This window comes from Spinacia oleracea, chromosome 3, assembly GCF_020520425.1.
Source record: "Spinacia oleracea cultivar Varoflay chromosome 3, BTI_SOV_V1, whole genome shotgun sequence".
In the NCBI taxonomy this organism is placed as follows: domain Eukaryota; kingdom Viridiplantae; phylum Streptophyta; class Magnoliopsida; order Caryophyllales; family Amaranthaceae; genus Spinacia; species Spinacia oleracea.
In genome coordinates, this window is record NC_079489.1 from 108,478,329 (window position 1) to 108,550,417 (window position 72,089).

The following is a 72,089-nucleotide window of genomic DNA, read 5'->3' on the forward strand; positions in this document are numbered from 1 at the left end:
GCTTGATTCCCATAGCTGCAGTGTGCGAGTTGTGATTCGCCTGCGGCAGAGGTTTAGTTAATGGATCTGATATGTTGTCATCAGTTCCAATTTTGCTTATCTCGACTTCTTTTCTTTCAACGAACTCTCGTAGAAGGTGAAATCTACGAAGTACATGCTTGACTCTCTGGTGGTGTCTAGGCTCTTTTGCCTGTGCAATAGCTCCGTTATTATCACAATACAGGGCTATTGGTCCTTTAATGGAGGGGACTACACCAAGTTCTCCTATGAACTTCCTTAGCCATATAGCTTCCTTTGCTGCTTCATGTGCAGCAATGTACTCCGCTTCAGTTGTAGAATCCGCAATGGTGCTTTGCTTAGCACTTTTCCAGCTTACTGCTCCTCCGTTGAGGCAGAAGACAAACCCAGACTGTGATCTGAAATCATCTTTGTCGGTTTGGAAACTTGCGTCCGTATAGCCTTTAACAATTAATTCATCATCTCCACCATAGACCAGGAAGTCATCTTTGTGCCTTTTCAGGTACTTCAGAATGTTCTTGGCAGCAGTCCAATGCGCCTCTCCTGGGTCTGACTGGTATCTGCTCGTAGCACTGAGTGCGTACGCAACATCCGGGCGTGTACATATCATAGCATACATTATTGAACCAATCAATGATGCATATGGAATCCCATTCATTCGTCTATGCTCATCAAGTGTTTTTTTTTGGGCACTGAGTCTTGCTTAGAGTCATTCCATGAGACATGGGTAGGTAGCCTCGCTTGGAGTCCGCCATCTTGAACCTATCAAGCACCTTATTGATATAAGTGCTTTGACTAAGTCCAATCATCTTTTTAGATCTATCTCTGTAAATCTTGATGCCCAATATGTACTGTGCTTCTCCTAGATCCTTCATCGAAAAACATTTCCCGAGCCAAATCTTGACAGAGTTCAACATAGGAATGTCATTTCCGACAAGCAATATGTCGTCGACATATAATACTAGGAAAGCAATTTTGCTCCCACTGACCTTCTTGTATACACAAGATTCGTCCGCGTTCTTGATGAAACCAAAGTCACTGACTGCTTCATCAAAACGTATATTCCAGCTCCTGGATGCCTGCTTCAATCCGTAGATTGACTTCTTTAGCTTGCATACCTTTTTAGCATTCTTTGGATCCTCAAAACCTTCAGGCTGTGTCATAAACACAGTTTCTGTTAAAACGCCGTTTAAGAAAGCAGTTTTGACATCCATCTGCCATATTTCGTAATCGTAATATGCAGCGATTGCTAACATTATTCGAATAGACTTTAGCATTGCAACTGGTGAAAAGGTTTCATCGTAATCCACACCGTGGACTTGCCTGTAACCTTTTGCAACCAATCTAGCTTTGAAAACTTCAAGTTTCCCATCCTTGTCCTTTTTCAGTTTGAAAACCCATTTGCTTCCAATGGCTTGGTAGCCATCTGGCAAATCGACCAAATCCCATACTTGGTTTTCAGACATGGAGTCTAATTCAGATTGCATGGCTTCTTGCCATTGCTTGGAGCTAGGGCTCGTCATAGCTTGCTTGTAAGTCGCAGGTTCATCACTTTCAAGTAATAGAACGTCATAGCTCTCGTTCGTCAAAATACCTAAGTACCTTTCCGGTTGAGATCTATATCTTTGCGATCTACGCGGGGTAACATTTCTAGATTGACCATGATTCTCACCAGATTCTTCTAAAGATCTCTGAGTTTCATCCTGAATGTCATCTTGAGCATTCTCTAGAGTTTGTTGTTCGACTCGAATTTCTTCGAGGTCTACTTTTCTCCCACTTGTCATTTTGGAAATGTGATCCTTCTCCAAAAAGACACCATCTCGAGCAACAAACACTTTGTTCTCAGATGTATTGTAGAAGTAATACCCCTTTGTTTCCTTTGGATAGCCCACAAGGATACATTTGTCAGATTTTGGATGAAGTTTGTCTGAAATTAATCGTTTGACGTATACTTCACATCCCCAAATCTTAAGAAAAGACACATTTGGAGGCTTTCCAAACCATAATTCGTATGGAGTCTTTTCGACAGCTTTAGACGGAGCTCTATTTATAGTGAGTGCAGCTGTATTTAGTGCATGTCCCCAAAATTCTAATGGAAGTTCGGCCTGACCCATCATTGACCTGACCATGTCTAGCAAGGTTCTGTTCCTCCGTTCTGACACACCGTTCCATTGTGGTGTTCCAGGAGGAGTCAATTCTGATAGAATTCCACATTCTTTCAGATGGTCATCAAATTCATAGCTCAGATATTCACCGCCTCTATCAGACCGCAGTGCCTTAATCTTCTTGCCTAATTGATTCTCTACTTCACTCTGAAATTCCTTGAATTTGTCAAAGGATTCAGACTTATGCTTCATTAGGTAGACATAACCATACCTTCTGAAGTCATCAGTGAAAGTGATAAAGTAGCTGAAACCACCTCTAGCATTTGTACTCATTGGTCCACATACATCTGTATGGATTAAACCCAATAGTTCATTTGCTCTTTCTCCAACTTTAGAGAAAGGTTGCTTCGTCATTTTGCCAAGTAAACATGATTCGCATTTACCATAATCCTCTAAGTCAAATGGTTCTAGAATTCCTTCTCTTTGAAGTCTTTCTAAGCGTTTCAAGTTTATATGGCCTAATCGACAATGCCACAGATAGGTGAGATCTGAATCATCCTTTTTGGCCTTTTTGGTATTTATGTTATATACTTGTTTGTCGTGATCTAATAAATAAAGTCCATTGACTAATCTAGCAGATCCATAAAACATCTCTTTAAAATAAAACGAACAACTATTGTCTTTTATTATAAAGGAAAATCCCTTAGCATCTAAGCAAGAAACTGAAATGATGTTTTTAGTAAGACTTGGAACATGGAAACATTCTTCCAGTTCCAAAACTAGCCCGGAGGGCAACGACAAATAGTAAGTTCCTACAGCTAATGCAGCAATCCGTGCTCCATTTCCCACTCGTAGGTCGACTTCACCCTTGCTTAACTTTCTACTTCTTCTTAGTCCCTGTGGATTGGAACATAAGTGTGAGCCACAACCTGTATCTAATACCCAAGAAGTTGAATTAGCAAGTATACAGTCTATAACGAAAATACCTGAAGATGGAACGACTGTTCCGTTCTTCTGATCTTCCTTTAGCTTCAAGCAATCTCTCTTCCAATGCCCCTTCTTCTTGCAGTAGAAGCATTCGGATTCAGAAGTGGGTTGACTGACCTTTCTCTTTGCAGATTTGGCGCCAGTTTGCTTAGTTGGGCTGGCTTTGTGGCCACCTTTCTTAGCATTCCTCTTCTTTCCAGATTTCTTGAACTTGCCCCCACGCACCATAAGCACATCCTGCTTATCACTTTTGAGCGTCTTTTCAGCGGTCTTCAGCATACCGTGAAGCTCAGTGAGCGTTTTGTCCAGACTATTCATACTGTAGTTCAGTTTGAACTGATCATACCCGCTATGAAGAGAATGGAGGATGGTGTCTATAGCCATTTCCTGAGAAAATTGCTGATCCAGCCGACTCATATTCTCAATGAGTCCAATCATTTTGAGAACATGTGGACTTACGGGCTCGCCTTTCTTAAGCTTGGTCTCAAGAATTTGCCTATGAGTCTCGAATCTTTCGACTCGAGCCAGATCTTGGAACATGTTCTTCAACTCACTGATGATTGTGAAAGCATCTGAGTTGATGAACGTTTTCTGCAGATCCGCACTCATGGTGGCAAGCATTAGACATTTCACATCCTTGTTGGCATCAATCCAACGATTGAGGGCTGCCTGAGTGACCCCGTCGCCTGCAGCTTCGGGCATCGCCTCATCTAGGACATACTCCTTTTCTTCCTGCATAAGAACTATTTGCAAGTTCCTTTGCCAGTCAAGGAAGTTTTTCCCGTTCAACTTCTCCTTTTCGAGAATTGATCGAATGTTGAATGAATTGTTGTTTGCCATATTAAAAACTACAATTGAAAAGAATAAACAAATAAATAACCATTCACAGTTTCTCTTAATAAACTTAAATTCTAGCATACATGCATAATTCAATGTTTATTAAGCATTTTATTCAAATTATGTGTTCCGGCAGGTGTGAATAAAATGATTCCAAGATCCTAAAATCATTGAAGAACTAAGCACAGTTTGTCGACTTAATCCTAGAACATCTTAGGTAAGCAAACGCCTTTTGCTAATAGTCTAGAAACTATTCTTGGTTGATAGGTACGTCTAAGAACTTATTAGGTAAACCTATCGAATTTGCCACGACATAAAAGGACTCCTTACTTATATCGTTGAGTTTCACCAAAACTAACATGTACTCACAATTATTTGTGTACCTTGCCCCTTTAGGACCAATAAGTAACACCTCGCTGAGCGAAAACTATTACTAGATTGATGTAAAGGATATCCAAGCAAGTGTATATTTTGGCATGGCACCTTTTAACTCAATTTTTAAGTTTGGAACTTAAGGCTCTTACTATGTTGGTTAGATTTTAAGTGAACTAAAATCCTTAATCATGCAACATAATCAAGCTTTTGATCTCATGCATTTTAAGACATATTTAAAACAATAAATAACTTAAAACATGCATAAGATATTTGTGATCTAGTATGGCCCGACTTCATCTTGAAGCTTTGACTTCAAAGTCCGTCTTGAAAATCTCCGTGGGAGGCACCATTTTCTTCAAATAGGATAAGCTATAACTAATTACAACTATTTGATGGTTCGCAGACCATATTTGAATTGAAAAATAACTTTTGTACTTTAGACCAATTACATTCAAATTAATGGTACGCAGACCATATTTTCTATCCTATTTGGGCCATACTAGTCACTTCATAACCTGCAAAACAGTACATATACAATATATACCATTCACCCATTCATTATCATGAATGGCCCACATAGCTGGTTAGTAAAACACATTATGCATCACGTAAACATTTGCAGCAATTAATCAAGGGCACCAATAATCTACCAATTATTCAGTCCTTATTAATTCTAATCAAGTTGTTTTAACCTTAAGGATTTGTAGACCTAATCAAGAGTTTATGACTAAAAAGCGCTCCCACTTAAACCAATAAATTCATATGCTTTACCAATTTTAAACATAAAAATGTATTTCTAGTCTAACCGGAAACATACAAATTTAATTAAAATTTAAAGCTCATATAAATTTATAATTGAATCCAAAAAGTTTAATTTAATTTCAGTCGCATTTAAATTAATTCATGATTTTAATTTTAGTAAAATAATTAGAATAAATAACATTTATTATAATTATAATATTCAAAATTAAAATCCAAGAAAATAATTTAAATTATTAATTTTAAAATTAATTAAAATTACGTGAACTGAAATTTTCAAATTAAACATTCAAAACGATCTAATCGTAACGCAAACACCCTACGCGTAGCACGCCCATGGGCCGCACGCACACAGCCATTGCTGGCCATGTGCGCGCAGCCCATGCGCTCGTCGCATAGCTGCTGCATCCCTATCGCAAGCCTCCGCACGCATTGGTGCTCGCTGCGCGCGCCAGCGCTCATCGCACGCGGGCTATCGCTCGCAGTGCGCGCGCGACATCGCTCGCTGGGCGCGCGACATCGCTCGCTGGGCGCGCGAGCCATCGCTCGCTGGGCGCGCGAGCCATCGCTCGCTGGGCGCGCGACATCGCTCGCTGGGCGCGCGACATCGCTCGCTGGGCGGGCGACATCGCTCGCTGTGCGCGCGAGCAATGCTAGGCGCAGCGCTCGTGGCACGCGAGCTTGCGCTCGCTGCGCGCGAGGCTGCGCGCTCTTGTGCGAGGCAGCGCGCGTTGTGGCGCAGCTCGCTTGCTGCCCACACGCGACTGCCTTGGCTCGCCCTACGCCCATGCCCATTCGTCCATTGGTCGTGGCACACGACACAAGGCAGGGCTGCTGCCTTGTGCTCGTGCACTACGCCCTTGCTCATTGCATTCGTGCCGCACGGGCGACGAGCTCCCTTGCTCGTCGTCGCATGCCCGCATTATACAACACCCCTTAAGGGTAACACGAAGCGTCCATTGCTTCGTGCGTGCAAGTTATATGAACGAATCGCATAAAAATTTAAAATTTATATTTAAAATTAATGACAAATTAATAAATAATATTAATTTCATAATTTTAGGGCAAAAAATCGAAAATTTATTATCCAATTGATTTCCGATTGTTATGGATTCAAGTCTAGGTCATAAAAATTTAAAATTTATCGTAAATTTACAATTTTTATGGTGGTTTTTAATCATAGGTTTCTAATTAAATTACAATTAATTATGAAAATCAAATTAATTCTAAATTATTCTAATTTTCAACAAATTAATCATAATTACAAATTAGATTGCATAATTAACAAGACTAGGCATTCAAACTTGTTAAACATATGCAGTAGGTCAATCAAAAATTCAAGATTTATCAACAAGAATCGCAAATATTTAATTTAACATCTTAAATTTACGAAATTTTGCATTCGAAAAACTAAAACCTTCGAAAAGTCATAGTTAGGCACACAATTTGCAATTAATTAACAATTACGAAAATTAATCACCCCTTTTAATTCTTGCAAATTTGTAATATTTAACCATGTTCATGCAATTTAGATTATGAAAATAATAAGGGGCTCGTGATACCACTGTAAGGTTATGATACATATGACAATTCATAAATCATGCGGAAAAACCATAAACCCAGGAAAACATATTATTTACACATAATCATTTAGCATAGATTAGATGCATACTCTTTGTTGCGTGCCTTCCCTAGCTGCGCCCGAACCGAACAAGAACAAGTCTTTAGGACCCCAAGTGTCGTCCCTCCGTAGATAGTCCACAGCACGTCCGGATCCGCCTTAAGATTGACCAACTAGAATCGCCCTTAAGGTACTATTATTTTCGGCACTTTATAGGCAAATGTGTGACTGAATTTTTTTTTCTCAAAAACTTACTTTGAATACTTTTAAACTTGTGTTATAAATTGTGAGCCCTAGCCTCATATTTATAGCGGTATGGAAAGGGAATCGAAATCCTATTCAGATACAAATTAATTAAACCTAGAATCCTATAAGAACTCTAATTTAATTAATTTATCAAATAGAATTAGGAATTTAATCATTAACCGAACTCTGCATGTTTTAGGAAACGTGCACGAACACAAACACTTGCACACACACGCACGGCAGCCACGATGGGCCCCATGCGTGCGCGCGAGCAGCAGCCCACTCACGACGGTTGGTCAACGTCAAAGCAACCTGTTCTCAAACAAGTAATCTCAAATCACTCAGGTATTGAGGATTTAGTGTCTAATAATTTTAATGAAATTTACTTATGACAGATTTTCATCTCTTACAGTAAAGTTTCATAGGTCTGTCCGATACTAGTCTTCTCAAAGTAAGTATCTATGCAAATGATTATGACATTGCCATGTCCACATAGTTCAAGAAACAGAACTACTAGTCATCTTGCATTCTAGTCGTCTAACGTTTTCTATGCGTCCAATTTTATAGAAAACTCCGACCAGGGACCATTTTCAACTTTTGACATTCAAGTTCACTTGATAGACATTTCTTAGTCACAGGACTGGTCCTGACAGTTTATCTTGAATATTTCGTCAAATTGAAGGGACTCATCATTTAATACTAAACCAAGATTAAATGGAATATGAAAATACATTTCATATATGATAAATGTTCAACCCCAATGTTTTACAACCATGGGCCTCAAACCCATCTTCTAAAACAGTTCATGGAATTTCAAAGCTATGCTTGATTTCCAGTGCTACAATGTAAGTGTTGCTTCTCACTTGTTGCATAGGTTTAGTTATCATGCTTTGCCAATCTTAATATCGATCCTTTTCATCGAATGTTCTTCGAGATATGATGATAAGATCTTTTGAGTATGTTTATTTTGTGATCTAGTCTTTCTTGCTACATTAGTGGTACTACGCATTTTGCAATGAAGAACCATTAAGTCAACAGACATGTGATCTTCCCAAGTTCAATGAAGAACTCATTAATATAAACAACTCTGTTTTATTGCTTCTTAGGCAATAAGTACTTTTACTTCAACTGTTTAGGTTGCTAGTGATGCTTTGTTTGGATTTGCTTATCCAAGCAGTTCACAGATATGTGGAAGACTTTCCAGCTGTATCTTAGAACATAGAAATTAATATTTTAATTTCCCACGCAACAACTCATGGTCTCCATTCCATGTTGCCATTTCGAAACACGATGCTCTTTAGCTCGTCCTTGTCAATGGTTAACTCCAAAGGGTCTTTGCTTGATCATTTGCCAATGTTTATGCGTGTAGCATCAATATTTAGCATATCTTTATTTCCTTGAATCAAGAACTATTCCTATGTACCTTTTCAAGTACCATAAGTATTCTTGATCTCAATCTAGTTGATCTTTACTTAGATCAATAGAGATTGGTATATGTTCGTCATGCCTAAAGTCATACGATACGTTTTTGGCGATCCTCATATTATATCATACATGATCAATTCTTTTGCAGAATAATTCCAATTGAATTCTATTCATGTAACTTTAGCTCATCTAGTTTCAGTAGATACTAAATCCACCTAAATTCTTTGACATATAATATAGGTTAAGAATCTTACTTAGATCCTTTGATGTTTAACTTAGTAAATGCTTATACATAGTTCAAACATTCTTTACTTAGATTTGTTCACATGGGTCGAATATCTCCAATGGAGTATTTCGTGTTTGATTTAGTAAATGCCATTACTTAATCCAAAACAATAATATAAAATCTTTGTGAATAGATCTTAATACCCAGTATGTACTAAGTTCCGCCATGGTCCATCATTGATGAATAATCTCAAATCTAAGTCATTAGCATTTGAATGTTATTTCTCAATAGAGAGATATGTGTGTGATATACATAGGACCAAATAAGTTTTACGTACTCCCACTAAACTTCTTATAAATCTATAAGAATCATGTACATTTTATGAAACTAAAATACTTATTAGCTTCACTAAAATACAATTCCAATTCCCAATTGCTTGCTTAAATCTGTACTTAGATTTTATAAGCTAGCTTTCCTTTTCAAGCATTTATTTGGATCCACAAATCCTATGACATACCATGTACATAGTTTATTCCAACATTTGATTGAGGAATACGTTTTGTCATCCAATTGCTATATGTACCAATATGCAATCATTGCTTGAATTATAGACTTGAGCATTACGATTATGCATGAGGTTTCAACACAATCCACACCGTGAATTTTCTTGTAACCTTTTAGCAACTAATCTAGCTTTGTGTTGTGAACACAATTTCATGTTTGATGGTTTTTATCCTTAAAACAAACTTGCAACCAATAGGTGTGAAACTATTCTTGCAAATCAACAAAATTTCAATTTTGTCATCAAAACATTGAGTATGTTTTATGGCCTCTAACCATTTAAAACATTTGAGTCTATATATGGCCTCTAACCATTTTAGGGAATCTGGGTTTCGTCATAGCTTTCTTACAGGTCACAAACTCATTAATCTACATGATAATAGTTTGACTGCAAGTTGTAGGTTTCTTCACTATCTAATAGAATAATTGCATAGTTTTAGTGATTTGAACTCTATGCCTACTTGGGTATAGAGCATCAAACAATAGAATATCAATAGCCACTTGAAAGTCCTTTGAATATTCTGTTCTCCTTGAAGCACTTGTAAAGTCTTCTAAGAGATGTCTATTCTTTAAAGCCACTTCTAAAGTTTTTAAAGAATAAGTTCGGATTTTCTGAAGCACTTCGAAAAGCCTCCGGAATGTCCGTTTATGTTTGTTGTTCGCCTCAGAAACTTTCGAAGTCTATTTTCTCCCACTTTTCATTTTGGAAACGAATCTCCAAAAGGACATTATTTCGAGCAAACAAACATTATGTTCTCAAAAATTCGTGGTAGAAACAATACCCTTGTGTCTCATTTGAATAAATCACTATGAAACATATATCTATACTTGGACCTTAGTTTGTCAAATGACAAACATTAAGCTCCCACTGAGTTTTGTAACTCTCTAGATATATTTTATGAAAAGTTATCCTGAAATTACTTTTCAATAGCTTTGACGAATTTGGTTTAGTTTGGTGGTAGTTGAGCATTTTGTTTTAGAAATTATAGGAAAAGTCTTTATGATCCATCATTGATTGAATCAAGTACTAATTGACTTCAATCATTCCAACTTAGATATGTCATATCTTATGGAGCTAGATCGTGAAATTGCAACACACAATCATTGATGATCATTTTTGGTCTCAAGTAATCATCAACATGATCGAACCTAGATCTTTATGATTTCTTGCCAAGCGGATTTTATACTTATGAATCTTTGAACTAGCCAAACAGATTCAAACTTATATCACATTGAGTAAATAAACCTATGTTCAATCAAGTCCATGTGAAATAATAAAGTCATAAAATATTTCTTTAGCTGTGAACTCTATTGTCTAGGCGTTCTAACAATAGTTCATATTTTTTGTTACTTTCAACAAGTAAGACTAGTCGTCTTAAATTGATCTAGAAATCAATGAACTTTCAAAAGTCCATCAAAATAGAGCTTTTGAAGTTTAACTTGTTGATATGGTCTAAGAAACAATTCCAAAGATTAGTGGAACTCAAATCAAGGGGTTGATTTGAACCTAGTAAAGTTCTTTAAAGAGTTGTTTGTTTTAATCAAGCATATTGACTCAACCTGTAATTGACCATTTCATTCAAATAAACAAACAAACAAGCATTCTTTTCGTTCTTCTGAATGTGAGTCTTTCTGTGTTTGAAGCAGAAATTTAGGTATGCTGATTATGGAACAAAATAACCATTAAGTTCCAGCCTTTGAAAGGACTTAAAACAAACTAGATGACCCTACAACTAATGTAGCATTGTCATGCTTCATTTCCCACTTGTAGGTCATTAGTGTATCCTAGCTTCCATTGTTTGAGTTATTACCGAAGTAAGAACCTCAAGCGGTATATGATACCAAGGAAGTTTGATTGCTAGGTCACTGCTCTTTTAAACATAAACTTATAGGTAGAAACGGAATTGTAAATTCCTTTCATTTGTTCCTCGTTTTCCTATTTCTTGTACCATTTCTTATAGTCTTAAGAATTGAATTCTTTAGTGTTGACTTTTATACTTTGTTAGACATGTCCAATGTCACCAACAAGGTTCTTTACCATTTTAATTTATGTTGAATATTTTGTTTCAACTAGATGATCTTACTAGAAGCTTCTAAAGTTCTCTAAGCATCGATCTATTCGAATGTCTAGGGACTAGACTCATTCGAGAATTAAATGGAAAAAAGAGTTTAGGTTGTTAACCATTGGTAAAGCTGAGCGTTTAAACTCAATGCTTTATGATCTCAAAACTACATTGTATTTTGAATTCACAAGCACCAATTGGTTTGCCATTCGATTTTGATATTCGAAAACAACCATAAAAGTCGCTAAAAGAAACGTACATTTTAAATTGCTCATTTTCTCTCATTTCCGTGAATCGTTCTTGGATTCACTACCAATCGAGGAAATTTACTGTTACCTTTCTAAAAGGATTTACTGCAGTGCAAGATATTTAATTATAAACAATAATTAAAACATACATTGAAGCATGCAAAGTCTAAACATTTATCATGAGTAATAACTTGAAAATTAAAGCAATCATGCAATTTCAACAAGTTATTTAGCATTTTATTCGAATTTATTGTTCCGGCAGGTGTGAATAAAATGATTCCAAGACCCTAAAACCATTGAAGAATTAGGCACAGTTTGTCGACTCAATTCTAAAACATTTTAGGTAAGCAAAAGCCTTTTGCTAATAGTCTAGAAACTACTCTTGGTTGATAGATACGTCTAAGAACTTATTAGGTAAACCTATCGATTTTGCCACGACATAAAAGGACTCCTTACTTATATCATTGAGTTTCACCAAAACTAACATGTACTCACAATTATTTGTGTACCTTGCCCCTTTAGGACCAATAAGTAACACCTCGCTGAGCGAAAACTATTACTAGATTGATGTAAAAAATATCCAAGCAAGTGTATATTTTGGCATGGCACCTTTTAACTCAATTTTTAAGTTTGGAACTTAAGGCTCTTACTATGTTGGTTAGATTTTAAGTGAACTAAAATCCTTAATCATGCAACATAATCAAGCCACAATCTCATGCATAATTAAGACATATTTAAAGCAATAAATAACTTAAAGCATGCATAAGATAAATGTGATCTAGAATGGCCCGACTTCATCTTGAAGCTTCAACTTCTAAGTCCGTCTCGAAAATCTCCGTGGGAGGCACCATTTTCTTCAAATAGGATAAGCTATAATTAAACTAATTACAACTATTTGATGGTACGCATACCATATTTGAATTGAAAAACAATTTTGGTACTTTAGACTAATTACATTCAAATTAATGGTACGCAGACCATATTTTCTATCCTATTTGGGCCATACCAGTCACTTCATAACCTGCAAAACAGTACATATACAATATATACCATTCACCCATTCATTATCATGAATAGCCCACATAGCTGGTTAGTAAAACATATTATGCATCATATAAACATTTGCAGCAATTAATCAAGGGCACCAATAATCTACAAATTATTCAGTCCTTATTAATTCTAATCAAATTGTTTTAACCTTAAGGATTTGTAGACCTAATCAAGAGTATATGACTAAAAGGGGTCCACTTAAACCAATAAATTCATATGCTTTACTAATTCTAAACATAAAAATGTATTTCTAGTCTAACCGGAAACATACAAATTTAATTAAAATTTAAAGCTCATATAAATTTATAATTGAATCCACAAACTTAATTTATTTTCAGTCGTATTTAAATTAATTCATGATTTTAATTTTAGTAAAATAATTAGAATAAATAAATTTTATTATAATTACAATATTCAAAATTAAAATCCAAGAAAATAATTTAAATTATTAATTTTAAAATTAATTAAAATTACGTAAACTGAAAATCTCAAATTAAAATTTCAAAACGATCTAATCGCAACGCAACAACCCCACGCAACGCACGCCCATGGGCCACACGCACACAGCCATCGCTGGCCATGTGCGCGCAGCCCATGCGCTGCGTCGCATCGCTTCTGCTCACCATCGCAAGGCATCAATCGAACACGCGAGTTGGTGCTCGCTGCGCGCGCCAGCGCTCGATGCACGCGAGCCATCGCTCGCTGCGCTCGCTTGCCAGCGCTCGATCCATGCGAGCCATCGCTCGCTGCGCGCCTGCCTTTCCCGCACGCGAGCTTGCTCTCATCGCACGAGGCAGCAGTATGCGAGCTGGCGCTCGCTGCGCGCGAGCCATCGACGCTGTGCGTAGCGCTCGTGGCACGCGAGCTTGCGCTCGCTGCGCGCGAGGCTCCGCATGCTTGCGCGAGGCAGTGGGCGCTGTGGCGCACACGCTTGCTGCCCACACGCGACTGCTCGTGCCTTGCTCTCGCCCTTGCCCATGCGCCCATTGCTCACAGCCCACGACACAAGGCAGGGCTGCTGCCTTGTGCTCGTGCACCATGCCCTTGCTCGCTGCATTCGTACCGCATGGGCGACAAGCTCCCTTGCTCGTCGTCGCATGCCCGCACTATACAACACCCCTTAAGGGTAACACGTAGCGTCCATTGCTTTGTGCTTGCAAGTTATATGAGCGAATCGCATAAAAATTAAGAATTTATTTTCAAAATTAATGACAAATTAATAAATAATATTAATTTCATAATTTTAGGGCGAAAAATCGAAAATTTATTATTTAATTGATTTCCGATTAACATGGATTCAAGTCTAGGTCATAAAATTTAAAATTTAACATAAATTTACAATTTTTATGGTGGTTTTTAATCATAGGTATCTAATTAAATTATAACTAATTATGAAAATCAAATTAATTCTAAATTATTCCAATTTTCAACAAATTAATCATAATTACAAATTTGATTGCATAATTAACAAGGCTAGGCATTCAAACTTGTTAAACATATACAGTAGGTCAATCAAAAATTCAAGATTTATCAACAAGAATCGCAAATATTTAATTTAACATCTTAAATTTACGAAATTTTGCATTCGAAAAACTAAAACCTCCGAAAAGTCATAGTTAGGCTTCGAATTTGAGAATTCTGGGTTCGGCCGAAAAAACGTATTTTTGTCAAAATTTTAGAATGCCTTTTACATGCGGAATTGACACAAAAATCACTCGATTTGGATGAGTAACGAAGAAACTGCCGAAAAACTGCGTACGTATAATTAAATAAACGCAATTTGCAATTAATTAACAATTACGAAAATTAATCACCCCTTTTAATTCTTGCAAATTTGTAATATTTAACCATGTTTATGCAATTTAGATTATGAAAATAATAAGAGGCTCGTGATACCACTGTTAGGTTATGATACATATGACAATACATAAATCATGCGGAAAAACCATAAAGCCAGGAAAGCATATTATTTACACATAATCATTTAGCATAGTTTAGATGCATACGCTTTGTTGCGTGCCCTCCCTAGCTGCGCCCGAACCGAACAAGAACAAGTCTTTAGAACTCCAAGTGTCGTCCCTCCGTAGATAGTCCACAGCACGTCCGGATCCGCCTTAAGCTTGACCAACTAGGATCGCCCTTAAGGTACTTAGAATTTTCGGCTATTGTAGGCAATTATATGACTGAATTTTTGCTCTCAAAAATCACTTTGAATACTTGAATACTCGATATAAATTATGACCCCTTAACTCATATTTATAGACCATGGAATAAGTAATCGAATCCTACTAGGATACGAATTAATTAAATTAGAATCCTAGTAGAATTCTTATTTAATTAATTTATCTTTTAGATTTAGGAATTTTAGTCATTAAACAAATCCTATACTCTTTTGGTTTCGTATGTGAACACAAACTCTACACGAGCATGACCCGCAAGCGTGTAGGCCATGCCCGCGCACAGCCCACACGGCCGCTCGGCCCACGCGAGCTACAAGCCCTACGCGAGCTGCAGCAATGCTCGCAGCCCATTGCTGCGCGCGCTGCGCGCGCTGCCATGGCCTGCTGGGCCTGGCCTTGCGTTGGGCCTGGCGTGGCCTTGGCTGTTCGTGTGGCGCGCTTGGCTTGCTGGGCGATGGCCTGGCTTCGTGCTGGGCCCTCGTCCGGCAGGCCTCGTCCGATGCTAATTCGTACGATACGCTTCCGATTAAATTCCCGGTTCCGGAATTCATTTCCGATACGAACAATATTTAATATTTCCGATTCTGGAATTAATTTCCGTTTCGAACAAATATTTAATATTTCCGTTTCCGGAATTATTTTCCGATTCCGATAATATTTCCGATTCTGACAATATTTCCGTTTCCGGCAATATTTCCGATTCCGGCAATATTTCCATTTCCGATAATATTTTCCGATACGTACCATGTTTCCGTTTCCGGCAACATCTACGACTTGGATAATATTTATATTTCCGATACGATCCATATTTCCGTTTCCGGCAATATCATCGTTTCCGGAGTATTCATTTCTTGCCTGTGACGATCTCAGCTCCCACTGAAACCAAGATCCGTCGATTCCGAATATCAATAGATGGAGTATTTAATGCCATTAAATACTTGATCCGTTTACGTACTATTTGTGTGACCCTACGGGTTCAGTCAAGAGTAAGCCGTGGATTAATATCATTAATTCCACTTGAATTGAAGCGGCCTCTAGCTAGGCATTCAGCTCACTTGATCTCACTGAATTATTAACTTGTTAATTAATACTGAACCGCACTTATTAGACTTAACATAGAATGCATACTTGGACCAAGGGCATTATTTCCTTCAAACAAGGCATGGTGACAGTAGATAGTTGTGGAGAATGCATGATGCTAGAAAAGAAACTTGATGATTTGAATGACAAATATGAGGCATACTGGTACATACGGTCTCGTGTTTCGGAGGTGCGGGATGGGGATCAAAACACAAAATATTTCCATCACAAGGCTTCCCAAAGAAAGAAGAGAAACTGGATAACAAGCCTGATGGATAGCACTGGAGAATGTCACACGGATGAGGAGAGCATTGAGAAAATTATTGCCAGCTATTATGAGGAGTTGTTTACTACTGCGAACCCCACTTGCAGGGATTTTCAGGAGGTTTTACAATTTGTAAATCCTATCATTACAAATGAAGTAAACAGAGACTTATTAATGTCATTCACAAAAGAGGAAATCCACGTCGCACTCCAACAAATGCACCCTTGCAAGGCCCCGGGGCCGGACGGTATGCATGCAATTGTTTATCAAAGGTTTTGGCACATTATACACTACTAGAAAAAGGACATTTAGCGACGAACAATTTCGTCGTTAAAAGCCTCAATTTTTGTCGTTAAAACCTTCAACGACGGTCTTGATGTTCGTTGTAACAGGTTCCGTCGTTATTGGCTTTAACGACGATGTTCGTCGTTAATAATTAACGATTATTAACGACAAATTATTGTTTCGTCGTTAAGAATTAACGACGAATTATCGGTTCGTCGTTAACAATTAACGACGGATTATTGTTTCGTCATTAAAAAATAACGACGAATTCAAGATTTCATAGTTAAAAGTTAACGACAAACTAATGTTTCATCGTTAAAAGTTAACGACGAATTATTATTTCGTCGTTAAAAAATAACAACGACATGATATTTCGTCGTTAAATACTTATTCACAATGAACAATTGAGCAATAACGACCAAAAATGCCCTCGTAAAATGTCACTCCAACGGTAAAAAAAAATGAATTATGGCAATACCGACGAAATATTATGTAGTTAATATTGCAATCATAATAACATTATTTAAATTCTTCAAAACGCCTACATGTTCACTATGAGACAATAAACAAACCATAAATCAATCAATTAAAACAAATGAAAATTTCATTACTCAAAAAATTATTGACAATAGAACTTCAAGTTACGTGAACCCAACAATCACATCCCCTTGCCTTTAAACTCTATAAAACTAATAAATAAATAACTCATGTTCAATCTAAAATAACAAAATAAAATCTAAATAGATTAAGTGTCCTCTCTTGGAGCCTCGAGCCGTTGTAGTAACACGTCTTTAAATGATTTAAGTTCATCTTCAACTGAACTCATGCGGCTCTTAATTGCATTGCTTTCTTCATGTATCGTATCCACGCGATTGGTAAGCACATGATTTTGTTCGTTTGCTTCATTCAACTTAGATTGAAGTACCTCCCTAAACCCTCAAGTCCACAACTTGATTACGAGACTTCGACTTAAACACCTTTTGTGCTGCCTATATAAAGAAGAAAAAAAGTTAAATATCATGGGAAGGGAAAGTAAACATAAAACCGAAAAGGATATAGAAGAAGAAAAGTTACCTTCTTTGATGTAACTAACGACTATTTCTGTCAGACCCACATTCTTCTTTCAATCTGCCAGACCTTGCATTGGCACCATAGCAAAAAAGACAGCCCAAAAGACAATCCCTTGCCTCCTGGAGTACACAAGCACAACAAAATGAATATATCTATTATAAAAAATCAAAACCAGTTGCAGAAAAAGTGAATTTTGTACCTGCCCTTTCATTGAAGAAGTGACCTCCAATGAATCAATAATCATCTTTAGCACTGAATCAACTCTAATCTTAGAATTCAACCGACTAATGTTGTCAAACTTAAAGTAAACCCTTGTCGATCTTGCACACTGCACCAAAAAGGAAAATTAAATTGCATTGAGATGATGGCTATGTAATAGATGCAAGATATTACTGCCTCAAAGAGCACAATAAGAAAACACATCATTAGATGTAACTAATCTCTACCGATAGAATGATATGACACCATTAGATTTAATGAGATTTCAATGCAAAAAGATCTGATTCCATGAATAATAAACCCCGTCCTCTCCTCCTCAATATCATATAGAGTGTAAATTGATTGTGTGTAACAAATCACTTCCGGGGCATATTACAACGGTTCTAGAGAATGACATCGCGTAAGGAGTGAATTATAAACTGACCATGTGTTAGACTCACTCAACATATATTCCAGAATTGAGAAATAGTCCATTTAGTCCATATTCTCTCATCCTTACACATTGTTAAAATGCATCAACTATTGCAAGTTTATATTATTGATAGATCAGATACATGACATTTAATGAGTCTGGGTACGTCGGTACCTATGACCATACCCAATTACCCACACTATCTTAGAGAAGCCACAAAATAAGGTTTTTGCATTGCAGTATCACAATGCCTTAAATTATAGATTTTATTATTTTGGGTTCCCTTGCCTGCAGTTGAATCTTGAAAGCAGGTACTCAAATAACTTACTAATTTGTAAAAAGTTACGTTTTAAGGATTTAACAACACGAGATAAAACCTGATGCTCTGTACTACAAATAATATTAACTCAGTCTGCAATGCCCATTAAATGCCTCTACTCTTAAAAGAAGAAAATTATGATGTGACAGCGCATTCAATTTAACTGGCTTATTTTTAATCCCAGTTCAGCACCAACTTCATCTTTCAACATAAAAACCACGAAATAGCTTCCTTTCAAAGCAAGTCATCTTCTAGCATCATTCACAGCTATTTACATGCTAGCTGGTGTTTTACAAGGGCAAATAACAGGACTTACATGTTAAGACCTATGAACATTCTTTCTTTTTTAGGGGGTTGTTTTATTCGCAAAATCGCTACACAAACAATCATCATTTTTTCATAAACCTTTAAGAGGGCATTACTTGGCTGAATCTCAAGGCTACAAATCCTTGACAGTCTGCTTTCTCACAAGCCAAATTCAGAGCCATGAACCATCAGTCCCTTCAAGTTCCATCAAGCCTATCAATGTTGTTATCTGACTTATCCCTATGCACTAGGTTGACATATATCAAGTGTAGAACAACGTAAGGGGAAACCCAAGGGTGAAAGGGAGACAGACATGTGATTGAGAAATAAAACTCCAATCAACAAATACCCACACGACTCGCAAGGTTGCTAGCCATATTAGGCTCATAAGTCATAAGCCTATATGTCTACAGATTCTTTCCTTGAACTTCGGAAGAGCCCTCGTGGTCAGAACTCAGAAGAGCCAATCTGACCTATGCAAAAGCACATTTTATATGTTCTAACTTCTATTAAAGTTATAGTAGTTTGAATGTTTGATAGCTTGACTGAATAAACAGCTCACGAGCTCATGGAGATTAAAACCAACTAATCAGAGCCCAAAAGTACGTTACAAAGTTTCCAAGAATCATATCAACCAAAATTTAAGCCAAAGCCTTTTTAGCTGTGAGAATTGATTCAAGTGACATTATAAACTTAATTCAGGCCGTCAGGCCGTTAGAATCCTATATTAATAAAGACCAGAATCTGAGTCTCCACAGGGTAATACAGGAAGAGATTCTAACACTGTTGTAGAACCGTAAGATACATAACATATCTCAAGTAAAGAACAAGTCACCCTACACTAAAATAAGAAGCATGAAGGTAGTGTAACTAGTGAGTGCTAGTTTCCGTCCAGAACAGAGCCACCCAACAGATCAATGAATTTGCGATGTATATCTTAACAAGAGAGAGAGTAGCAAGAGTATCATCTTTAGATATGCATAATCCTTTTCTCAACAGAAACACGAAAAACTATATCCATTGAGTGTTGACTCCCTAGTTCCTAATCGCTACAATCAAGGGAAAGTATATAAAATAAGAATTGATGCATGAATGCATCAGGTTAAGATACTCACAGGACAATGCTCTCCAGTCTGGATCTCCACACCAAGAAAGTCAACAGCAAGATGTCGAAGTGCCTTTCTACGACTTTCTCTGCTCCATTCAAGAAAAGGAAATTAAAAGCTTATAGCAAATCAAATTCACAGTCTCACAGATACTACTTGTCATGCACTTCAACGGATCAGATTCAAGAGGCCCCCCAGACGGCAAACCAATTGTTGCGTTAACTCACCTAATAAACCTCTAGCACCACCTAAGAAGACGGAACCAACAACTTATCTAATTGTTGTGTTAACTCCACCCACCTTATATACTGCATAATTTGGGTTTTCTCTAGCCCCCCTGAAGACGGGAACAACTAGCAGCTTGTTCTAAGAAACCATGAGTGAGGCAGTTAGTTTAAGGAAATTTGTACCCTTAATGTATTTTAAGCAAGGCTTCAATTATCCATTGTTTAGTTCTTGAAGCCAACATTGTGATAAATCAAGGGGTTCATTCTATGAAGCGTATAGTAGTTGACCAAATTCAAAAATAAGTATGCAAAGTGTAATGAAAAGAAAGAGTGGAAGACAATCAGATCACCAATTCTGGCAAGATGAACAAGTAAATCAAGTAGAGGAAGGATTTTGATTCATGTGGGATCCAATGTTCAACGCATTGATGTGATCTCGTAACCATGGAAAACAAAAACTAAAAGTGTAAATAATCACAAGCTAAGACCTGAGTTGAGTGGAGTTAGAGCCATCACCTTCTAAAAGTCCAAATTTGTGCTTCATACAATCATACGCAATAATTCATGCTAATGAAAACCAATGACCTGACCTCTATAGCTACAGTTTGCCTAATTCGGTCCTGATTTACTGTTTCTAAACTCTCAAGCCAATGAAGAATAAAAAAATCCTCAAATTGGGATCAATACACAAGTCAATTCAGTAAAACAAAGGGTAAGATCAACATACCAGAACGATTAACTACCTGATTGAGATAATTCTACCTTCAAGCCTCGAAATTTTGGTAAAAAACCCAAATCTCCAATCTGAAATTTAACAATTAAAACATGAAAAAATAGAAATACACATATTTAACCTAACATAATGCATCAAAAAAATCAAGGACGATTAAAAAAAATTAAAATAAAAAAGAATATAAGAAATAATCCCGCGTTACCATTGCCGAATCACCTACTCGCTCGCCAGAATATTAACGAGTTGATTGAGAAGATCTGAGTTGATTGAGAAGATCTACCACCAGGCCTGCCAATTAAATCGCAACACATTCCAATTCCACCACCAAAAACGCCATCATCCACCACCAATTAAGCATGTACCCATTTCGATTCTACCACCAACATCGTCTCCTTTGCCAAATACACCACCAAAACAATGCCCCAAGGGTTGAAGTTGTTTCTGGTTGAAGATTGATATGAATGAAAGGCGGTTTAGTCGACAGAAAGGTGGGCAAGAATTTGGGCTTTGGTTTGCACTCGCTGCCATATCTTGAATCAGAGAAAAATAAACTTAGGTTTTCGTGTGAGTTTGGTGGAATCTTATAAACTTATTAAAAAAATGAACAATAACGACGACACTAATGTGAAAATGCAAATCCAATTTTTCTTTTTAAACTTTTAGATGTCCCGCGCGACTTTTTTTTAACTTGAATTACATTTTACCTCTTTTAACGAGAATTCCTTTGCTCCCGTCGTTAATTATAGGTCGTTGAAAGCATTAATTCTAGTAGTGATAGGAGATGATATCACTGCATATGTTAGTAGTATTCTACACGGTACTGCTTCCCCTAGCTGTGTAAATAACACTAATATTGTCTTGATGATCCTAAAGTCAAATCCCCCACTGGTACGGCCCAGTTTCGACCAATTTCTCTTTGTAATGTTATTTATAAATTGGTATCGAAAGCAATAGTCATGAGACTAAAAAATGTTTTACCAGATATTATTACAGAGAATCAGAGTGCTTTTGTTCCAGGAAGGTTGATCACTGATAATGCGCTCATTGCGATGGTGATTTTTCATACTATGAAGAAGAGAAGTAAGGCTCAACGAGGTGTAATTGCTATGAAACTTGACATGAGCAAGGCCTATGATAGGGTCGAATGGGGTTTCTTGAGGAAGATACTTCTCACTATGGGGTTTGATGGCCGGTGGGTGAACTTGATTATGGAATGTGTCTCGACGGTCTCTTATTCCTTTGTCATCAACGGGGGTGTAAGTGGATCAGTTTCACCTTCTAGAGGTCTCCGTCAAGGAGACCCCCTCTCTCCGTACCTTTTTATACTAGTTGCTGATGCATTTTCCAGGATGTTCCAGCACAAAGTACATGAAAGGAAGCTTCACAGGGCAAAAGCTAGCCGAAATGGGCTCGAGATATCACATCTTTTATTTGCAGATGACAGCCTACTCTTTGCTAGGGCTAACTGACAAGAATGCTCTATGGTAGTTGATATGCTCAACCAGTACGAAGTAGCATCCGGTCAGAAAATTAATTATGATAAGTCGGAGGTGTCTTTTGGCAGAGGAGTGAGTGCGGAGCAAAGAGAAGAGTTGATGGAGGTGTTGCATATGAGGCAAGTTGATAAACCTGAGAAGTATCATGGCATCCCGACGATAGTTGGTCGTTCGAAAAAAGCAGTTTTTGGGGCTCTCTTAGACAGGATTTGGAAGAAACTCCAAGATTCTTTGTTGTAATGATTTGGAAGAAAAAATATGGACAGAGGGAATATTTACTTATACAAGGTATATGTAATGATTCTTTGTTGAGATCACATGAATAACTAACTTGAGTTTTCCATTATTTAACTAACCATTTTATAAACTCGGTTTTTCTATGAGTATCTTATGCATAAACATTTTCAATGTTAAGAATTTATTTATATTCCAAGTTGAATAGGGACCTATATTAACTTTCTATTATTGGTATAATTTATAAAACACCTATTTATATATGATGATATAATAAGAAAAAAAATGTACGAAAATTGAAAAACTCGTGCATCGCAAGGGCTTCAATACTAGTCTTGAAACATTGTTAACATTATTAATTAGGGTGTGTTCCATTCACCCGTTTTAATTGTTTGAACTTCTCTAAAATTATCACAACTTATTTTTAGTTTTCTAAGATAAAACATGAGTGACTCTTATTTTTCCCAAGTTTAATACTCCTTATAAAGTACATTTAATGTAATGGAATAAACTAGTTTTTACCCCGTGCGATGTACCAATTTCTTAATTTAAAAATTCGATTACATAGTTTATGTAATATAAATTAGGATACGCAAACTTTGAAATAATAAAATGTGAAGCATTTGGAGTATAATGAAATTAAATTTAGAATGTGAAACAAATAAAATTAATTTTGAAATAAAATGAATATCTAATTAAGGAGGAAAAGTGAAAAGGATGAATATAAATGACGATTTAACAACAAAATAAAATAATATAAAAGAGATGACATATGTCATCACTTTATACAAAAAATGTGTTTTTGTTATGAATAAACATGAGAGATAAGAGAGAGAATAGGGTTGTATATTATTTCATATAATACTGGGTATATATAGGATACAATAGTTAGGGTTTGACTGAACCCTAGAATATTCCGGAAATACGAATGGGGGTATAATGGGCATCCATATTATATTTCATAACACTCCCCCTTGGATGTCCATTATACAAAAATAAAATTTCTCTCTTAAAATAAAATATTTCCTAATGCGCGAACGATGCTGCCTCATTAAAAACCTTACCAGGAAAACCCAGTGGGAAAAAACCATGGTTAAGGGAAAAAGAGTGCAGCGCGCATCTACTCCCCCTCGTGATTACATAACTTGAGATCTTTGATACGACGCAATCCAATCTGGTAAACTAATTTCTTGAAAGTAGCAGTTGGAAGCGCCTTGGTAAATAGGTCTGTCAAATTTTCACTTGAACGAATCTGCAGAACCTTTGATGTATCCATCCTTGAGCTGTGCAATGCATGCTGCATTATCTTCATACATAACTGTTGGAGCTTCTTTCCCTGTGGATATGCCACAATCTTCTCGTATATGTTGAATTACAGACCTTAACCATACACATTCACGACTAGCTTCGTAGATAGCTAAAATTTCTGCATGGTTAGAAGAAGTAGCTGCAATAGTTTGCTTCATGGAACGCCAAGAAATGGCAGTACCACCACATGTAAAAACATATCCTGTATTTTCAAACGTTCACTTGTATGCACTAGGTGAGTATTTATATCACCAGACTTTTGACAATAATACCTGAAATAAATATATTTTCTTGTACATAATATTACAAAATGTATCCTTTCATATTGGACATATATATATATATATATATACCTTCTTCTGGAGGTTAGAAATAGTAGTAATCGTCAATAAAATTTCAAGTCATACATTCATGGCAATACATGATAACAATATCATCGTCCAACTTGGAGCTATAATATAGCTAACAGTGTTATTTATGGCTCTCCTGAACCATAAAATAAAAACACACTGTAAGGATATTACATACCTTTATCTTATATTTTGAATCAACTCATATTTGTACAAGAATTCTTCCGAGAATAAATTAATATGCATATTCCGTAACTCTCAAGTACTCAAACTACTGGTTGAGAACTTGAGATGACGTTTCAAAACATTCTTTTAGAGTTCTGATAATATCTCATTAATGTTTTGACATTCATATGCAAAACTTAAAGAGCTAGATGTTAATGAACATCAGGTATAAGTTCTTCAGGAACTCTTCTTATTTGTGTGCTTCATAACATTTCTATTAAATCAATATTGCATATATACTTCTTTAGCAACTATTAGCCCAATTGAGTTAGAATCTCCTCTTATAAATTTTTCATAAAGTTGCAAATCCATCTAATCATTCTTTGAATGCATATTCATATACGACATCACAATAGTTTTGAAACATGTATTACGAAATTATAACTGGATAATTCTACATCATACCATGATAAAAACATAAAACAAACTAAATGTATGATGAATGATGCATGATGCATTTACCTATTATCTATACATGTATATGAATGTAAGACTCAAATGCAAAACACTGTACAGTGTGGATATTTCAAATCCATAACTTGTTGGACTTCAGGTCCATGAGCTCATTTGATCATTATAATGATGTCTACATCGAAATAGACATAGATTTACAATCCCCTACTCAATACATTATTTCTTGCATATGCATTATATTTCGGTTCCATCATCTACCGGTATCATCAAAATTATTCAACATATATTTTGCATGCTATTTATCAATGATATCTGAATACTTATTCAATAGGTACCATTCATCTTTTCTCACAGGCCATCTATTTTACTTCAGATATCTATACCACTTCAAGGGTATTTCATATATATACACTGTATATTAGTGTTTTCTTTCTTTCCAAATATATCATCAACTGCATTATCTTGCCCTTTTCATATAAATAAATCTATATCTCATCACTGTGTTGGAACCGTATATATGATCTACACTTCGGGTGCAGAGATTTAAATAAATATTGGCAAGATCATTATAGTAACATCGAGCACTATGACCATTATACACATTTATGCATCTGAACATGTAACAATTTAACATAATCAAGTCATAGATATTTATGTCCAAACATACTTCGAGGACATACAGTTGGCATTTACACTTAATCATATGGGGATCGATATATTATCTTTCAATTTTGCCAACTTATTCTAGCTCGTCTCCCCCTAAGTTGGGAAAATATTTTCAATATATTATGGGGCATAAAATCTTTCACCAACTAATAATACGCTTTTCAGCGTGTATTTTTAATAAATGTTTCATACTTTCGTTCTCTTCTGGAGATTAACATTGATCATGGGGAGTAGATACACTGTGCAGTTGTATTTTTTTTATATTTTCTCATTTCGTGCTGACATATGATTGCCCCAATCAAGAGATTTACGATATTTGAATCAATCACAAAACATTTGTAAACTTCTTGGTGATATTCAAGTCACCTACTATCATTCTGGTGAACTTCAGGTCACTTAATATCATGGTGAACTTCATATCACCTATCATTATAAAAAATTTCAAAGCTATTAATATCTCTTGTATTTATTTTCTCAATCGATTCATTATAACTATTCGATTGAAATACAACTCAACCTCATCATTATGTCTTGCCTTTGATTATATACAATATATGAGGGTATATCAGCACATAAATATTATTTGACAAGAATTTTCAAATTCTCATGAAGGGTGTTCTTAAACCCGGATGGCCTAAATTATCACATCGTACGTACATAATATCATATAAAATATTTCATTCGATAACTGCTGGTTATCTTCCCAAATTGATCACTATAATTATAAAATACTATAATTTGAACATATTGTGATATGATATAACGACACAAACTGGTGTCTCATTTGTAATGGCAAGACAATCCAACACACTTGTGGAAAGATAGCTTATACTCCTCTGGAGTATGCATTGTAATTGTGGTACATATCAATTTCAATAAACATTCTTCTTTCTTCATCTTCGGGATGAGATAATAGTATCATAAACTTGTACTCGTGTTCATAAAAAGAGTCAACGATTTATGAACAAAACTTGTACCACATTTAACATCCATGTATCATTTTAATCAATATACCACTATTTTGTAAACTTAAAAGCTATCTCTCCCTGATCTTTGCATATATTCAATTCTTAAATATCGTGGGATCAATTTTACCTACCCACTAAATATATCTCTTCATCATCTATTGTCATTATATATGAGAGACACTCTTAGACTTAATTAGTCCCTTCGGGGGAAGTTCAGAAATCAACAACGTATAACTAAGTTGTATCACCATATTTAAAATCACTTTCGTCGTTTTCAAAGTCCCACTTCTAGTAGGATCGGAATATAACACTAGTAGAAAAAACCCTTATTGCAGCGGGCTTTTAGACCCCTGTTGCAGCGTACATCGTATGCTGCAACTGGGGGGCCTGCAACAAGTCTGAACTTGTTGCAGCGTACAATGTTCGCTGCAAAAAGTGATTTGTTGCAGCGGGCTTTTAGATGTACGCTGCAACAAGTGCCAAAAAATTGGCAAAATTTTGGACTTGTTGCAGCGGGCTTTTAGATGTACGCTGCAACAAGTGCCAAAAAATTGGCAAAATTTTGGACTTGTTGCAGCGTACATATATATGTACGCTGCAAAAGACTCAACTTTTTGCAGCGTACATTTATTTGTACGCTGCAACAAGTCTGAATTACTCAATTTTTTGCAGCGTACATTTATTTGTACGCTGCAACAAGTCTGAATTTTTGCCAAATTTTTTTCCCTTGTTGCAGCGTACAACATATATGTACGCTGCAAAAAAGCACTTTTGGCGGGAAAATTCTAATTTTGTTTAGGGATACCTAGAGTGCCTTGCACCAAATATAGAAACCTGTCAAAACAATAATAGAATAACGCAACCTGTATAACAAATATAAAAACAACAACTGGAGTTTTGTATACTATATATCCCAAAACCAAAGTGCACATATTACATTTAAATATATGTTCCAATTTCAACATAAACATACATTTTAATATAAAATTTATTCTATAACAACTAAACCAACTCGATCAAGCGCGCTAAAGCCAATAATAAATACTTGTTGGTAAAAAACTTAGCCCATTGCTCACGAACCACATCAAATTCCTCGCATAAGGCGCAATCCTCGGAGTGTAGACCTTTACAAAAACAGAAATTTAAATTAAACATTAGATTAAATACAAATTAAATATCACATTTTAACATTCAAGAAACTAATGACAATGTCCTAATAGTCTAAAATGAGTCCTTCGGTTCTTTAGTTCAAAGTTGGGAGCGAAAATGTCATTTTAGCCTAAATATGACCTATAACGACCCAATGAGCCTATAGGTGCATAAATAGATTGGAACGAGTCTTAGATCGTTAAAATTATGCATATTAAACATGTATTAAGTTTAAAATGCGTGCTTAGGTTCTTTATTTTAAAGTTAGGAGCGAAAATGCCTCATTTTAGCCTAAATATGACCTATAACTATCAAACAAGCATTAAATGTGCATAAACAGATTAGAATAAGTCTTAGAAACTTAAACTAAGCATATTTATCATATAATAAGTTTAAAATGAGTCATTAGGTTCTTAAGTTCAAAGTTGGGAGCGAAAATGTCATTTTAGCCTAAATATGACCTATAACGACACAATGAGCCTTAAATGTGCATAAATGGATTGGAATAAGTCCTAGAAAGTTAAAACTAGAATATAAAACATTTAGTAGGTTTAAAATGAGTCCTTAGGTTCTTTAGTTCATAGTTGGGAGCGAAAATGTCATTTTAGCCTAAATATGACCTACAACGACCTAATGAGCCTTAAAGGTGCATAAATAGATTGGAACGAGTCTTATAAAGTTAAAATTATGCATATTAAACATGTATTAAGTTTAAAATGAGTGCTTAGGTTCTTTATTTTAAAGTTAGGAGCGAAAATGCCTCATTTAGCCTAAATATGACCTATAACTATCAAACAAGAATTAAATGGGTATAAGTAGATTAGAATAAGTCTTAGAAACTTAAAACTAAGCATATTTATCATATAATAAGTTTAAAACGAGTCATTAGGTTCTTAAGTTCAAAGTTGGGAGCGAAAATGTCATTTTAGCCTAAATATGACCTATAACGACACAATGAGCCTTAAATGTGCATAAATGGATTGAAATGAGTCCTAGAAAGTTAAAAATAAGCATATAAAACATTTAGTAAGTTTAAAATGAGTCCTTAGGTTATTTGGTTCATAGTTGGGAGCGAAAATGTCATTTTAGCCTAAATATGACCTATAACGACACAATGAGCCTTAAATGTGCATAAATGGATTGGAATGAGTCTTAGAAAGTTAAAAATAAGCATATAAAACATTTAGTAAGTTTAAAATGAGTCCTTAGGTTCTTTGGTTCATAGTTGGGAGCGAAAATGCTTCATTTTAGCCTTAATATGACCTATAACGACCCAATAAGCCTTAAATGTGAATAAATAGATTGAAATGAGTCTTAGAAAGTTAAAACTAAGCATATTAATCATGTAAAGGGTTTAAAATGAGTCTTTAGGTTCTTTAGTTCAAGGTTAGGAGCGAAAATGTCTCATTTTAGCTTAAATATGACCTATAACGACCAAACAAGTCTCAAATGTGCATAATAGATAGGATTGAGTCTTGAAAAGTTAAAAATAATCATATGAATCATGTAATAAGTTTGAAATTAGTTTTTAAGTTCGTTAGACCAAAGTTGGGAGCGAAAATGTCATTTTAGCCTAAATATGACCTATAACGGCCAAAGAAGTCATGAATGTGCATAAATAGATTGGATTAAGTCTTGTAAAGTTAAAACTAATCATATAAAACATTTAATATGTTTAAAATGAGTCCTAAGGTTCTTTATTTCATATTTGGGAGCAAAAAAGCCTCATTTTAGCCTAATATGACCTATAACGACCAAACAAGCCTTAAATTTGCATAAGTAGATTGGAATGAGTGTTAGAAAGTTAAAACTATTCATATTAAACATGTAATAAGTGTAATACTCTGAGAAAATATGTAGCTTTTCCTATTTGGTTTATTGTTCACAAATCAGGATCTTTGGACAACAACAAATGCTTATTAATCCAAGAAGCTTTTCCTATTTGGTTAAAACCCACACATTATTCACAATCTTCAACTTTTGTGATAATCATAAATCAAAACAAAGTTTAAGTTTAAAATTAGGCAAATGAGTCAAAAAAGTAACGTAATAAGAGAAGTGGAAACTGGAAAGGCACACAGTGTCGCAAGTATACACCTGATTTACACATTGGACACAAGGTAAGTATAAGTTTGACAAAATACTGTTTCAGTTGAACACAAGGTAAGTTGCACTAAAAGGAAGATAAAGAAGATAATTAGAAAAACCAACTTTGTGATGACACAGACTAGTCCCATCACGAGCACCAAAATAATAGGACACAACATGATACATACCAAGGGTGGGATTCTTCTCAACAAAGAAGTTGTTCTTCGTGAAACGCTGCATGTGCACAATAATGTAAGGTGGCAGTTTAGTTACACGATATCGCATCCTAGCTATTTGAGGACGCACGACTTCTGTTATGGTCTCCCCGTCAAACTTGTTCATTATGTTGAAAAGTGGAACCTAAGAAGAACGCAGATGTGCCAAATCCATCAGTTACCAAGAAAAGTAAAGCGAAAAAGATGAACACATTAACATAAATGGTGAAGCCAAAAGACATACATGATGGATGCCTACCTAGAAAAGAAACCCAGTCTTTTTACAGAAATTTAACATTCTATTTTTTGACAAATCAAGATATACATACTGAAGAACAACTTCAAATTATCTATAGATCGTGATTTGTGATTAGATACAAATCAGTAGTGAGGATATAACCAACTTTACAGGAGGGCATAGCTACAACTGCTAGCAAAGCCATAATTTTCCACCCACCAAATAGTCAGCTAGCACATTCAATGTTACAAGTGTGAATGTGTGACCATTATAGAAACATCTAACCAGGGAAACTCCCTCCCAGATTATCATTTATTCAAAGTTAAGACCTTAATATTCAACAAAGCCTCCCGATTCTGCCACCAAGAATCAAAGGGATGAGCATAATGGGAATAGTGCTCTGGGAAACAAAGGTATTCTTAACCTTACATCTCATGCTTTCTCTCTTCTGAAGCTGCTGCTATAACAGCCCCAGAAGAACCGAAGGACACAATCTACGGAATACTAATAAGAGAAAACAAAGTTTTTTTTAAATTCAAAATAAAGAATAAGATTTCAACCTAAACTGCCAATATAAGCTGTCTCCATCAGCTGAGCCATAGGATCAATGGCCTGGCTAGCTATTGCCGGTAAAGAAAGCATTATAAGCTCCCGTTTGACATTTGGAGGAGGCAACTGGTTGAGGGGCTGAAGTACAGACTCACTGCGAAGTCATTAAAAATAAACTAACATAAAAGGGACATGCTTAAAACTTAAAGATTCAAATCAACAGTAGTTTCAACATAATCATTATCGCAGAGAAGTATTTTTACCAACGTATATTTTTGAGATGCGTGGCTCAAATAGTTGTAATGTGGTATCACCAAAAGATCAAGTAACACAAAAAATAAGAATAAGAATAATTTATATTATCAAACCCTAAAAATACGAAATTAGGGGAAAATCAAGAATTGACTGAAAGCAAACCCTAAAAATACGAAATTAGGGAAAAACAAATACAAAAAGTTAGAAAACTATACCTCCTCAATTTCGAAGGCGGCTGAGTTCGAAGGCTTATCTGGGTATAAGCAAAGAGAAAGAGAGAGAGCATACCACAGCTGTAGCATCGTGCAAGACAGAAGTAATTGTCCATTCACCATTTTTCTAAATCAAAAAGAAACCCAAAAAGGGAAATCGTCAGAAATGCAAGAAATTTCTGAGAGACAAATCATCGAACAGTTTATGTGCATAGAAAAAGGCAGAGAAAAACAATAAAACAATAAAAAATTAACAAGGGTCAAAGAGAATATACAGAATCGGAGTCGAGGAGAAAGAGACAACGGGGGCAGCGAGGGGTGCCGAGGCCAGGATTAATGGTGGGATCATGGTGATACACATTTCCAGTTCGAAGCTTCTCCTCGTACACTTCTCGGGTTCCCATTTTTTACGTCACCCCTTTCAAATTTCTTGAAGCGAAAGATAAGATGTAAAATTGAGTGTGGTGGAGTGAAGGAACTGCGGGGATGACGATGGGAGGGGGTAGGGCAGCGACAGAATTCAAGGTGGTGGTTCAGGCGGAGAAAGAAGGGATTTAGGAGAGAGAAAGAGAGCAGATGAAGAAGAAGAAGAATGAGGAGGTGAGAGAGTACGCAGGGAAAGCTGAGGGAAGAAGAGGGAGTATGAGCGTCCTTAGGTTTGAGATCCGAAATGTTTTTCTTAATTAGCTTTGCAGCGAAATTTTTTTATTGCAGCGGGCTTTTATCTGTACGCTGCAAAATAAATGGGCTATTGCAGGGGGCTTTTATTTTGTACGCTGCAAAAAACTCTCTTGCTGCGGGCAATTAATTTGTACGCTGCAACAACCCTTTATAAAGTTTGACCCGCGTTGACCTACTGGTTGTTGAAGCGTATTATTACATGTACGCTGCAACAAGGGGGTTGCAACAGGGGTTTTTTCTACTAGTGTAAGTTATTGAAATAACCGGCCTCCACAACTTTTACTATATCAATCAGGTCACTAACCTCGTAATACGTTAGTAAATTAACATTACAATATCACTCTGCCATGAAATGAATCACCAAGAAACCACATAGAAGACATTATCCCAACATAACTTTATTAATGGATAATAAAACAAAAGAATTAGGCAAAAGATTTTTATCAATAAAATGTCAAAATTCTCAATTTTATCATTCTCACTATTACCATCTTTGAGCTCCCACTTCAGGTGGGAATGTGAGCTCTTGTAATAACTTCCACGGACTCTATCATAGAGACCAAAACCACGTCCACGACCATTATTTCTGGTAATGGTCTTTAACATTCAATTCTTTCTCAACATGGGATATCACATTCGCTTCAGGGAATGAACTTGATCTAGTAGAACGTGATCCGTGATTTTTCATCAATAGCTCATTATTTTCCCAGTCAAAAGAAAAAAGAATACCAGGTCATAATATTTGTGAAAACTTTTATGTTGATATATATTGTGCCCATCGGACACCTTTATTTGCATAAAAGTTGAGTACGTTTTTCCGTACATATTTGCATTAGTAATTAATTTCCTATCCACATAATTTCAATCGAGAAATAACTCTGAACATGATTGAGTTATATTCATTCATAAACTAAACTCATGTAATCTTAATGCAACCAATCATAACAAGTTTTTGTTAATACTCAATTTTCGAGTTTCATATCTTTCCTATATATTACTCCATAAAAGTGGGTCTTTATCAAACGGAAATTATTTACAAAGTAGTTCACATGAAACTTTCACCTTTTCAAATAAATTAACTTAAGAATAGGACCGACCCTTTATCGCACAATACTATATAGTTTATCCCCTAAACAGGATACTAGAATTATAATGGTACGATGACAATAAAATGGATTAACGAATTTACCCAAGATTATATAAATTAACCTTCTACTAAAATAATTAGAAGTAGTGAATAATCGAATGTCCCAAATATATAAGCGTGAACCAACCGAATAATCTAAGACATAAATATTCATTTTATGTATAACGAATATCATGTTCACAATAAATCAAGATGGGCTAAGAGTTGTAATTTATCATATGTACCGATCATATGAAAAGATAACCCTATAACAAATAACTATAATTATGTTTACTAATTATATATAGTACCATAAAGGACTATAATTTTAATACATGATTGCAATATACGTGACAAATATGAATGACAATTAACAAATATGAATGACAATTATCAAAGAGATGAAACAAGCCCACGAATAGGGGTGGTTACTAAAGGAATGTCACGCTATAATGTTACTAAAGGTGGTTATTTAATGGAATCTCAATCAGAATCCCCATATGTCACGCAATAATGCTATATGAAGCCAAAAGATATACCCAATTCCTCAATTGATTAATATGATTCAAGAGTTACGAGATCACGATGTTATACAAAAACTTATTGACGCTAGATGACATGTTCGCAATTGAAGCATTTACTACCAATGCAATTATCCGTATAATCGCAATTGAAGAAATTAAAGAAAAACATACAGGCAAATCACCATCAATGCTATTAATAAAATACTAAGCCGTGAAATATAGATTGCGGCTACATCAAAAAATATGATGAAAATAAAAGCATTTGACTATCTAAGATCACAATCAGATTATAATTCAACAAAAATAGTATCATACAACCATATAAATCAATTAATATTTACTTACATCGATAGGGATGATTCTGTTTGGTATTTCCCCTTTTTGAGTCTCTTTGATTTCCGTCAGCGGTTTGCAATGGTGCTGATAACGTGTTATGAATAAACATGAGAGATAAGAGAGAGAATAGGGTTGTATATTATTTCATATAATACTGGATATATATAGGATACAATAGTTAGGGTTTGACTGAACCCTAGAATATTCCGGAAATACGAATGGGGGTATAATGGGCATCCATATTATATTTCATAACAGTTTTAAAATATTAGTATAGATTGTTGAATTTGGGTGGCGATTAAATAAATGCAAAAATAGTAAAGTATGGAAAATAGAAATTGTTGAACAACGTTTGGTTATCATGTCACATAGGGGTGTCAATTCTCAATCTGATCCAGTGAATGCTATGGGTTTGTCCGAGCATTTAGAATTCGAACCGTTTAGAACCCACGAGCTAAAATCTGTAATCCGATCTGATTATATTCAACCCGAATCCGACCAAACCCTTTAATATTCACCTGAATCTGATAACAGAATGATCTGTGACAATCCGAATCCCGAACCGAATCGATCCGAAATCGTTTATGATCCAATCCATTTGAACCCAAATCCATTCCAACACGAGGAATATATGTTTAATCCAATCCGTGACTCGTTTAATCACAACCGTTTCAACCCATGACCCGTTTAATCCTTACCAATTTCAATCCGAACTCGTTTAACCCGAACCGTTCACGACCTGTAAGAGAACATTAAATATGTCACATTACCAATTAAGTGCATGACTATTAGTACGTTGCACTTGTACTTCATGTCTTCCTTTATATTCTGTGCCCAAAGAGAACTTGTAATTGATGTATATTCTTGTTATATGAATATTATGTAAAAGACTATCCTATCTTATAAATTAAATTCTTAATACTTTTAAAAGTTAATTATCATTTTCGTCCCCTAATTAAGTTATCGATATTATGTTTATATAATTTGGAACCGAATGAACCCGACCCGGATTCCAAGTCGTTACCGATTAACCGTGCCGATAATAACCCAAAACGATATGAAACAGAATCCGGTGTAACCCACCTAAACCCGTTTCAATCCAAACCGTTTTAGTCTGCTACCCGATTTATCCGACCCGATATTAGTCTGATCCGATATGAGCCCGAACCTGTTATAGCCCGTCTAAACCCGTTTACAACCCGTCATGTTCCAATCAGATTTGATCTGACCCAACCCGACTAAAATCCGACCCGTTTACAACCCGAACTGATATAAACTCGTGCATAAAAATCCAACCTGATCCGTTAAGTTTAAATCCGACCCGACCCGATCTGTTTCAACCCGCGATGAGTCCAACCCAAACCCAATCCGTTGATCCTATTTGACACCCCTATAAATGCCTGATAACTAAGTTGGGTTCGTAGTTTTTGTATTGGTCTCTTCCTAACATATAAAAGTGGGGCAGTTGCATAATATATGCGCAGACAATATACCCCGTGATGAATATTGTATCATGTCTTTTAATAAGTTAATTATCACTTAAATATTGTATCATGTCTGAATTTTACGTCTCCAATACATTATTTTGATTCTTAATATCTCAAGTTCTTAAATGGACTTGGTCCACACTAAATTTATTGTGGACCACGCCTTAAAATAAAGTCAACAACTTATTCCTAATTTATTTTGGTATTTTATTAAGATTATTATGAAAAAAATATCAAATTAGTGTCGTTGATACATGTTATGCTTGAATAATGTGATTTTAAGTCACAATTAGCTTTTAAAAACATAGGGTTACTATGCTTCAAGAAATGGTTACTATGTCTAATAATTTTGGTGTTTAATTTATTATAGTTAATATATGAACAATAAAGGTCACTATGAGTGTAAAAAATGTTCTCCAGAAAACTATTGATTTTGGGTCCACACTAATGTTATTGTGGACCAGGTCAACGCAAGAATAATCCGTAAAAGTTATAAAAATTAATATTTAGAACATATCGATACGATTCTAACATGATGTAATATAACTATAATTTTTCTTTACGTACAAATCAGAAAAGATGATAAAAAATCATAATGTGAATAGTATGAAAATCAAAATGGTGCGATAAATGGAAGAACGGAGGAGGTATATAATTATTTACTCCAATTTGTTTGATTATCCGTTAATTGCGGCGTGAATGTTAGAAGAAATCAACATATCCGTAGTGAGAAATTGAGAATGTGAGATAACAAGTTTGAATTTTATCCACTCCAACTCCAATTAAACTATTAAAGTTGATACCTTATTTAACTTATTTTGTCATTCATCTAGGTTTACATTTGCTGCTCTTTGTCAAAGCAAACCCGGCCCCTCCCTGTTTGATATGCGTCCATGTCCATTAGGTATTTCTTGTTTCTTTAACTAATTAGCGCCTACATTATTAGGCGAGCAGGTCTTACAATCAGTGGCGGTGCCAGAATTTTTTTTTTGGGTGTCGGCAGTGATGTTCTCAGGATTTTTAGAGTATTGTGTCGGGTGATCCTCCATAACACACAATATATTACAAAAAAAAATGTATCGTCCTTAAATTAATCAATATTCATATTAAAATCGTACAAAATTATTACAATTATTCTCTACGGTTTTCATATGTGGGGTGAAAACTGAAAAAGAATAACTTAATTTAAGAGAGCGTGTATTCAAATTCAAAACTCTAACAGACCAGTTATTTCTAAAGACTGCTCTCTCACGATAATCCCCTATAGTTATTCAAAATACTAAGAGAACGGTTTTTCTAAAGACTGTTCTCTTAGGATTATCTCTAGTATACTGATCTCTTACGTATGGAGCGGGTGCTTTTAAAGTGTAACCTAAGAGATCGGTTTTATATAATACCAGGTCTCTTATCTCTTAGCTATAAGTTTTTTTCCCAGTTTTTTTGGGGGGCATGCACCTACCTAGCTCCGCCACTGCTTACAATACTTTCCTTAGGAGAAAATATGGACATTTGAGGGTTTTTTTTGTTTGTTAAATCTTTCTTAAATTTATGAGATCATAATTTTACTATTTTCGACCATTTTTCTTGTTTTTTCTTGTTTTTTTTCCAGTTGATTTGTTCCCAATTTATTCTTGGGTTGTTCCCAATTTATTTGGGTTTTTCTAGAGTTTTCTAGGTTATTGATTCTCATTCATGGATGAGAATTTTTTTAAGGTTTTAATAATTGGGAAGGAGATTTGGATCCATACATGTTTAGAGTTTATCATCAACTCGTCGATTAGTACAATTCTTGCGCAGATTGCAAATGGCTCTACTTGAAAAGATTCGAAAATAACGAAAATCACTGCTCGCGTTAAGATAGAAGCGGGGGAGTACGACATGTGCTTTAGGATGCAGAATAGTAATTGTTTTGATTGTATCAGTTATGTATTTTCTTTGAATATGTGGTATGCAGATCTATTTTTATCATTGTAAATGTCGTATGACTGATTATTAATGAAATTGTTCTTCGCCGTGAAAAAAAGTAACACAGTATATTGCTAAGTAAATGAATAAATCAAGAAAAGTGTACATAGACAAACGAAAAATACTCAATACATATATTCATCTCGTTTTACTTATTTTCAAACTAATAATTTTAGATAAGTTCATATACGTAGTAACAACTAGTATTTTGAACTGTACGATGCAAGGAGCATTATATATAGTGTGAAAAACTTAAATTGCTCGACATAAGATTTTTAGGTACAATAAATTATACTTCGTAATTTTTTTTTATGGTACATTCACAAGGTTAATGTAAGATAAAAATAAGTAAAAACACTATTACTCTTTTTCTACTTAAAGGTTATTATAAAGTTAACCTAAACAAAATTCAGGAATAACAATCAACGCCAATAATAATTTCTTCTAAAGTAGCAAAGAAAAATGATTATTAATAAATAATAAAAATATTATTAATTAAAATAATAAAAATAAATGAGAAAAATTAAGACTTAGTCATAAAAAAAAGTGAAAAATACAATAAAAATATATTACCTCTGAAAAATGTATGTTGATATATACAGAGTAGTTGATTGTGTGAAAAATATAAAGAAAAATGGTCGGTAGTCAAATCTATTACTATATACTAAAAGAGACACCAGAAATGACACGTGTCCCTTCCTGGTGAAAAATTTTCCCGCCAAAAACTCTTTCCTAAAAAGACATGTCTACTTTATTCTTTTTTTATTTTCTCTCCTTTTGTATAAATGTTTATATATGGAAAAAAATATAGGATTATGGAATATGGAATATGCCATTATTAGAAAATTTTGGTAATATTTTAGTCAAACTGTAATATCAATAATAGAAAATATTCTTACTCAGTATTTTGATCAAATTAACATATTAAATATATCAAATATTTTAGTCAGATCATCATTTTAAACATATAAAATATATAATATGTAGTAGGTTAAAATTGTATATTATATGATAAAATGAGTACATTCGAGATTATTAATTACGCAATAAATTTAAGGGATAAATAATTCAATTAAATTTTTAATAAAAAAGATGGTTAAATAATAATTTTCAAATATCCGTGCGTGCACGGGACCTAATCTAGTTTATTTATATGAGGGACATGGGAGATGAGAGATTGATGGTTAATTTATTGGAAAAAATATTTAGTTTTATTGTACTCTTTTTTTTTGGAAGTTACGATCCTAAAAATATTATTAAGTTATAAGCATTAATGCTTATTGATTTGTGATTATTTATTTCTATGTTGATTTATAAATTATGGGTGTCTTTTGAGTTGTTATTTTTTCATATACAAGGGTGTCTTTTGAGTTTTTACAATTTTAAGACAAGTATTAATATTGAAAAATAAAGGGAAGTGGACAAATTTCACATATGTAACTATGGTTTGAGTTTTTAATGTGGAAGGCTAAACCCCGCCCCATAAATACTCACCCGCCCTATTAAATGTCACAACTACCCTTCACTATACTTATCCCTTTGCTTTTTTTTTACCTTTCACCTTACTTTCAATCATGATCTTACCTTCAACCTTACAACCCACCTTTAACCTTCCAACATTCCGGCAGTCACCACTCCAGCCAGACCTCCGACCAAATTCCCCGGCGACCCAAAATCCAGTAAAGGAACCTGCCAAATAAAATAATAATTATAAAAAAAAATTAATTTTTAATTAAAATATGTAAAAATAATTAATAAATTAATCAAATAAATAATTAATATCAATTTCAAATTCAATCAAATAAAAGTAAAATATAATTCTAAGTAAAAAAATTAGTTAGACTTTTACGTTTTGAGCTTCTACCATGGTGTATACTTCTTCGTTTTAAGCTTCCACCATGGTAGAAGCTCAAACAACATAAGTGCACACCATGGTGCGAGCTCAAAACGAAAAAGTCTAACTTTTTTTTGAGGAATAAGTTTTTCAAATGCGAAGGTAAAGTTACACAAAATTATTCAATTCACTAATAAAATAAATATAGACTTACATTTCTTTTTTTAACATGGAGACTTCTGCGTTTTAGGCTCCTTCCATGGTAGAGACTTCTTCGTTTTAAGCTCCCACCATAATAGAAGCTTAAACAATAGAAGTCTCCATCATGGTGCAATCTCAAAACAAAAAAGTCTAACTAATTTATTTCTGGAATAATTATTTCATTTCAACAATTAATTACACAAAACTACTTCGTATATAATATCACTAATTAAATAAAAATATTCAATTATATTTTTTTAACATGGATACTTCTACGTTTAAGCATCTACGTTTGAAGCTCCTACCACGGTAGAGACTTCTTCGTTTTAAGCTTCCAACATGGTAGATGCTCAAACAATAGAAGTCTCCACCATGGTGCGATCTCAAAACGAAAAAGTCTACCTCATATTTTCCCGAATAATTGTTTCAAATTCAACTAATTAAAATTGAATTAATATTAAGGCTTCTTCATTTTGAGATTCCACCATGGTGGAGACTTTTGCAGTTTGAGCTCCTACCATGGTACGAGCTTAAACTGGAGAAGTCTCTACCATGGTGGAAGCTCAAAATGAAGAAGCCTTTGTAAGTTTTGCAGGACAAAAAAAAATTACCTCTTGGGATGACATGGAAGTTCCTCCTGATGACTCGTACATGTAAGAATTTCGACGCATTTTTTCTCCGGAGATTTGTGTTGCCGGAAATGACCTCGCCGCAGTGGTGGCAGCCGCCGGATTTTAGGTCGCCGAAATTTGTTTGGAGGTCTGGCCGTAGTGGTGGCTACCGGAATGTTGGAAAGTTGAAGGTGGGTTGTAAGGTTAAAGGTAAGATGGTAATTGAAAGTATGGTGAAAGGTAAAAAAGCAAAGGGGTAAATGTAGGTAGGGGTAGTTGTGACATTTAATAGGGCGGGTGAATATTTATGAGACGAGGTTTAGTAAGCCCCGTTTTTAGATACTAGGTATAGACTAGGTATATTAATAAGTTCAATTAATTAAAAAATCAAGGGAATGGTAGGGGTGTGCAAAGCCGGGTTTGGTTGCCCGTTAGAATTTTATTTCGGATAATCACTCGGTTACGCTTTTGTTGACCCTAAACGTACCCATAAGTTTTGGTATCCGATTATTCGAGTGGCATGTTTAATTTGTCGGATAATCTTAAGATTTATTCGCATATTTGTTCAAACTTATGCACTAGAAAAAAATATTTTTGTTACGATTTTTGTTGAGATATGAGATACTAGTCTTATATGCACGCGATTCGTGCGAAATTATATAAAAAAACATAAAATTTTATTATTACAACTAATCACAACAAATATTAGGCAAGAAAATATTCACAAAGTTAATTCATATTTAAAAACATTAAGGTCATACTATAGGTCAATTTTGCAGTATACGTTCATATTTAACTAATCACAACAATTGCATCAATCAAAATATCTATATATGTAAGAAATGTAAATAATAATACAAAGTAATAAACATTTTACATTTGTTTTATCTCCATTTTATATAAGCTTTCTTACACATCAAATTCCTTAATTTTGAAGGCAAACAACACTTTAAAAAGAAAGGAAAGAAAAAATAAAACAATATAGATAAATAATCTCCGATATACCGTCCTCCAGAAATTTCCATCCCTCTTTGGTGTCAAAATCTAAATACAGATCCAGATTCAAATTGGGTCAAATCCAACAAAATGAAACAAAAACATATATACTTCGTATTAATCTAAATTATGTACTCGTTTTATAAATTTTACACGTGTGGCCTTGCCATAGATATATAAATTTATATACTACGTATTTCAACAATGATTTCTCTTCAAGCCTCAAACATATGAACTCAATAGATTCAACACGAACCCCAGCAACAATAAAAAAAATAACACACATTCAGGACAAAAGTTAAATATCAACCATCAAGCAGCAACCATACGATCAAAATAATTATTATGCTTGTTTTCCTTCGATTAAAGCTTTATGCCCTCAATTTCTTTTCTCCATATATAATCTTTAATTTTTTTTTTTTTGAGAATTTCAAGTATAATTGTATGTTATTTATTTGATTCATATATTACAAAAATAAATAAATTCACATGGAATGTTTATCTTATGCAGGACTTTTTTCTTAAGGATTGACCTTTCTCTCCTTCTAATGTAGAAAAAACGAAAACAGAAAAGAAAAAGAAACAAAGTCGGGCAGAAATAAAGATGGAAGCACAGAAGAAAAGAGAATAATGTCCTTGGCTTTCTGCAAGCTTGAGTTGCTTGAACTCATTGTTGATTGTTTTTCTTTGAACTTCTTCAGGTAGACAATTGGAGATCTTATTTGCAAAATATGCTAACTAAATAAAAACACGGTTTAGGTATAAATGTTTAGTGACAACAATATTTTTCCACATAATTTTTCTTACTTCAATTTTTAGTCAATTTTTAGTTAATGTCATATCTCTAAAAACAAATGTGACCCATGTCAAGTGTTGAATATGAAGAATGAAAAGTCGACTAAATAAATAGCCTAGATAGCCAAGAGAAGGTACTTTGCACAATGGCTGATATGTCAACCAGAAATTCACATAGCAAAAACCAAACCAATGTTATGCAATGTGATTACAACACAACATCCTCATCGTTAAATAAACACCCCAATTAAAATTTCACTCTTTAACCAAATAATGTAGTTTATGATTAAGAATTATATAATCCAATACTGAACCAAAAAATTCGTTAAGAGAGCCAGGGAGATTTACTAAACCCCTACCTCAGTGAGAAGTTCAGTATCATGAGAGTGAATATCCAAAAGACCGGGGCTAAACTCGTTCGGTGATATCTGGCCCTCATTGTTTTTCCTCAAAATTCGAGATGGATTCACCAGCCGCATTGATGGCTCTGTATAAAATTCCCCACTACCATTACCATATCCCCTCTTCCTAATTCTACTTCCCCTTGTTCCTTGACCATAATACCCATAGTCTTGCATTCACCAATCCTTATCATCAGATTAAACCCACTTAAACATCCCACAAAAGTTCACACTAAAAGAAAGATAAATTCAACACAAAATAAATCTGAAAATTCAGTACCTTGAAATGCAAACCAACTCTAAAGTACATAAATTTTGAGAAGTAAAATTACATCAACTAATAAAAGATTGATAAAAATACAAATTTAACTCTTTAAATCAGTCAAAAATTCCCAAACCCAGATAAATTATTACAAAAATTCAGCACCTAACCAACTCAAAACGACATAAAGTCGGAAATGTAAATTGAATAACTCAATTCATACGCATTTATAATGATTCAAACAATTCAACGCCTAGAAAAAATCCAACAAAAAATATTAAAAAAACCAGTACCTAAAACTTTAAATTACCTCAAAATCACATAAATTTGGGAATTGCTGGATTCGATGAATTAAAATAATTTCCAAATTAATAAAATATTGAGTTCAGATCTAACCCGTTGAACCCCGTTAGACTGAGCCCAAAACCCATTATCCAAGAAATTATCAGAATGTTGTATAATAGAATGCATCAATTAATTTGAATTCACACATATATATTTGGTAAATCAAATCATCATATCTTCTTGCAAATCTGGGATAAAAACCAAAATTAATAAAAAAAACTCAAATTTTTTACAAAAAAATGTTTGAATTGAAGAAGAAAGATTGAAATATTGACTCTTCTAGGAGCTCAAAACAATCAAATAATCTACTAAGAAAACCTTACATTTATGAATGGTTGATGAAGAATTTAAGATTGAATTGCTGTCTATTCAAATTGAGATAGAACACCTTAAATAGACAGAAAGACTCCAAATCAAATTTTAGTTAATAAATTGAGATTGAATTTATGTCTTGCTAATTTATGTAATTTAATCTAAAATCAATTTAAATCGATCAATTGAAGTATTATATGAAAATTTTGAAATCAGATTAACAAAAATAGATGAATAAATCCATCTCTATTATAAGGAGTCTTCGAAATCAGGTCCAGACAACTTTTAAAATAATTTAATAATTACCTGACAATCAACATTTAACATAAAATTATAATGTGATGTTTACACTTTATAGTACCCAAAATCACAATCTTACACATTTTAATCAAATTCTAAAAACAACTAAGAGTCCAGTTTTGAATAATAACTCAGAATCCTTAGTAAAACTACGAAAATTCAGCAATTCACATTACGAACAAACAATCCCAATTCACAGAAATGCCCTGGAAATTACATCTTATCAAAATTACAATATTAAACCTGAAAAAGGTAGTAGTGAAAAGGAGCCAAACCTAGGCAAGAAATTTTTTTATTCAAGCCAGATCCTTGAAAAACAACAGTACGACTAAGAGAATTTCCTTCAACCAACACCTGCTAAGATAATCGAATAATAAAACAACAATTATTAAATGTAACTAATTGATGAACTAATCCATAATTAAGCAGAAAATAAAGAAAAGGAGACATGTTCACTGAGATCAGAAGAAATAGTACTTCGACATTGACATTGAATTGATGTTCTTCATCAACATGTTTGTCTCTAATAATTGCAGCAACTTCCTCAATGCCATTACAGGTTTCAAAATCCTATCAAAATACAGAAATATTACACGAAAATCTAATAAGATCGAAACTGAAATTAGGTAAGATGTCATACCATTTGATTAGTGAAGAGCCTGTTAAGAAATTCAAACCAAAATCGGGAAAAAACACATGATCAACAAAATCTCCAGAATCAAGTCGAAATCTTCAGATCTCATAATAACTGTGAAAAAATGAAATTTAATCATCTGAAGATTAAAGAAATAAGAATTACCTCTTTCAAGAACTTGGCATTATTGCCCAAAAGGAGCGAATTTCCAGGATATGCCAAACCCGAACCCATTCCCACGGTCAGATCCTCCACCTTTACCACACCCACCACCGCTGGAATCTCTTTCCTCCTCCACCACACTCTCCTCTTATTCCTCCTCAACCACACTCTATCTCAAATCAAACCCACCCTTCATCAACAACCTCGATCCCGACCAAGAACCTGACCCAATACCCCCCCAAAGGACTTCGTTTAGGGGAAACGGCGGTGAGATGGCAGAGATCTTTTAAGACAAAAAAACCCTAGGAGAGAGAAAGGTATAACTGAAGATTTGAGATCGCTACAACTGAAGAGAGAACTGAAGATTTGAGAGAGAGAGAGAAAAAAACGCAAAAAATTACCTTAACGCTGCTTTGGTGAGGGACGACGACGAGGAAGTATAACCTAGAAACCACGACGAGTGTTGTCTTTTCTCAAGCTGGTCGACATTGATTTAGGGTTAGAGTTTGGGATTGAGGTTTTTGCGGGGTGGGGGGGGGGGAATTGGGGGTTTATTTTAGGGCAGGGCGATTTTGATGGAATTAAGATGGGAAGGGTAGTAGGTCTATTTGAGGGTGTGGGAGGGTCTTTTAGTCTTTTACTTGGGGGGACACCGAAAGTGTTGTTACGAAAATAACCCTCCCCTATTGGCTTATATAATAGAGATTAATTATATCGGTAAACCAATTACATGGCTTGGCTTTGATTTCTTACGTTAGTGGCCTTTGGTTTTTGGCATTGAGTGGCAGTATTGATTGGAATTAAGTGTTAGTATTAATTAGCACTAATATCTTATTCATTGGCTTTGATTTCTTACGTTACTTTAGTTAGCATCTTTAGCATCTTTGTATTATAAATATGAGATGATAATAATAATACAAGGCAAGCCTTTTGAGTGTTCATATACTGTTTACATGGTATTAGAGCCGTAAAACGGTAAAAAAAACACCAAAACACAATATTGATGACTTGTGGTGAAGGGCAACAACCGCCAAAACCCCTAATGTTCAGGAAAATTAACAATTTTTTTGGGCCCTCATGGTCCTGACTTTAGTGTGCGTCAGAATAGCCATGATATATCAAATTGTGGGTCTTTGTTGGTGTGTGAACATTGTAACACACATGGTCACAATATGTCAAATTTTTATGAGTTGGTCGGTTATCTCGAAGGACGGAACCACCAAGGTGAGAATGAAGGTGCAACAGGATGTGGTAAAAAGATGTCCGCACGAGGCATTGGATATGGTTCTATTAGAGCCAATGTTGTGTCCCATGGAGTTGGGGTAATTAGCAGCACATGTCCAGGAGGCAGTCACGTCTATACCAGCTCTACAGTTAATCATAAGTTTGATACGAAGTTTTGGATTATTGATTCCGGAAACTGATCATGTCACGAGACAATCAACTTGGTTGTTTGATAAAAATGAACTTTTTTAATGCTCGATTAGTCTCCCTAATGGGGAGGTGGTGATTGCGACTCATGAGGGTTCGGTCCGATTATCGGACAAAATAATTCTCAAACACGTCCTTGATGTGCCAAAATGAAATTGCAATTTACTTTCAGTTTCACAGTTAAATGATGATTTGCACTGCTTTGTTCAATTTATTCTTATATTTGTGCAGTACAGGACCACAATAGGGAGCTGATTAGAACGGGAAGTCGAAGAGATTGACTATATTACTTTGGAGGAATCAATTTGGTGCAACATATTTCAGTTAATGTGGCATGTACGCTGGAGTTGTGGCACAAAAGGATGGGTCATCCTTCTAAGAAAGTAGTTAAGTTGCTTCCCCCTATTAAGAACATTCGCGATAGCTTATGTAAAGATTGTGAATTTTTTTTCGTGCTAAGCATCCTAGAGATAGTGTAATACCTCATATTTTTGCGTATTTATAAATATATTTTATTATATTTATAAAATTTTTTTTATAATTTTTTATAATTTAAATCGCATTTAAATATTATTTAAATGTATTTTATTAATTAGATAATATTTTAATTAATTACAAAACAAATTTAAAATTCAAGTCAGGGAATTTATTTCGGTTTCAAATTTTAAAAATGTAACTCATTTATTAAGTTAAGCCTAATCAATTGAATTCAATAAACTTTTAATTCAAGCCCTGTAATAGCCTTACAATATACTATGATATTAAAAGTAATTATCGTTTTAAACATGTTTTAGAAATTCTCTTAAAAAAATAATTCGAGACTAAAGTTTATGAAACTATATTAAATTGATGGTGAATTTGAAAATTTATATTATTATCTCTTAAACTAGTCCTTAAATAAATTCTCGAGTTTTACCTCAAGATAAATGTTTAGAAACTAATTCATTTTTTTTAAAATTATTTAAAACTCTAAGATATACTATGAAATTAAGATTTCTATTTAAATCGAATTAGTGATAATATGTTATTTTGTTTCATAAGTTCGCCTTGAATAAAAATCCCTAAGCTTAAATTTTATAGAGCCTTTATCTAACTAATTAATGTTTTAAATGGGATTTATAAGTATGATTTCTGTTCATTAAAAAGAGAGAACCATGTTGCCTTGTTGCCACATTCTTGTTGCTCATTAGCTTATGTGGCATGCCTCCATGTTAACACATGTTCCTCTCCTTCTTTCTATTACTTGCCAAATCATTTTCTAGAAGATCTAAGCCTCACTCATTTTACTAAGCAAGAGAAAGAAATTCCAAGCCTCTCACTTCTATCTCTCCTTCACGTGTTTCCCCTCCCCTCTCTCTCTTCACCTTGATTCCCTCTCCTCTGTCCGGCGATGCTGCCGCCACGCCGCCGACCCCCTTGGTGCTTCTCTCACCGGCGGAGTTGTTGTTCTTGTTGTTGATTGTTTCTGTCGCTGCCTTGCTTACTCCCCGCCAGCCCTCCTCCTCTCGCCAGTCTCTCCCCTCTCTCATTCTAGTTCATGCCGCCGGCTATGGTGGTTGATGGTCACCAACATCCTAACTCCACCATTGAATGGTAAGTCCCTCTCTTATTTGAATCAATTGATTTTGAATTAGGAATCTAGAAACCCTAACTAAATAATTTTTATCTTTTTGGGTGTTCCGGCTTCGGTGTTGCCGTTTTGGTGGTGATACCATCTCTTGTGTGAGTGTTGGTTGTCTTGGTTTTGTTTCTTTTCTCTTGTTCTCCCCTGCTCTCCCGTGTCACCTCTCTGGCTCCTCCGCCAGGCTCGCCGGACCACCAGCCCCGTGGTCGGAGTTGTGCCGTTTTATTTTTCTATTGTTGTTGATGCCCTTGTTGCTAATACTCTGCCTTCTATTTGTCTCAAGGGTACAATTCTAACCTAAAATTTATTCCGTTAATTTCAATTTCATCTAATTTAACTTTATGACTATAAGAATATAATTTACAACCATATTATTGTTTTGATTACATAGAAATGATTTGAATTATTGAATTAAGCCGATTTTGATAATATGTTTGAGTGATTTAGATTAATGTTTATTGATACAAGGAAGGGTTATAGTATAAAAATATAGAGTTTTCCTCAACTGTTTTTATTAATCAAATATATATTATAATTATGGTTTCAATCATGATTCATGTCTAGCAACCCAAATCAGTTTTCTTGTGGTAGAATAATTTCATGGTAATTTCAAACTAAGCTTTCGAAAATCATTTAAGATTCTAAAGAATTCATCAAGTCCTAGTTGATTCTAGTGAGTAGCTTATTGATTCAAGCTTTTCTGGATGAGGTCAATGATTGGAGAAGGGATGAGGAGATTTGAATCATGGACTTAAGTGGAGAGCGATGATCAAATGAGGCTTGGGATTTATGTGTAACGATTCGAGGTACACATTTTCCAACCAACTTCAATGTTTGAAATTATATTTTATGTTTAAGTACTATGAATATATGTAAATATATGAATGTATGGATTCTGAATGGTGCTTGCAAATTAAACTGTGCTCTGGAAATTAGTTTGTGCTTCGCAAATTGAATTGAGTTTTGCAAATTGAACTGTGTATTTCGAATTGATTTATGCTTTGCGAATTGGATTGAATGTTTTAGGAATATTTATTCTTTTGAATGATTATTTGTGCCGATTGGGAATTCAAGTGAGGGATGGTTTTGTTGAAAGGTTGTGTGATTAGATAATTGAGTTGATAAAGTGTTCTTGAAGATTGAAATTGGGAATAAACTAGTATCATAGTTAATTATGAGATATGTGAATGATTCAAAAGGGTCTTAAATAAGAGTTAATCATAAATTGAGGGCGTTATTGATTAGGAAAAAGTCATGTGCATAATGGGAGTAATCTAACTCGAGTCCCTAAGGTATTGAGGGTTGAATGATAAACTTTATTCTAAAATTTAGAATAATCTAAGGCGCAATTGAAAATGATCTTGAAAGAGCTGATTTTCAAGGAAGAAATATATTTATATTTTTATTAAATTATATTCTCTTTGAATTTCTTGAAATCGAACGTTTTTCTTCTCTTAAAATTGTGAATTATGAGTTTAAACTAATTTTGAATAAATATAAGGATCTTAAATTAACATAGCTATAACTAAGATGTAATCTGTTGTGAGCGTGTTTTCTTAAAGAAAGTGATTTTTACAAATGAGGATAGTGCTTTCAATTAAGTTTCACAAAACAAATTTTTGACATAATGATGTTAGAACACTTTCTAAAAATGATTTTGTTATAAAGAACATTGGAATGATTTGAATCCCCAACTAAACTAAGATGTTTATGAAAATAATAACTATAAAAAGAAACTAATAGTTATTTCCTTATTCGATATGATTGTTTTAACATAAAGAATCTATTAAATGTTTTATAAAATACATTTCAGGCACACTAAGTTATAAGAGAATGAATTCGGATTTGAGGACAGTATAAGCTATTAATAACTTTAGGATCTTAAATGAATGTCACTCACTAACAGTAGATTGTCAGCCAATGGTTTAAGAGTATGTCCAAGGATGAGGAGTGATTTTCAGTCAAGGAGAATAGTTGAGAAAAGTGTCCATGTATTAATTAGATCATTACGGTTTGGGTAAGTATAAGTGCAAAGTGTCAAACAAGTATTGAGTTTGATATTAAAATCGGGTTAAGAAGTCATATGAGAAAGAGTTTGAGTTGAACTATAATGAGGAAGAAGCGAATACTTGAATAAGGGAATGCGAATAAGTTTTGGCAACAAATTAAGATAAATTGATAATAAAATGCTTAAGTAGGGGAAAGTAGCAGTGTATGTAGAAATACTTGAGCTGTCATCATGAATAATTGTCAAAGAAGCTATGAATGAAAATGATTGAAAGTATGAAGGTTATTAGATGAATCTAAGTTGCGAGCTTAATTATATTGATGTGATTGTGAATTTAGAAACTTTGTGAGATAGTAAGTAAGGTCTGAAGCTATTGCGAGTAATACTAATGTATCGTTTCCAAATTGTTGTTTGAATAATAAGAATTTCGTGAAATATATTTCAAAGAAGTATAACGTTTTATCAAGTTGTGTTTTCCAATTGAGCTGGATAAGCGGAGTTGCTTTTCAAAACGAAACGTAAAAACTAAAACTAAAAATTACTTTGAGCCACCTATCAAATGTTTTTTTTTTTCAGGTTGGATGTGTATACTCAGATTTCCGCTGATTTTGTTCAATGAACCTGTCCTGGTGGGGGGAAGAGTAAAAATGTTTCCCAGGTAGCGGGAATCGAGTCTTAGTGCACGTTCAAGGTGCGTAGAGTCCTCCAGAGGGCTTATATGTTTCAAGGCGGGTTTATGGATTCTCCATGTGTATTTAAGATTTACCCAATTTATTAATGAGTTGTATTATTCCTTTCTAGAGCTTTTTGGTTCATTATTTATGGATTTTATATCCGTATTGGAGTTCTAATTAAGTTAAGTGTCGTTGACGAGTTAAGCTTGTTTAGTTTAGGATTAAGTGTGCTTAATAAGCAGCTCGTTAAGGGCGGGCTGTTACAAGCCCAATCTTTTAATTCAAGCCCAATACCAAATTTCCTAATCCTAGCCCACTAGGATTATAAGAAACTATAAATACCCCCTTATGTTTGTGAGATCCCCACTTTCATTAATTATTAGAATCCCTCACAAAATCTCACAACTCTCTCTCCTTCACTCGTCCGTGTGCGCCGCCCCGTGCCATGCTAGTTTTGAGGTGACGCGAAAGCATGCTTTTGAAATTAGTTGGGCATTGCATTCTAACCGAGAGGCGTTGAATGCTACATTATTGGTTTTCCCCCTTGAATTTATGTCTTTGCATTGTCGTGTTCGAATTCTATTCGCTTTCCCCAAAGAAACCGAGTTGATCACCAATTCCCCTAGTTTATTCCTTCTTGATTCACTTGTTAATTAGTGTAGAATTGCTAGTTTGTTCTAAACCAAATTAAGTTTCTCTTCTAAACTAGCTAGAACTTGTTAGACTCTTACTCACCGTTCTCTTGGGACGATCCCGAAACTTATCACTATAGTGAATATAGTTGATAGGCTAGGTGTTCTATAAATTTTGTTTGATTGAGTGGTTCTTGTTAACGACACGAAAATCCCTTATCAAAATGGCGCCATTGCCGGGGAACGGTTGTTGATTTTTGAGTTTAGCTTTCGTATTCGAGTCTAGTTTTTGTTTAGTTTTCCACTTTTTTTTTTATTAATATTTTGCTTGTCATTGCTAACGACTTTCTTCGAGTTGGTGTATGCAGAATCGTGGTCGAACTCGCTATCGACTCTCTTTCCACTTGAGGGGCTTAAGATGGATACTAACTCGTTCATTTAGCAACAATTGGTTTGAAGCTTTGAGAGGGAGTTCCCCCGAACAAGTTCCTCCAAGTCCTACTCGTGAAGACATGGCACAACCGGTCAAGAATTTTGCTATTCCGGGGGCCTTCGAAGCCACTAGCAGTATCAAACCTCCCACAACAAATGCCAACAATTTTGAAATCTGATCGGCGTTGATCTCTTTTGTGCAAAGCCACCACTTTTGTGGTAAGGCTAGTGAATCACCCCATAAACATCTTAGGCAATTCGAACATTATTGCAACACATTCAAGCACAACAATGTCACTTCAGAATATGTTCGCCTCAAGTTGTTCCGGTTTTTATTACTAGGGAGGGAGAGTTATTGGCTTGACAAGGAGGTCAAGCAAAACTCCCTCAAGACGTGGAACGAAGTCCCAAGTGCTTTTCTAGGCAAGTTTTACTCCCATGGAAAAACCGTTGAATATAGAAATAAAATCCAATTATTTGAACAACAGAGAGATGAATCATTGTTCGAGGCATGGGACCGGTTTAAAGAGTATCAAAGGGAGTGCCCACACCATGGGATCCAAAAGTGACTCCTCCTACAAATCTTTTACTTGGGACTTAGCCCGGCTTCAAGACAAGTCTTGATGCGGGAGCGAGGGGTCCAATCATGAATATGATGGAGGATCAAATAGAGGAGATCATAGAGGACATCGTGCAAAACTATCAAGCATGGAAAGTAGGAACAAGGAACTACACCAACGAAGGTAGAGGTCGTCATGATGACAGAAAGGGGTTGGCCAATGCATTGGAACAAGATAATATCATAGAGAAGGTTACTTCCCGACTTGAGAAACTTGAAATTTCCCCCTCTCAACATCGTCTCCATCGACAATCCCTTCACCATCAACCACCCTACTAACCAAAGGGAAGGACAAGGTGAGTTCTTATAATACTATGCCTCCTAATTCTACTTATTGCGATGTATGTGGTGGGTATGATCACTTCCCTAATATGTGCCCTCTATTGCATAATGTGTCTTATGTTGCCATGATTCCTCTTATGAGAATGATTTTGATGTTGAGTATGATAATGCCTTGAATGTCCTGACTAGATACGATGGACCCCCAAACCCTAGGTTTGGTGAGAAACAAAGTCCTTAAGGTCCCCCTAGTAATGCCAATGCTTACTACGGTTCAAACTACCAAGGCCAAGGCCAAGGAGGTGGGTTTGATTACCAAAACCTAGGTAACCATAGGGGACAAGGCTATCAAGGCCAAGTTTCCGATGGCCAACTTTATGGCCATGGAAATCAACCCCATTAAAACCAAGGTAACTATTGCCTAACCCACCATGGTGGAGGGGGCTATACTTACGGCCAAGGGCATTATAGAGGGAACTCTAGTGGGGGTTATCAAGGCAATCCGTGAAATCATTATGGAAATCAATTTCCTCCTCCCGGATTCAACGGACCTAAACCTTATGGCACACAATTTCCTCCCACCTCATCCGTGTTTAACAAAGCTCCTCCACCACTCCCCTCTCCCAAGTCTAATCTTGAAGCTCTTATGGAGTCTTTTGTGGGAGCGCAAGCAAAGAAGAATGTGGAATTTGAGGATCATTCAAGTAATCCAATACTCACTTGAAAATGATTGATACCAAACTTGCCCAACTAGAAAACACCATTAAAGAAAGTCAAGTTCATACGACTCTCCCACCTCAAGGTCAAGCCCCACCAAAGAAAAAGTATGCTATTATGACTGGGAGTGGGAAGATTTTAAATGATGGTGTTAAGTCTAGTGAAGTCTCAAAGTCTAAGGGGGAAGAATCTGAAGGAAATAATGCCCTTGGTCCAAGTATGCATTTAATGATAAGTCTAATAAATGCGGTTCAATATTAATTGACAAGTTAATAAATTCAGTGAGATCAAGTGAGCTGAATGCCTAGCTAGAGGCCGCTTCAGTTCAAGTGGAATTAATGATATTAATCCACAGCTTTCTCTTGACTGAACCCGTAGAGTCACACAAATAGTACGTAAACGGATCAAGTATTTAATGGCATTAAATACTCCATCTAAGGATATTCGGAATCGACGGATCTTGGTTTCAGTGGGAGCTAAGATCGTCAAAGGCAAACAATGAATACTCCGGAAACGATGATATTGCCGGAAACGGAAATATAGATCGTATCGGAAATATAAGTATTATCCAAGTCATAGATGTTGCCGGAAACGGAAACATGGTACGTATTGGAAAATATTATCGGAAATGGAAATATTGCCGGAATCGGAAGTATTGCCGAAAACGGAAATATTGTCAGAATCGGAAATGTTATCGGAATCGGAAAATAATTTCGGAAACGGAAATATTAAATATTTGTTCGAAATGGAAATTAATTGCGGAATCAGAAATGTTAAATATTGTTCGTATCGGAAATGAATTCCGGAATCAGGAATTTAATCGGAAGTGCATCGTACGAATGCTTCTGAATTCGAATGCGAATCCGAATCTGAAAAGAGGAAGGTCAGTCAACCCACTTCTGAATCCGAATGCTTCTACTGCAAGAAGAAGGGGCATTGGAAGAGAGATTTCTTGAAGCTAAAGGAAGATCAGAAGAAAGGAACAATCGTTCCATCTTCAGGTATTTTTGTTATAGACTGTATACTTGCTAATTCAACTTCTTGGGTATTAGATATAGGTTGTGGCTCACACTTATGTTCCAATTCACAGGGACTAAGAAAAAGTAGAAAGTTAAGCAAGGGAGAAGTCGACCTACGAGTGGGAAATGGAGCACAGATTGCTGCATTAGCTGTAGGAACTTATTATTTGTCGTTGCCCTCTGGGCTAGTTTTGGAACTGGAAGAGTGTTTCCATGTTCCAAGTCTTACTAAAAAAATCATTTCTGTTTCTTTCTTAGATGCTAAGGGATTTTCCTTTTTAATAAAATACAATAGTTGTTCGTTTTATTTTAAAGAGATGTTTTATGGATCTGCTAGATTAGTCAATGGACTTTATTTATTAGATCACGACAACCAAGTTTATAACATAAATACCAAAAAGGCCAAAAAGGATGATTCAGATCTCACCTATCTGTGGCATTGTCGATTAGGCCATATAAACTTGAAACGCATAGAAAGACTTCAAAAGGAAGGAATTCTAGAACCATTTGACTTAGAGGATTATGGTAAGTGCGAATCATCTTTACTTGGAAAAATGACAAAGCAACCTTTCTCTAAAGTTGGAGAAAGAGCAACTGAACTATTGGGTTTAATCAATACAGATGTATGTGGACCAATGAGTACAAATGCTAAAGGTGGTTTCAGCTACTTTATCACTTTCATTGATGACTTCAGTAGATATGGTTATGTCTACCTAATGAAGCATAAGTCTGAATCCTTTGAAAAATTCAAGGAATTTCAGAGTGAAGTAGAGAATCAATTAGGCAAGAAGATTAAGGCACTGCGGTCTGATAGAGGCGGTGAATATCTGAGCTATGAATTTGATGACCATCTAAAAGAATGTGGAATTCTATCAGAATTGACTCCTCCTGGAACACCACAATGGAACGGTGTGTCGGAACGGAGGAACAGAACCTTGCTAGACATGGTTAGATCAATGATGGGTCAGGCCGAACTTCCAATAGAATTTTGGGGACATGCACTAAATACAGCTGCACTCACTATAAATAGAGCTCCGTCTAAAGCTGTTGAAAAGACTCCATATGAGTTATGGTTTGGAAAGCCTCCAAAAGTGTCTTTTCTTAAGATTTGGGGATGTGAAGTATACGTCAAACGATTAATTTCAGACAAACTTCATCCGAAATCTGACAAATGTATCCTTGTGGGATATCCAAAGGAAACAAAGGGGTATTACTTCTACAATACATCTAAAAACAAGGTGTTTGTTGCTCGAGATGGTATGTTTTTGGAAAAGGATCACATTTCCAAAATGATAAGTGGGAGAAAAGTAGACCTCGAAGAAATTCGAGTCGAACAACAAACTCTAGAGAATGCTCAAGATGACATTCAGGATGAAACTCAGAGATCTTTAGAAGTATCTGGTGAGAATCATGGTCAATCTAGAAATGTAACCCAGCGTAGATCGCAGAGATATAGATCTCAACCGGAAAGGTACTTAGGTATTTTGACGAACGAGAGCTATGATGTTCTATTACTTGAAAGTGATGAACCTGCGACTTACAAGCAAGCTATAACGAGCCCTAGCTCCAAGCAATGGCAAGAAGCCATGCAATCTGAATTAGACTCCATGTCTGAATACCAAGCTTGGGATTTGGTCGATTTGCCAGATGGCTACGAAGCCATAGGAAGCAAATCGGTTTTCAAACTGAAAAAGGACAAGGATGGGAAACTTGAAGTTTTCAATGCTAGATTGGTTGCAAAAGGTTACAGGCAAGTCCACGGTGTGGATTACGATGAAACCTTTTCTCCAGTTGCAATGCTAAAGTCTATTCGGATAATGTTAGCAATCGCTGCATATTACGATTACGAAATATGGCAGATGGATGTCAAAACCGCTTTCTTAAACGACGTTTAACAGAAACTGTGTTTATGACACAACCTGAGGGTTTTGAGGATCCAAAGAATGCTAAAAAGGTATGCAAGCTTAAGAAATCAATCTACGGATTGAAGCAGGCATCAAGGAGCTGGAATATACGTTTTGATGAAGCAGTCAGTGACTTTGGTTTCATCAAGAACGCAGACGAATCTTGTGTATACAAGAAGGTCAGTGGGAGCAAAATTGCTTTTCTAGTACTATATGTCGACGACATATTACTTATCGGAAATGACATTCCTATGTTGAACTCTGTCAAGATTTGGCTTGGGTAATATATTTCGATGAAGGATCTAGGAAAAGCACAGTACATATTGGGCATCAAGATTTACAGAGATAGATCTAAAAAGAAGATTGGACTTAGTCAAAGCACTTATATCAATAAGGTGCTTGAAAGGTTCAAGATGGAAGACTCCAAACGAGGCTACCTACCCTTGTCTCATGGAATGACTCTAAGCAAGATTTAGTGCCCAAAAACACTTGATGAGCGTAGACGAATGAATGAGATTCCATATGCATCATTGATTGGTTCAATAATGTATGCTATGATATGTACACGCCCGGATGTTGCGTACGCACTCAGTGCTACGAGCAGATACCAGTCAGACCCAGGAGAGGCGCATTGGACTGCTGCCAAGAACATTTTGAAGTACCTGAAAAGGCACAAAGATGACTTCCTGGTCTATGGTGGAGATGATGAATTAATGGTTAAAGGCTATACGGACGCAAGTTTCCAAACCGACAAGGATGATTTCAGATCACAGTCTGGGTTTGTCTTCTGCCTCAACGGAGGTGCAGTAAGCTGGAAAAGTGCTAAGCAAAGCACTATTGCGGATTCTACAACTGAAGCGGAGTACATTGCTGCACATGAAGCAGCAAAGGAAGCTATATGGCTAAGGAATTTCATAGGAGAACTTGGTGTAGTCCCCTCCATTAAAGGACCAATAGCCCTATATTGTGATAATAACGGAGCTATTGCACAGGCAAAGGAGCCTAGACACCACCAAAGAGTCAAGCATGTACTTCGTAGATTTCACCTTCTACGAGAGTTCGTTGAAAGAAAAGAGGTCGAGATAAGCAAGATTGGAACTGATGATAACATATCAGATCCGTTGACTAAACCTCTGCCGCAGGCGAAGCACAACTCGCACACTGCAGCTATGGGAATCAAGCATATTGGAGAATGGCTTTGATGTCCTTGTTTAATTTTTTAAAGTTTTAGAGTTTAATTCTTTGTAAAACATTATTGGTTAATCATTCACAATAAATGAATAGAATTCATTTTCCATTTAATTTGTGGTTTATTAAATGATGAGTCCCTTCAATTTGACGAAATATTCAAAGATAGACTGTCAGGACCAGTCCTGTGACTAAGAAATGTCTATCAAGTGAACTTGAATGTCAAAAGTTGAAAATGGTCCCTGGTCGGAGTTTTCTATAAAGATGGACGCATAGAAAACGTTAGACGACTAGAATGCAAGATGACTAGTAGTTATGTTTCTTGAACTATGTGGACATGGCAATGTCATAATCATTTGCATAGATACTTACTTTGGGAAGACTAGTATCGGACAGACCTATGAAACTTTACTGTAAGAGATGAAAATCTGTCATAAGTAAATTTCATTAAAATTATTAGACACTAAATTCTCAATACCTGAGTGATTTGAGATTACTTGTTTGAGAACTGCTTACTTTGACGTTGACCAACCGTCGCACCGTAAAAGGAGGCTATAAAGGCAACGCTCAGGTAATCACCTATCAAACGAAGTCTAATCTCAAGATCGCAAGATTGGGATTGTCCTCCCATAAATCGGGATGAGATGCTAAGAGTTGTACAAGGCCACTCGGAGAGCTAGAAACTGTAAAATGCATGGCCGTGCTCAGATGAATTATAGGTTATGATTATCTGTTTTATTTGATCAGTTGAACTCTGAAACCGAGAAACACCTCTGGACATAATAAGGATGACAACTCTTACCTTATGTTCAAGAGCAAGCATCGAGCGACAAAGGAATTAGGAAATGCACACTTGTCCCTAAGGACAAGTGGGAGACTGAAGGAAATAATGCCCTTGGTCCAAGTATGCATTTAATGATAATTCTAATAAATGCGGTTCAGTATTAATTGAAAAGTTAATAAATTCACTGAGATCAAGTGAGCTGAATGCCTAGGTAGAGGCCGCTTCAGTTCAAATGGAATTAATGATATTAATCCACTGCTTACTCTTGACTGAACCCGTAGGGTCACACAAATAGTACGTAAACGGATCTAGTATTTAATGGCATTAAATACTCCATCTATGGATATTCAGAATCAACGGATCTTGGTTTCAGTGGGAGCTAAGATCGTCTAAGGCAAACAATGAATACTCCGGAAATGATGATATTGCCGGAAACGGAAATATGGATCGTATCGGAAATATAAATATTATCCAAGTCATAGATGTTGCCGGAAACGGAAACATGGTACGTATTGGAAAATATTATCGGAAATGGAAATATTGCCGGAATCGGAAATATTGCCGGAAACGGAAATATTGTCAGAATCGGAAATATTATCGGAATCGGAAAATAATTTCGGAAACGGAAATATTAAATATTTGTTCGAAACGGAAATTAATTCCGGAATCGGAAATGTTAAATATTGTTCGTATCCGAAATGAATTCCGGAATCGGGAATTTAATCGGAAGTGCATTGTACGAATTAGCATTGGACGAGACTTGCTAGACGAAGGCCCAACGCAAGGCAAGGCCCGCGTCCAGCAAACCACGCACTTGACATAGGCATCCGAAGCCTCGCCAAGCCCAGCGCGAAGGCCAGGCCCAACAAGGCCGCGGAGCACGCATCTCGCGGGCTGTGCATCTCGCGTAGGCCGAAGGCTTGCGCGGGCTGTGCGGCTCGGGCTCGTGTTCGTGCAACGCTTGTGTTCGTTACGAATCCTAAAGCTAATGGAATCCGTTCTATGATTAAATCCTAATCCTAATAAAGATAGAATTTGTTTAAATAGAATTTTAATAGGATTCTAATTAAACTAATTGGTATCCTACTAGGATTCTAAATCCCTTTCCATAACTCTATAAATATGAGCCTAGGTTCACAATTTTAGAGGGACAATTCAAGTATTCAAAGTGATTTTTGAGAGCAAAAATTCAGTCACATCATTGCCTACAATAGCCGAAAATTCTAAGTACCTTAAGGGCGATTCTAGTTGGTCAAGCTTAAGGCGGATTCGAACGTGTTGTGGACTATCTACGGAGGGACGACACTTGGAGTCCTAAAGACTTGTTCTTGTTTGGTTCGGGCACAGCTAGGGAGGGCACGCTACAAAGTGTATGCATCTGAATTATGCTAAATGATTATGTGTAAATAATATGTTTCCTAGCATTAACGTTTTCCGCATGATTTATGTTTTGTCATATGTATCATAACCTAACATAATCAAGGGTGGTTGAGTCAAATGATGATGATATTGTAAAAGTTGAGTCTCCCGTTGATAATGTGATTGATGGTTTGAAGCCAACATAGGCTACTCTTTTACCTCTCCCCATTCCTAATTAAACTCCCCTTTCCTCAAAGATCTACAAGACACAAGTTGGATGTTAAATTTTCAAAATTCCTTGATGTGCTTAGCAAATTGTATGTCTCATTGTCCTTCATCGAGGCACTTAAGAAAATGCCAAATTATTAAAGATTCATGAGAGAGATCTTAAGTGGAAAAAAATGTGGGCCCAAGGATACCGTGAAGCTCACGGAGAATTGTAGTGCTCTTATCCAAAATCCACTTCCCCCAAAACTCGAAGATTCCGGGAGTTTTTCTATCTCGTGTTGCATTCAAACTTTGACATTTGATAATACTTTGTGTGATTTTGGGGCGAGTGTGAGTATCATGCCATATAAAATATTTGAGAAGCTTAATTTAGGTGACCTCTCCCCCACTAATATGTCATTGCAATTACCCGATCGCTCAGTTATGTATACTTTGGGGAGGGTTGAGGATGTCCCACTCAATATCATCAAGCTTACTTTTCTTGTTGATTTTTTTGGTCTTGGACATTGATGAGGATGCCCAAACCCGTATTATTTTAGGGAGGCCATTTTTGGCCACCGCGGGCGCCCTTATTGATGTACAAGGCGGACTTATCACCTTGAAGGTGGGGACATCAAGGCTAGGTTTAAGCATCCTCATGATGAAGGTTGTTTGGCAAAAAATGAAGAGTAGCATGAATATCGATACTATTGATTGCATTGTGAACCATTGCATGCATGTTAGTTTTAACGACTCTTATGCTCCTAAGTGTGTTAATGAGCTTGCTAGGTCCCATTCCGATGATGAAGAGGTTCATGTGATCCCCAAGGTGTTGGGAGATGATTTTGAAGACGTGACCACCATTCCCAAGATATTTGGGATGCACTTTGATGATGATGCAAAGGCTACTCCTTCCAAAGTCAAGCCAAAACCGGGTAAAAAGACTAAGGAGAAGCATAGTCAAAGATGGTTTGGTTGCATGCCAACATTTGGCGATAGTGAGATGGTGTTTTTGCCCAAGGTGGGGAAGATTTAAAAACTGATTGCATATGACCCCCCATGAATTTGGGGGCACCGTCAAGCTAGTGATGTTAAAGAAGCGCTTTCAGGAGGCAACCCGTGTATTGGTGTTCTTTTTCTCCTCCCCCCTTGCATATGGGGGGAGTCGTCAAGCTAGTGACGTTAAAGAAACGCTACTCGGGAGGCAACCCGTGTTTATAACCTATACGTTATTTAGATTTTATTATTTTATTGTGCTACTAACTTTTTTTAGTTTGTGTGTGTTGGGAGAAACTGCAGAAAAAATTCGAGGATTGGCAATGGTGCGCTCGCACAAACCTAGAAATTCAATATTTTTGGCAATTTTAGAAGCAGCTAAAACTGCAGTTTTTAGAGAGGTGCGCCCTCACCAGTATTTTGTGCGCCTGCACCTTCACAGAAATTAAACTCAAAAACATCATGATCTCCCTGAAATTCGTGGTTCAATTCTGGTGCGTCCACGCTAAAATTTGGTGCGCCCACACATGAACAGGGACGGTGCACCCGTGCCAATTTTTTTCTTCCAGATATTGCTGCAGTTTTCCCCCCGATTTTTCTTCATTCTTTCATACCTCTTTCTCTCTCCAAGAAACACAAAACTTCCAAACACTCTCACCATTTTCGGTCCTCTATACTCTCAATCTCTCATTTCTCCACCATTCTTCTCCAAATCAATCACAAATTTCATCTTTTCTCCATCTCCACACCACTAATCCATACTTTATTTTCACAATAACCACCTGTCAACTAAAATATTCAGATTTTCACAAAGCTAGGGTTTGAAACCCAAATTTCACAAGTTCTTCTTTTTGCGAATTTTGGAGCATTTGGGAGCTAAAAGTTGTTCTTGGAGATTTTATTCATCATTTCCGACTTTTGGGGTGGTATATTTTGTCTCCTTTAATTGTTTTTACTGCTTGTTCTTGAATTTTCAATTTTAAGTTTTTGGTGATTGAATTTTTGGTGGTTCATTGGTTGTTGTGACTTGTTGTGGTATTGTTGGTACTTTAGATACTAGTTGTTGGTTGGTTAATTGTGTTGGTTGGTGATTGAATTTTTTTGAGGATTATTGTGGAGGAATTTTGGTTTGTTGGAATTTTGGGGTGATTAAGGTTGTGGTTGTTTTGGGGATTGTTTGTTGTAGTTTTTGTGTTAGTTACCCCTTGTCCATCACAATGTTTGGTAGGAAGAACTTAAAAACTTCAAAAGCCCCTTCCAAGTCTAGGAAAAAAATGGTTAGACCTCCCAATGTCGATACCATGGGGATTGAGTTTGATGATCAAACCTCGTGGGATTATTTTATGGGTATTTGTGACCGGACCATCCTCCCCACTAGGTTTTATGACGCGGTGGAGGTTGATAAGTTGGGGATAAGGACGGAGGTGGAGTATTTACTTCGAAGTCTAGGGTGGGAGCACTTTTTGACAATGCGGACCGACATATATAGATGGTTAACCTTGGAGTTCTTATCCTCGGTCCGCTAGAATGTTGTTGATGATCAGCCTCAATTGACCTTCCAAGTTTTCAATTACTCTCACACCCTTTCGGAGGACCAAATCAATGACATTTTTTCACTTTCGAAAAGAGAAGGTCTATGCTCACCATTTGGAGCTTTATGCTTCTTGTCCGGAGTATAGTGAGCAAAGGTGGTGGAAGTCTTTGACGGGTGCGCCGGTATTTTCTACAAACTCTTCCAAGGCCTCCTCCTACACCCACCCGACTATGAGATATGTCTTTCGCCTCCTTGTATTCTGTGCTTTATCAAAAGCTAGTGCGGGGGCTCTCTTGAGCTTGGAGTTGGGGGTCTTATGGTTGGCCCATCATAGGGTCGGAAAGGCTATCTTAACTTTGGAGCCTTGCTTACGAACCGGATCATCGAAGCAAGGAAAGATTGGCTTCTTAGTGGTGACATACTCCTTAGAGGGATGCTCACCTTGATCGTAGAAGGGCTCAACAAGAATTATGAACAAGAGTTATTGGGGTTACCTCCTGAGGGGGATTCTAGTCTCTCCATGGGCTAGCTAAAAGGGTACAAGTGGTTGCACCGTACCGACGATACAGAAAAAATCATATGGGTGTGTTGGTCGTAGTGAGGAGGAGTGGTGCCTTCTCCCAAATACCACCATCACCAAGGTGACCCCCTCCAATGAAAATGCTTGGCTCAAGCAAAAGGTCCCGTTCCCGGATTCCATTCGTGATAAGCCGGCTCTTTAGCGGAAACCCACCATTCACTCCCCGTTGATCTTACTCCGGTCCCCAATCCCCTCCAAGAGGGTGGTATGTCTTTTTCCTCTCCTATATTTGATTTTGATGGCTTGAAAGCCACACTCTCGGCTATCTTGAGTGAGAAAGCCGAGCAAGCTAGTTCAATAGCTTCTCTTGCCTCTCAAAGTAGCCGTGAGGTGGCTTCTTATGATTCTTTTGATTCCTCCTATTACGATACGCTGGTTTATGACTACCACGTGAATAAGGGGGATTTTGACCCTTATGTCAATTATCCCTATCATCCACCCTAACAAGGTCCGTCCCTAGTTGGAATGAGGAGCATATTCCCACTTATCCGTATTGGAAAGGACCGTCCCAACCGGGTGTCACTCCCCCCACGTTCCCTCCTTAAGATTATACCCAAATGGGGGGGGGGGGGAGTGATTATTTTGGTGATCCTATGTATCCCACGGTGGCGCCGGATTTTTGGCCCGCGGATTGGCCCGTTCGCTACACCGGTGGGTGGCCCAAGAATTACACCGGTGGTTGGAATGGTCCTAGAGGCGAGCCACCCCAAGGCATGTACCCCTTTGAGCCCAATTATGAATGGCCCCCTTATACCATTGCCCCGGGTCCCGATGTGGACCCCACCTACAACTCCACCCCTTTCACCGACGAGGAGACAATTGCCTACCGGTGCCGGAAGGATGAGGAGTGGAGAGAGCGGGCTCGGAAAGGGAAAGGAGTTGGCCCGAGTGGCACTTAGGTGTCATTAGACCTCCCCCCCATCATTTTGTTGTGATGGTAGGCTCTATATTAGCTTGGGGGAGAGGTGAGCTACTTGGGGCCTAGGCTTGTTTTAAATATTTATGTTTTGCCTAGCTTGGGGGGGATGTTGGTGAAGGAAATAATGCCCTTGGTCCAAGTATGCATTTAATGATAAGTCTAATAAATGCGGTTCAGTATTAATTATACAAGTTAATAATTCAGTTAGATCAAGTGATCTGTATGCCTAGCTAGAGGCCGCTTCAGTTCAAGTGGATTAATGAATAATCCACAACTTACTCTTGACTGAACCCGTAGGGTCACACAAATAGTACGTAAACGGATCAAGTATTTAATGGCATTAAATACTCTATCTAATCAATATTCGGAATCGACGGATCTTGGTTTTAGTGGGAGCTGAGATCGTCAAAGGCAAGTAAATGAATACTCCGGAAACGATGATATTGCTGGAAATGGAAATATGGATCGTATCGGAAATATATATATTATCCAAGTCTTAGATGTTGCCGGAAACGGAAACATGGTACGTATCGGAAAATATTATCGGAAATGGAAATATTGCCGGAATCGGAAATATTCCCGGAATCGAAAATATTGCCGGAAACGGAATATTGTGAGAATCGGAAATATTATCGGAATCGGAAAATAATTTCGGAAACGGAAATATTAAATATTTGTTCGCGACGGAAATTAATTCCGGAATCGAAAATGTCAAATATTGTTCGTATCGGAAATGAATTCCGGAATCGGGAAATTAATCGGAAGCGCATCGTACGAATTAGCATCGGACGAACTTGCTAGACGAAGGCCCAGCACGAAGCCAGGCCCGCGTCCAGCAAGCCAGCGCGCCACACAAACAGCCAAGGCCACGCCAGGCCCAGCGCAAGGCCAGGCCCAGCAGGCCGTGGCTACGCGCGTAGCTGCGTGCAATGGGCTGCGAGCAATGCTGCTGCGCTCGCGTGGGCTTGTAGCTCGCGTGGGCTGAGTGGCCGTGTGGGCTGTGCGCGGGCATGGCCAGCACGCTTGCGGGTCATGCTCGTGTAGAGTTTGTGTTCACATACGAAACCTAAAGCGTATAGGATTCGTTTGATGATTTAATTTCCTAATCCTAAAAAGATAAATTAATTAATTTAGAGTTCTGCTAGGATTCTAATTTAATTAATTCGTATCCTAGTAGGATTCGATTGCTTATTCCATGGCCTATAAATATGAGATCAAGGATCATAATTTAAAAACAAGTTTGAAATATTCAAAGGTAAGAATTTGATCAAAAATGCAGTCATACACTAGCCCATAATAACCGAATAAATTAGTACCTTAAGGGCGATTCTAGTTGGTCAATATTAAGGAGGATCCGGACGTGTTGTGGACTTTATACGGAGGGACGAAACTTGGAGTCCTAAAGACTTGTTCTTGTTCGGTTCGGGCGCAGCAAGGGAGGGCACGCTACAAAGAGTATGCATCCTAATTATGCTAATTGTTATGTGGCAATTAATTTGGAATCCTGGCGTTTATGGTTTTTCCGCATGATTTATATTCGTTTATATGTATCATAACCTAGAAGTGGTATCACGAGCCTCTAATTAATTCCATAATAATTTCTTAACATGGTTAAATTTTACAAATTTGCAAAGAATTAAAAGGGGTGATTAATTTTCGTAATTGTTAATTAATTGCAAATTGCGTTTATTTAATTATATGTACGCAGTTTTTCGGCAGTTTCTTCGTTACTCAACGAAATCGAGTGATTTTTGTGCCAATTTCCCATGTAAAAGGCATTCTAAAATTTTGACAAAATTACTATTTTTCGGCCGAACCCAGAATTCTGAAAAAGACATCTATAGACTTGCTCGAATTAGAGATAGAAAGACGCGAGACATCGGGAGGATTAAATGTGTGAAAGCTGTTGATCAAAAAGTTTTGGTGGGAGATAAGGAAATCAAGGATAGATGGAGGTTCTACTTTGATAGCTTGTTCAACGGGGATCAAGGGAGCGATATTGGGGATAAAAATATCCCTAGGGATATGGTTAACCTAGACTTTATGCGAAGAATTCAAAAGAGAGAAGTCAAAATGGCATTGAAAAAGATGGGACGCAAGAGGGTAGTGGGGCCCGATGGTATACCTATCGAAGTCTGGAGAAGCTTGGGAGAGAGAGGGGTTGTATGGTTAACAACTTTTTTTCACAAGATTTGGGGAAGTAATAGGATGCCATTAGAGTGGAGGAAGAGTACTATCATCCACTTGTACAAGAATAAGGGTGATGTCCAGGATTGTGCCAACTATCGAGGAATCAAACTAATGAGTCATACTATGAATCTTTGGGAGCGGATTATTGAGCAAAGACTGAGGAAAACTGTGAAAATTTCGGAGAACCAGTTTGGATTTATGCCTGGGAGATCGACTATGGAGGCCATTCATCTTATAAGGCAACTAATGGAGAATTATCGGGATAAGAAGAAGGACTTACATATGGTTTTCATAGATTTGGAGAAGGCGTATGATAAGGTACCAAGGGAAATCCTTTGGTGGCCATTAAGTAAGAAAGGAATTGCGAGGAAGTATATTGATATCATCAAGGACATGTGTGAGGGAGTTAGCACGAGTGTGAGAACCAGTGTTGGTAAGACCGAAGAATTCCCCATTACGATTGGAGTGCATCAAGGTTCCACACTTAGCCCGTTTCTTTTTGCTATAGTCATGGACGAATTGACGAGGTCAATCCAAGATGGTATTCCTGGTGCATGATGTTTGCAGATGATATTGTGTTGATTGATGAAACAAAATAAGGAGTGGAAAGTAAGTTGGAGTTATGGAGACAAACGTTGGAATCTCGGGGTTTTAGGCTGAGTAGAAACAAGACGGAATATATGGAGTGTAAGTTTAGTGGAGTCCAAGTTAGAGATGTTGGGGAATACAAGTAAACATAATAACATGTGCGGAACAATCCCCAAAGCCAGGAAACATGTATAAAGCACAGATTAAGCAAACTTACATTCGAAGCGTGTTTTCCACGTTAATCCGTCAACGAAAACGAACAAAGAACTCCACTTGTCGTTCCTCTACTTGGTTCATCGACACGTCAGATCCGTCTTGATAATCGTAGCTTAGACAATTGATCAAGATACTTTGCTTTTGGGAAGAACTCACTTTGGAGGCACAGAGAGAATTAGGGTTCTCTGTGTCTCTAGGGTTTGAGTGTATGAATTGTGTGTTGTGTGTTGGAAACTAGGTTGTAAGGTTTTATCATTAACCTTACTAACCGACCAAGCAAGAAGCAAGGCCGGCTAGCAAGCCGTGCGAGCCAAGCAACGGACACACGCCCGCGCCTAGCGACACACTGCAGGCCGAAGCCCATAGCGCGCGCACCGAGCAGTTGGGTCGTGGGCCTTGCTCGCTCGTCGCTGCTGCTGCGCTATGCGTGCTGTTGCGTGCTCGCGCCCAATGGGCTTGCCTTGCTTGCTCGCGAGCTTGCTGGCTCGTTGGGCCTTGCACGCTTACGTGCTTGGCTCGACGGGCCGGCAACTCCGATGCCCTTAGTATTCGCGATTTAATATATTTCCGATATATTATTTATCGTTTCGTATACGACGAATCACCGTCATACGATACGATTTATTCGTGTCGCCCAGCTTACGAATATTCGCGATACGATATACGATTCCGAAAAAGGTCGTATCGTATAATACGTTTCCAACTAATTCCCGAAAAGCTATTAAATGAATTTCCGATTCATTTAATCCGGTGATCTGTTACGTGTCATTGGTGTGACCTTGTAGGTTCAGTCAAGAGTAAGTTGTGAGTTCAATATCCATTGGAACTCACTGATCGGAAGCATTGCTCCAGCTAGCTGTTCCGATCACTTGATCTCACTGAATTATTTGTTCGCAATTAATCTGAACCTTGGTATTAGACTTAATGCACCTTGGGTGAAGGACATATTTCCTTCAATCTCCCACTTGTCATTCAGACAAGTGTGCATCCACATTCCTTTGTCACTTAGTGTTACTTACAGAACATAAGGTAAGATCCAAGCCATCCTTATTAGGTCCATAAGTGTTTCTCGGATTACAGAGTTCAACTGTCAAACTTTTGCAGAAGGTTAAGCCTAACCATTCTGAGCACGGCCATGCATTTTACAGTATCTAACTCTCCGAGAGGCCTTGTTACACAACAACACCATATCCTATCAAAGATAGGAGTACAATCCATTCTTGCAATCTATGAATACTCACTTTGATTCATAGTACGCCCAATAACTGCTTTTATAGCCTCCTTTTACGGTGCGACGTTTAGCTAGTATCAAAGCGAACTAATTCTGAAACGAGCAAACATAATCGCTCATGTTCTGAGGAACAGTTTCTAATCACAATTAATGAGAACTACCTATGACATGACTTTAATCTCTTAAAGCGTTCTCATGGTCAACCCGATACAAGATCCAATAAGTATCTATGCAAAAGATTCTGACATCCAGTCACTCTAGTTCAAGAAACAAAACTAAGTAATCTACTTGCAATCTAATCTTCATTAGTCATTGGTCGTCCACCTTTCAATGACCTGGATTAGGGAACCTTTGTGACTTCAATATTCAAGTTCACTTATGGGTGTTTCTTTGCCAAAGAATCCATCTTGACATCCCATTTGAATGATTTGAATCACATGGACTTATCATTTAATTCTAAACCACAATTAAATGAATATGAAATAAATAAATTTCATAAATATGAAATGGTTAAACCAATTGTTTTAAACATAGATCTAACAGATGTTCTAAAACAATACTTAGAAAATCAAAGCCATTCTCCAACATGCTTGATTCCCATAGTTGCTACATGTCCGTTGTGTTTCACTTGTGGCAACGGTTTAGTCAGTTCCAACCTTGCAAATCTTGATTTCCTTTCTTTCAACGATCTCTTGAAGTATATGAAATCGCCGCAGTACGTGCTTGGACTTCTGGTGGCTCCTAGGCTCCTTTGCCTGGGCAATGGCTCCGCTATTGTCGCAATACAAAGCCATTGGTCCTTTAATGGAGGGGACAACACCAAGTTCTTCGATGAACTTCCGAATCCAAACAGCTTCCTTTGCTGCTTCTGAGGCAGCAATGTACTCGGCTTCAGTTGTAGAATCCGCAATAGTGCTTTGCTTAGCACTTTTCCATCTTACTGCTCCGCCGTTGAGGCAGAACACAAACCCAGACTGTGATCTGAAATCATCTCTGTCGGTTTGAAAGCTTGCGTCCGTATAGCCCTTAACAAACAACTCATCTGTACCACCATAAACCAGAAACTGATCCTTAGTCCTTTTCAGGTACTTTAGGATGTTCTTGGCAGCAGTCCAATGCGCCTCACCGATTCTGACTGGTACCTGCTCGTTGCACTGAGTGCGAACGAAACATCCGGCCTTGTACAAATCATAGCATACATGATGGATCCAATAGCCGATGCGTATGTAATTCCACTCATCTTTCTACGCTCATCAGATGTTTTGGGACAGTGATTCTTGCTTAGATATACGCTATGTGACATGGGTAGATGGCCTCTCTTGGCTTCCATCATATTGAACCTAGCTAGCACTTTGTCAATGTAAGTGCTTTGGCTTAGTCCAATCATCCTCTTAGATCTATCCCTATAGATCTTGATGCCCAATATGTACTGTGCCTCTCCTAAGTCCTTCATTGAGAAACACTTCCCGAGCCAAGCCTTTACAGACTCCAACATAGGAATGTCGTTTCCAATAAGCAGTATGTCGTCAACATACAAGACTAGGAATGCAATTTTACTCCCACTGACCTTCTTGTATACACAAGATTCGTCCTGATTCTTGATGAAGCCAAACTTATTGACTGCTTCATCAAATCGTTTATTCCAACTCCTTGATGCCTGCTTTAGTCCGTAGATGGACTTCTTAAGCTTGCATACCTTTCCTTGATTCTTTTGATCGAAAAAACCCTCCGGCTGTGTCATGAACACAGTCTCTTCAAGAACATCGTTCAAGAAGGCAGTTTTGACATCCATTTTCCATATTTCATAGTCATGAAAAGCGGCAATAGCAAGGATTATCCGAATAAAATTAAGCATCGCGACTGGAGAAAAGGTTTCATCGTAGTCAACGCCGTGAACTTGCCTGTAACCTTTTGCTACCAATCTAGCCTTGTATATGTATATAATTCCATCTTTGTCTTTCTTCAACTTGAAGACCCATTTGCATCCGATAGGTGTGAACCCATCTAGCAAATCAACCAAATCCCAGACTTGATTTTCAGACATGGAGTCTATTTCAGATTGCATGGCCTTTAACCATTTAATGGATCTTGGGCTCGTCATAGCTTGCTTGTAAGTCAAAGGTTCATCACTATCCAATATGAGAACGTCTAAGTTTTCAGTCAAGAGGACGCCTGTCCATCTGTCCGGCTGAAAAATAGTTCTATTTGACCTACGAGGGGCAACAACGTTATGAGGAACTACTCCCACTGGCTCTTCTAAAGACCTTGGAGGTTCATCAACTTGAACTGCTTCTAAAGATTTATGAGTTCGTTGTTCGTCTCGAATCTCTTCGAGGTCTATTATTCTCCCACTTGTCAATTTGGAAATATGATTTCTTTCCAAAAAGACACGGTCACGAGCAATGAATACCTTGTTGTCTGACTTGTTGTAGAAGTAATACCCCATAGTTTCTTTTGGATACCCAACGAAGAAACATTTGTCAGATTTAGGTTGTAGCTTGTCCGAAATTAATCGCTTGACATATGATTCGCAACCCCAAATCTTCAGAAAAGACAACTTTGAAAGTTTCCCAGTCCATAATTCGTATGGAGTCTTTTCAACAGCTTTTGTCGGAGCACAATTCAGTGTGAGTGCTGCAGTTTGCAACGCATGTCCCCAAAACTGTAAAGGATGTTCGGCCTGACCCATCATTGACCTGACCATATCGAGTAAGGTCCTATTTCTCCGTTCCGACACTCCATTCCATTGAGGTGTCCCCGGAGCAGTCAATTCAGAAAGAATACCGCATTCTTTTGGATGGTCATCAAACTCGTGGCTAAGATATTCACCTCCTCGATCTGATCTTAGAGCTTTGATTTTCTTGCCATGTTGATTCTCTACTTCATTTTGAAATTCTCGGAATTTCTCAAACGATTCAGACTTGTGCTTCATTAAGTAAATATAGCCATATCTACTGAAGTCGTCCGTAAACGTTATGAAATAGCTGAACTCACCTCTAGCTTTCGTACTCATAGGCCCACATACGTCCGTATGTATTAGCCCTAGAAGTTCGCTTGCTCTTTCTCCCACCTTTGAGAAAGGTTGCTTTGTCATTTTGCCAAGTAAACAAGATTCGCATTGATCAATCTTCTCTAAGTCGAATGATTCTAGAATTCCTTTGCGTTGAAGTAATTCCATGCGCTTTATGTTTATATGGCCTAATTGACAATGCCACAGAAATGTGAGATCCGAATCACCAGTTTTAGCCTTTTTGGTATTTATGTTATAAATGTGTTTGCTTGTATCTAGCACATAAAGACCGTTTTCTTGTTGTGCTGAACCATAAAACATTCCATTCAAAGAAAAAGAACAACTATTGTCTTTAAATTGAAAACTAAAACCTTTATAATCCAAACTTGAAACGGAAATGATGTTTCTGGTGATACTAGGAACATAGTAACAGTTTTCTAGTTCCAAAACAAACCCACTAGGCAAAGAAATAAAATAAGATCCTAAGGCTAATGCATCAATCCGTGCTCCATTTCCCACGCGTAGATCCATCTCGCCTTTATCAAGCTTTCTACTTCTCCTTAGTCCCTGTGAATTGGAACATAAGTGTGAGCCACAACCAGTATCTAATACCCAAGAAGTAGAATTAGCAAGATTACAATGTATAACATACATACCTGAAGGAGAAGCAGCGTTTCCGTCCTTCTTCTCTTCCTTTAGTTTGGGGCAATCTCGCTTGTAATGACCAATTTCATTACAATTGAAGCATTGCGATGTAGAAGGAGAAGCATTCCTCTTCATTTTGCTCTTAGAAGGCGCCAGATGCCCTCCGGGAGTGGACGAAGATGCAGCCTTGCTTTTCTTCCCCTTGTCTACTTTCTTGAATTTAGTGCATCTCACATTCAAAGGGTCTTGATTGAACTTAAGGAATCTCTCGAATTTCACGAGCAATTCCACAAGTTCACAGAATGTGCTCTCTTTCTGATGAAAGAGATAGTGCATCTTAAAACCCTCATAATCCTTATGAAGAGAATTCAACACTAGTGCAATAGCTACCGACTCTTTGATGGAACCACCAAGTCTCTCAATTGTGAAAAATAATCCAGACATCATATCCACATGAGACCGAATTGATGTGTTCTTGTCCATCTTGACAGAGTAAATGCGCCTTTATGCCTCTGGAAGTTTGATTTCTAGGCACGACTTGCGTGGGGTTACGAGCTTGAGATCGCCCATCGAATTAGCCAATTCGTCGACCCCATTGCCACCAATTTGGCACAAGGGTCGAAAACCCGCACATTTATCCTCGAGGCTACTTAGGAGAGCTTGAGGTTCAAAAGTAATGAACCTCCCTCTCCAACTCTCAGGGATGGACTTAAGGATGAACTCCGTGACAAGGTACTTGTGAAGTGCCCAACTTCTGTACCTTTCAGGAGTCATGCCTCGCGCATTATAGCTAGGGAAAGGTTGTTCAATGACATAGTGTATGCCATTAACTTTCAAAACTTCGACAAGTTTCTCTTTCCATTCAAGAAAATTAGTCAAGTCTAACTAGACATCCAAAATTTCAGATAATATGATTGTTGTTATGTTTGCGACCATTTTGATTACTACAATCGAAAAGAATTTGCAATAAATAACCATTCATATAATTCCATAACTTTGAAATAAAAGAAAAAAACATGCAATCATTAAAGCTATTAAAACATTTCATTCATGCAAAAGTAAAAACATGGTCCAAAATGAATGAAATGATTCCAAGATCCCAAAAGTCCTAAATCCTTAAGCAACTTTAGCATGTCTTAAGTAGTTTAAGATTTTAGGTAAGCAAAACCTATTGCTAGTAATCTCCATTGCTAGTAATCTCCAAATTACTCTTGGTTAATAAATTAATGCCATAATTTAT

General features: G+C 36.6%; 2 protein-coding genes, 2 long non-coding RNA genes and 1 other non-coding gene across 10 annotated transcripts; 2 read left to right on the top strand and 3 right to left on the bottom strand.

Moving 5' to 3' along the window:
* Window positions 1–16,913: 16,913 nt before the first annotated feature.
* On the bottom strand, window positions 16,914–21,329 carry LOC130469253 (uncharacterized). Of its 2 annotated transcripts, none has more exons than XR_008929676.1 (6): window positions 20,927–21,329; window positions 20,735–20,795; window positions 19,774–19,852; window positions 17,602–17,730; window positions 17,406–17,521; window positions 16,914–17,320 (listed from the first exon to the last, which is right to left on the bottom strand). It is a non-coding gene; the product is annotated as an uncharacterized lncRNA (long non-coding RNA). The 2 variants fall into 2 exon arrangements; XR_008929677.1 differs by having other exon boundaries at window positions 20,719–20,795.
* Window positions 21,330–21,680: 351 nt separating this feature from the next.
* Window positions 21,681–22,193, top strand: LOC130469951 (secreted RxLR effector protein 78-like). Its single transcript, XM_056839494.1, has one exon. The coding sequence runs from the start codon at window positions 21,681–21,683 to the stop codon at window positions 22,191–22,193; it is 513 nt and encodes a 170-aa protein (XP_056695472.1).
* A 5,069-nt stretch (window positions 22,194–27,262) lies between these two features.
* On the bottom strand, window positions 27,263–32,001 carry LOC130470461 (uncharacterized). 5 transcript variants are annotated; one of them, XR_008930850.1, is made up of 4 exons: window positions 30,888–31,083; window positions 30,636–30,778; window positions 29,811–29,982; window positions 27,263–27,509 (listed from the first exon to the last, which is right to left on the bottom strand). XR_008930850.1 is itself a non-coding variant. In XM_056840645.1 (4 exons), the coding sequence occupies exons 1-4, from the start codon at window positions 31,493–31,495 to the stop codon at window positions 27,388–27,390; spliced, it is 474 nt and encodes a 157-aa protein (XP_056696623.1). In that variant the 5' UTR covers window positions 31,496–32,001; the 3' UTR covers window positions 27,263–27,387. The 5 variants fall into 5 exon arrangements, 2 of the variants coding, with proteins under 2 accessions (XP_056696623.1, XP_056696622.1); XM_056840645.1 differs by lacking the exons at window positions 30,636–30,778; window positions 30,888–31,083 and adding exons at window positions 31,168–31,218; window positions 31,367–32,001; XM_056840644.1 differs by lacking the exons at window positions 30,636–30,778; window positions 30,888–31,083 and adding exons at window positions 31,095–31,218; window positions 31,367–31,997.
* Window positions 32,002–46,786: 14,785 nt separating this feature from the next.
* LOC130470462 (uncharacterized) lies at window positions 46,787–49,999 on the top strand. Its single transcript, XR_008930852.1, has 2 exons — window positions 46,787–47,924; window positions 49,703–49,999. It is a non-coding gene; the product is annotated as an uncharacterized lncRNA (long non-coding RNA).
* Window positions 50,000–51,317: 1,318 nt separating this feature from the next.
* Window positions 51,318–51,423, bottom strand: LOC130470993 (small nucleolar RNA R71). The gene has a single exon (XR_008931698.1). It is a non-coding gene; the product is annotated as a small nucleolar RNA R71 (small nucleolar RNA).
* Window positions 51,424–72,089: the final 20,666 nt, after the last annotated feature.

What these genes read in the sequence shown, in the direction of transcription:
- LOC130469951 (XM_056839494.1), top strand. Translation starts at nt 21,681, where the DNA reads ATGAGACTAAAAAATGTTTTACCAGATATTATTACAGAGAATCAGAGT.
- LOC130470461 (XM_056840644.1), bottom strand. Translation starts at nt 31,452, where the DNA reads ATGTGTATCACCATGATCCCACCATTAATCCTGGCCTCGGCACCCCTC. An exon ending in TTCTCCTCGACTCCGATTCT is followed by an intron (nt 31,219 to 31,366) that starts GTATATTCTCTT and finishes TTTTTGATTTAG; the next exon opens with AAAAATGGTGAATGGACAAT. An exon ending in CCGCCTTCGAAATTGAGGAG is followed by an intron (nt 29,983 to 31,094) that starts GTATAGTTTTCT and finishes CGTTCTTCTTAG; the next exon opens with GTTCCACTTTTCAACATAAT.